Genomic DNA, 72,089 nt, shown 5'->3' with positions numbered 1-72,089 from the left:
ACTACACCTGGAATACTGTATCCATTTTCAGTCACCACATTACAAAAAAGATGTTGAGACTTTGGAAACAGTGGAAAGAAGAGCAACTAAGATGATTGAAGGCCTGAGGACTAAAACATATAAAGAAAAGTTGCAGGAACTGGGTATGTCTACTTTAATGAAGAGAAGGACTAGGGGTGACATGATAGCAGTATTCCAGTATTTCAGAGGCTGCCACTTATCTTCAAAAGCACCAGAGGGCAGGACAAGAAACAATGGTTGGAAACTAATGAAAGAGAGAAGAATTAAGGAAAAACATCCTAACAATGAGGACAATTAACCACTGGAACAGCTTGCCTTCAGAGGTTGTGGGTGGTTCACCACTGGAGGTTTTTAAGAAGAGACTGAACAGTCAATTGTCTGAAATGATATAGGGCAGGGGTGTCAAACTCAATTTCATTGAGGGCCACATCAGCATTGCGGTTGCCCTCAGGGGGCCGAGTGGGTGTGGCCTGGGTGGGTGTGGCCTACTGGGTAGGCGTGGCTAAAGTGCGTATGGCCTACTGAGTGGGCATGGCCAGCTCTACATCGTTTGCATCAAGGGTGCCTATGGGGGCCTGGGCAGGAGTGGGACAGGTCTGAGAGTCTCTGGCAAAAGGAGGGTCTCTGGGCCAGGGCCAAGGCAGAGGGGGCCGTTCCCTCATTGTTTCCAGGATGGCTTCGTGGGCCACATGAAACCACTTTGTGGGCCAGATCTGGCCCCCGGGCCTTTTGTTTGACATATCTGGTATAGGGTCTCTTGCTTGAGCAGGGGGCTGGACTAGAAGACCTCCAAGGTCCCTTTCAGCTCTATTGCGATTGAATTATATCAGTGGGGAAGTTCTTCTTGGTTAGTAGCCAATTCAAACTGATGGATGTCTTCGGGGTGGGAAAACTCAGTGTGCCACAGGACCTCTAAGAAGTCTTTAGAATACAACTTTCTCATCTGGTCTTTCATAATGCCTTGTGTGTATTCCAAAATTGCTATTATATCTAATTGCAGTACATTATTTTTATCGTAGGATTTGTTGTTTTAATGTGTTTTATTTTTGTACATCACCCACAAGTTTGGGTAGTGAGTTATTTAGAAATTTAAATAATTACTTAATGGGTGCCAGAATTCAGAATGTAGTTTCATTTCTCTGTGATGCACAGGATGAATTGGGAGTCCTTTTCTGATTCTGTGCTTCCACGCTGTTCTGATCTCATTTTATTCAGCTGTTAAAATATATCATGATCAATTAAAATTTCACAGTATTATTGTAGAAAAATTAGAATACTGTGACAGCAAACTCTATGTCACATCTTTTTTAATGCCTAACAATTCTTTATCATTTGCTTCACATGGTTTTCCCCATCGTTTCCAATCTCTCATTCATAATGATAATGTGTGAACCTTTCCTCAGCTGTATTAGCTAGTGACCTGGATTAGATTAATGCATTTCACTTCTGTTCAAAAACGTCTCTGTTTCTCACATTGCATATATTCCTCAGGGCAGATCTGAAAAACCAGCAAATTAATGAGTTATGATTCTACCTGAAGCCCAACACACAAAACCCACTCTGAGAAACATTTGGTATGAGTGTTCCTTACAATAAGGATTAATATCACTGAAATTTCCATCATATCCTGTCTCAGAGCAATGACATTCAAGGTATTTAAGTATAGTTCATTGAAGAGTAGCTTTAAAACCCATACATTGACATCTCTGGAATATGTTGTATATTATTCTCACATAAAGTTCAAGTTTTTTTTTGCAAATTGGATCTTGTTCTGAGGGAGGAAAAAATAAGTCACAGTCAGTTGTTCCCCCCCCCCAAGTAACATTACAGAACAATGCAGCTCCATATCCTGGATGCTGAAGGAAATTGATCAAACCCCCAAATTACCAGACCAGATTCTGCTCTTCTCAGTGCTTTAAAAAACTCTCTCTTCACATTCCTAATGTTTACTGCTTATAGAAATGGATATTACTTCCAATTGTAAAGAATAAATTTGTACAGAATGGCTGACTCTGGCCCAGAGGAAGTGCTGATGAGCTTTATATATTACAATCTTAGTGCAGATAAAGATGTTTCAGGTTATCTCTGGGTGATAAATGCAAGCTGAACTGATCCACCATTTTAAAGCAACTAAAAGGTGAAAACCGTTAAAGAAAATCAGTGAAAAATTCCCAGTAGATGATTCCTTTTTATTTGAATTAGAAGACAATCACATTTTCTTGGGGGAAAAAAATATTAAAGGAAAATTTGGGCAATGTAAATAAATAAAGGCAGAAACAGCAGAAATGCTCCTAAATGGTTCACTAGTTAATGGATAGAACAACATTTGATGAATTCCAAATTTGCATTTATTTGATAAATGGAAATAAGATTATTAATTTTTAAAGACTGAATGCTAGATGGTGGTTGGTTTAGTTCAGGAAAATGACATGTTTAGCTCAGCCACAGGATTAACCAGACAGTTTTTAAACTAATGGAAAATGCCTTTGTTAAAGAGCCCATCTTTACCCCCTTAAAACTATTATTGAACAAATGACATTGCATCAAGGTTTGTTTTGTGTGTCTGTGTGTGTGTGTGTGTGTGAGAGAGAGAGAAGACAGACAGAGAGAGACAGAGAGAGGGGGGAGGATGGGATTCTTTTGATACAATAATCATTGAAAATAAATCCCTGTGGGTGTCCCTACTGTACCAAATTAAGGATGGGACAGGGAAATGTAGATAATAGGAATGGATCTGTCTGCTTTATTTCTTTGAACTGCTGCATTTTATCCACACAATTTCATTCTGCCCTGTTTCCATATCAGTGTGTAACCTAACAGAAATAACCTGCAGAACAATTGATAAACATTTTTATTTTCACGTTCATGTGCAGTTTTGTTTATGATTTTCTCTAATAGGTGGGGTTTTTTCAAATATTTTTCCCTGTTATGTGCTTTCTTCGTAGCTCTCTTTGCTAATGCATGTATTTTCCTGTGCTGTTTTTTTTCCTTTTCTTTTTTTGTAGTGTAAACATTTAAATCAGAGTAACACATGACCAAAATTAAAGAAATGTGAAATCTGAAAAATTATTGCATTCTGTTTTGCCTATTAGCTTGGGAAATGTAAATAAGGTTGGCTCATATTAAAATACAGAAGAAACATATCCCTGATTTATCCATATATAATAACTTGTTAATCTTATTTTACTATCTCTAGCAAACAAATAGGAGCAAAAAATTCTCTTTTGGGCCAATTCCCTCTAAGCCTCTTTTCTGGTTCCTCACCATTAACCTTGAAGGATCTGAAGAACCACTGGCAAGTAATCTTGAAAAGTGCTTCTTTAATAAGCATTTCATTTTGGAAAATGTTGAGGGAAAGCAACATTAATCTTTGTGTCACATCTACTATTTATCCTAAGGCAGCTGGTTACAAATTCTGACTTTTCTTGTTTCAACATTTTAATAAATATGGAAACAGGAGCAATTACGAGAATGGAGTGATCATGTTAACAAAAAGCCTCAAGTCCTTTACTGACATCCAAAATGTTCCCTAATACTAATGTACCAGTGTGGAAAATATTTAAATGCATCATTTTACTCCACTGGATGTATTAAAACAAGTTTAAAAATGTTTTTGCTATATCCATCTGTATGTGTATAGATCTATACATATAGATAGACATAAGTATGGAGGCATCACAAGCACGCTATATTTTGGAGAGAACTTTATGCATAACAAGAGATTGGTTTAGCACATCACTGCTTCAGAAGACATACACATGCAATCCCATTAGTTTTGTTCTGGTTCACACTTCTGAAACACAGGCATACAGCACTAAAGATGAAGAGGAGGAATGTACATTGTAATGTCATGATGCAAATCCTAATTTTTTGCACCTGGTTTCCAACAGCAATGCTGTTCCTTTCCAGATGTTGCTATATTACAGTTTCTGGCAATCTCATTAATATAATCAGTGGTATTTGGTGCACAAAATATAACTCTTATCATCTGAAGCCCACAACCTCACCACCATTAGTATGCATCCACCTATTCTTGGAAGTATGATATGATCTAGACATGCCTCTGAGTAAAATAAATCTCTAAGTCCCAATCTGATAATATATTAAAATAATATCTTTACAATTAGCTGTTGCCATTTGGATTTGCATGAAAGTAATTTAAATGACTGTAAGTTTAAAACATTTTATCCCATTACTACAAAATGTTTCTAAATGATTTAGAACATTTTTAAGAAAGCGTGAAGCAAGAAGAAGAAAAAAGAGTTGATGTAAATTAATTTTATTACAATGAACTTTCCAACTTTGGCTAAAATATAACAAGCATAACCCAAAACATACAACAAATGTTGGGATATTATTGTGGTTTATACCCAGCTCACTCCTAGACAATCCCTGTAACCATATCAAAAAAAGTGCACACTTTTGTAATTAGTATTACAAATACATAAATAAATAATCTTGATATAATCTCAAAAAAAAGAAGAAGCTAGCTAGCAAAATGGGACCAAAAAACAGGAGAGAAAAAAAGAGAGAAAACAACAAGCAAGAAATAAAAGGGCAGATATCAATAATCTACATGGTTGTAGATATGTATGCATCAAAGACATAACACTTTCCAGAATCCCTGCAAACTCCTAAAGACAGTGGCATGGGTTTTTCTAGCCTTAAGCTTCTATGTACATAACAGCAGGCCAATAAAGACAGATTAGCAATTGTTCATCCTTTATTCTGCACCATGAAAGAAACAATGGGTATGGGTGATGAATCCAGAAATAAAATTAGTATTTTGTAGCATACAGTGGCACAGCAATTACCAATTCTACTGATGATGTTGGGATAGCAATTATTTTGTAGATAATATTCTTTTTTTAAAAAAAAGGGTAAAATAGTCCTATAAAATGAGAAATAAAACATGATTCAGGATCTCCAACAAGGGCAAAAGTGCTGTGAGACGGATATGTGATGAAATCTACCAAATAAGAAAGTCAACCCTTGTCAAAATGCCAAAATGAAGACCCATTGATGTTTTGGAGCAGTAGTGGAAGCTGATGCTGAACTCTTTATTAAAAATTCTCATGGTTCAAGAGGCTAAGGATTACATTGCATTTAACCTGGCAACCAGAATTCCAGCTTCTCAGGGTGGGATGGCATGGTGGCTCAGTGGTTAAAGTGCTGGGCTTGGCAGGGAAGCCAGCAACTCAGGTTCGAAACCCGAACACCATATGACAGGGTGAGCACCTGTCTTCGCCTCAGGTTCTGCCAACCTAGCAGTTTAAAAGCATACAAGTGCAAGTAGATAAATAGGTACCACTTTGGTGGGTAGGTAACAGTTCTCCATGACAACATGCTAGCCACATGACCATGGGAATGTCTTTGGACAGCTCAGGCTCAGTGGCCTTGAAATGGAGATGAGCGCCACTCCCTATAGTCGGCAATGACTAGTGGAATAAAATCTGCAGGGACTCTTTACTTTTACTTTACTTTTTTTTTCTGAAGATTACGAAAAATGTCTTATAAAACCACTTAAAGGGGGGAAAAAATCTCCAGTGAGCGAGCTCTTCCATCATAATTTTAGCTAGCTGATTTAAAATGACCAGAGAACAAAATCACTAGGGTAAAGCATATTTGGGAAATATATATATAATTTCAATCAAAGTCTGAGAACATGGCATCAGGCTCTAACTAGCTGCATTTCTGACACACTTGGGAACAGCCAAGATAGATCTGACAAACTTTGATTAAATCATTTCTAATAGTAGCAGTTTTCTAAACTCACTAACTCGTATGCCATCAAGAAGCGGAGATAAAACTTTTCTTCAAAAACTTCACTGACTTTGAAATAAACTGACTCTCTTTCCAGAGAAGAGTTTAAGAGATGCAGCTGTGCTCCTTTGGACATTTGCTCACTTTCCTTTTCATCGATTTACCTGGTGTACCTTTTCAATAGTTTTCCTTTTTTAAAATAATAATAATAAACTCTGAAGGCTCTAAGGATCAAAAGCTGGGAAAGATGGAAAGAAAGAAAAGAAAAGGATGACCAGAAGTGAGGTTGATAGACTCAGTGAACTTTGATGATTGGTAAACATTGGAAGAGGTGAAGGACCAGATTTGGGCCACATCATTATGGGGGAAAAATCTGTCTAAGTCAGGGGTCTTCAAACTCGGCCCTTTTATGACTCATGGACTTCAACTCCCAGAATTCCTCAGCCAGGTACGCTGGCTGAGGAATTCTGGGAGTTGAAGTCCATGAGTCATAAAAAAGCCGAGTTTGAAGACCCCTGGTCTAAGTGGTTGCTAAGAGTAGACATTGACACATATTCAATGGAGATGTTTTGGTAATTAGCAATCAGTTGTTCAGCTTTAGCTGGAGGCCTCAGCACTTTTTCAGACCCCTCTAATTGACATAAAAGATAGTTGAAACATCAACAGAAAATACAAATGGAACTGCTCATACCCAAAAAGAGGAAGATCAACATTTGGCTTTATAAAAGCCCTGTCAAAGTGAATAAATTCACTACAGAAGGACTAATAAAAAAAAGCAACAAATATAATTAGGGGGCTGGAAACTAAAATATTTGAAGAATGTTTGCAAGAATTGAGTTTGTCTAGTCTAGTGAAAAGAAGGACTGGGGATTGCATGACAACAGTGTTGCAATACTTGAGAGGCTGCAACAAAAAAGAAGGGCTCAATCTATTCTCCAAAGCACCAGAAGGCAGGACAAGAAACAATGGATGGAAATTAATCAAGGGGACAAGCAATCTAAAACTGAGGAGAATTTTCCTAACAATGAGAACAATTAGAATGGTTTGTTTTCAGAAGTTGTGGGTGCTCCATCACTGGAGAAGAGATTGGACAGCCACTTGTCTGGAATGGTATAGGGCAGGGGTAGGCAACCTCGGCTCTTTTATGACTCATGGAATTCAACTCCCAGAATTCCTGAGCCAGCCAAGCTGGCTCAGGAATTCTGGGAGTTGAAGTCCATGAGTCATAAAAGAGCCGAGGTTGCCTACCCCTGGTATAGGGTCTCCTGGTTGAGCAAAGGGTTGGACTAGAAGACCTCCAAGGTCCCTTCCAACTCTGTTATTCTGTAAATATACAAACAAAATATGGGGGCATCTACATTTTAAAAAAATATGGGGGCATCTACATTTTTTAAAAAATATGAGGGAGTTTTTTCCTCTATACAAGAAAGATTTAAGTGGAAAAAATATGTCTTGTAATCAACATAATATTATGCATTGCTTGAATATCAGAGTAAGAGTACTGCAAACAACAGGTCTTATGCCCAGAAAGCCCCATCCACAAGTAACCACGAATATCAATTGTTAACATATGGCATAAGTTGTCAACTGATCTAGAGAGGATGTAGGGTTAGAAATAGAAAGACTAGGTACAGTATCCTAAGTACTTGTACTGTATTATATACCAAGAACACTTTACAAAACAATTGGTGTCATCTGCAATTTTTGGATATAGTATGATATAGACATGTATTTTTTCTGTAAAGTTTTCAGTGATTGGGCTGTTCAGTAAAGATGGTGAAATAACTAAAGCAGGTGGTAGGGTTTCCTAAACATGGAGATCATTTGGACCATTATTTTTGGTGAGCATTCCTAAATTATTCCCTGGTTCCTTCTGATGGAGCATAAACCTTAGAATGGGGAAATTCCCCATTTAACCCATTTTTGCTCCCATGTTCTGCCTGTCCTGATTCAGAAGTTTCACAAAAGCAGAGTTAGATGTTATTAAAATCAACAGCTATTGTTTATCCCTATAAATTAGGTACATAAGATGTCTTGCAATGATTACGGTATATGTGTGATGAAGTACAGTAATCTAATCCTAATTTCTGAACTTGTATGGATCATTGATTCCAGTATTAATATATGAAGGCAATTTCTTAAACTGTGCTGCCAATAGGAGTAGAAGAATATCTTCAAGCCTATTTCATAGAATAATTCAGAGGGATATTGTAGTTAATCACAATTAAATCCATTGGGATACTCAGCAGAAATAAGAAAGTTACATCCTTCTTGTGTATTTTTGCAGAAAAACTTACCTTAGGACAGGGGTCTTCAAACTTGGCCCTTTTATGACTTGTGGACTTCAACTCCCAGAATTCCTCAGCCAGCATGCCTGGTTGAGGAATTCTGGCAGTTGAAGTCCACAAGTCATAAAAGAGCCAAGTTTGAAGACCCCTGCCTTAGGACACACAAGCTGATTTTTACCTCCAAATCAAGCCATAATTCAATCAGAAGTGGATTGAAATAACCAGTTTCTTCCAAAAATATCTGAAAATCCAGTGGGCACTGTCCCTTACAATGTCTTTTTTACTTTGAAACCCAGCCATATGGGATATAATACACTCAGCCTCATGAGGTAAAATATAGGTTCATGAGCTCAACAGCTAAATATGAACCTACATTATTTCTCCATGTCCTCAATATAAACATCAAACCATATATTTTCTAAAATTCTCAATAATACAAGAATCCATTCTAATGGTTTTCCAACTGGGCTTTAGTTAAATGTTTGTGATGAATATCTCTCTTCTCATCTGTTTATTTTTTTCCCCTCCATAATTGCCTTCCATTTTAACTTTTAAGACAATGAGGAATTAAAGAAAAACATAATGAAGACATTATAGATCCCTGAGATAATAAGATGAGCACAGGAATGTGGCTGAAGAATCATATATTTTACTATGATAAACCTGATTCAGATAAACAGAGGCATTAGTGAGAATTATTGCACTTCAGTGTACCAGCATGGTAGCACAGATCTATAACACTAGTTATGTAAAGACATTATTTTGTAAGAAAATTGCAAAATTACAGTCTTTTTTTAATTAGAGCCAAACTGTGCAAAAGGAAATGTGAAATAGTTCTTGAATATAAGCGCAAATTAGAATGAAGCTACTCTTAGTTATTATGTTACTCTCTTAAGAGAAACATCCAGATAGGCTCTAATCCATTTTCACACAACAAAAATTAAAATTCATTGAAGAAAAATTGAAAGGACAAACATTGAACAATTCAGCGCCTTTAGCTTGTGAGTTAGGTAAATGTTTGTAGGAACTGGAAAAGAGAAAAATATAGATGATAGTTTGCTGAATACAGAATCATACACCTGGTCTGGAGTTGTGGACCCCAAGTCCTGGAAGGGGGGTTGATGGGAGTACACAAAGTTTTCTGGAGTATATATACAGTACCTTATAAGCATTTACGAAAGTATATACATTAATTTAAAATTAATTAAAATTAAAATGATTAGACACTACAACAAAGTTTGTTCATGTAACTTTTCCATTATTATTCTGATAAGAGTCCTGCTTGTCCTTGAATTTTCAGTCTTCCTTGGTAATGTGCTATTTCCTTCTAGATCAAAACTGCCCCTTTTTGGCCTTTTTTACCATTATTTGCAGTACTCCAAACATTTACAGTTGCTTTAAAGCTAAAAGGTGGTTTGAAAGCAATTCTTCACTTTTGTTCAAGGGTTTTCCTTCTGGTTCTATTTTATTTCAAGTAGGTCTACTTTAAAAACTAAAAGTTTTTTTTCCCCCGCACATCACTTAGAAACTGTTAGAAACTGTTAGCATCCCCACTAAACGACATGAAGCCAAAGTAATAATGCAACCATTTTATAGTGTGCATTTGGGTCGATGTATTTGCCCAGTGGAATAGGTTCACTTTAGATTTTAAGATCAACCCAGTGGTGGGATTCAACTGGTTCACACCACTTTGGCAGAACTGGTAGCTAAATTTTTTGTTGCTCAGGCCCAGAATGGACTTCCAGAAGCAGCATCCACACAGAGAACCAGTTCTTCATATATTTGAATCCCACCACTGGATCAACCTTCTGGGTTCCTACACGAGTCTTCAGATTTGCCATAAGATTGGAAGTGGGTTTGATAAAGTGGATATCTTGACTGTTATTTTCCTGGGTGTCTGAAACTGATGACTACTGGACTAGGTTCCCTAGTAACAAGAGGTAGCTTTCACTCAGTGGAAGTCAAGAAATAGGAATAGCAATAGCACTTAGATTTATATACCCCTTCACAGTTCTTTACAGCCCTCTCTAAGTAGTTTATACAGTCAGCATGTTGCCCCCAACAATCTGGGTCCTTTTTTATATTACCAACTTTGGAAGGATGGAAGACTGAGTCAACTTTGAGCCAGTGAAAATCAAACTGCTGGCAATCAGCAGTCAGCTGAATTAGCCTTCAATGCTGCACCACGAAGGCTCCATAAAGTGTACTTCCTTCTTGTGAGAAGTCATGAAATCTCTGGGCCAAATCCAAGCTTGCAAGAACATATAACAGAAAATCCTTGATATAGAGTGGCAACATATGTTCACTCTTGGTGAAGCTGGTTTGAATTGTAATGGTTGTAGCATAGCTCAAGACCAGCCAATTACTGGCAATTTTTGATAGGTAAACTATATACATCACACAAAGTTCTTCTCTGGCTAGACTAGAAGCTTTTTTTATTTGGCAGTTAATGGAAGTACTACTTTGTATGTGAAACATCCCTGCAGCTTTCAGGCAATTGAGGACCTGAATCATGTTCTCAAGTCATCTCGAGAAACCTGGAAGTTATGTCAGGATGCTTTTTGTAGATTATAGCTCGGCTTTCAACACCATTTTGCCGAGCATTCTCATCGAGAAGCTGACTGACTTGAAATTCTCCCCTACTGGAGTTAAAGCACATTATGAATTTGGTTAATTTTATAATGGATAATTTTAGTTAGAATATGATTATTATATCTATAACCCTGTATTCAGCTCTGGGAAGTGGGGGGGAAAGGGGGTGGTTTGGGGTGGGTGGGTTTTGGGGATATGTATTGTAATTTTTTTTAAAAAAACTCTTTAATAAAAAAAAATTCTCCCCCGCCATCTGCGATTGGATTCAAGACTTTCTTAGGGACCGGTTACAAACAGTGAGGGTTGGGTCTGCTTTGTCCACCCCCCTGAAGCTTTGCACCGGATCGCCACAGGGCTGCATGCTTAGCCCCTACCTGTACTCTTTATACACATATGACTGTGTATCATCTGACCCATCCACTGCGATAATTAAGTTCGCAGATGATTTGACTGTGGTGGGTCTTATTACAGCTGGGGATGAGACAGCATACAGGGCAGAGGTACAAAAACTATCCATATGGTGTAGTAACAACAACTTGCACCTGAACATCGGCAAGATGAAAGAGATGGTGCTAGACTTCCGGAGAAAAAAAGGAGGAACCTGCCCCACTTTACATCGGGGAGGACTGTGTGGAGAGAGTTTCCTACTTTAAATTTCTGGGAGTCTACCTCTGTGAAGATCTGACCTTGAAAATTAATACAACCCAGGTGGCTAGAAAGGCCCAACAGAGGCTTCACTTTCTCAGGGTCTTGCGGAAGAACAGGGTAGAACAACAGCTAATGACCCTCTTTTACCGGTCCACTATAGAGAGCGTCCTCTCGTATGGTATTGTGGTTTGGTATGCTGGTCTGACAGCCGCGGATAGGAAAGTATTACAGAGGGTGGTGAGCACAGCACAAGACATTGTGGGCTGTTCCCTGACACCACTGGATGACATCGCCAGGGCTCGTTGCCTTGGAAGAGTGAGGAAAATTCTCAGGGACGACTCACACCCTGGATGGTATCTCTTTACTCTCCTACCATTGGGTAGGAGATATAGGAGTACAGCCAGCTGCCCCAACAGGCTGAAAAACAGCTTTTATCCGTGGGCTGTTAGGCTTTTGAACGGGAAATAATTTTTATAAACTTTATGCAGAATTGACTTGCAAGGCCGGTGTGTGGTGCAATTAGTTCACATGGTGTAATAAGGTGGAGGGTTTGTTGTCACTGTGAGTTGTGGAGGGGGGCATGAAGGGAGGCTCAGCTAATCTCAATGTATACATGGTTGTACTTTGACAATAAAGGTTCATTCATTCATTCATTCATGTTTTATTATACTGTAAATTTAAAAGGATTTATGAACACCACAAACTTTCTTTTCTTAGAGGCTATAACAAGTAAAGGAGACAAGGTATTCATTCATTCATTCAGTTCATTCATTCATTCATTCAGTTCATTCATTCATTTATTCATTCATTCATTCATTCATTTTTGAGCATTAAAAACAATCAAACAAAAATCCCAGAAATGTCACACAACCATAAACAAAATATTAATTTTGATGATTTTCTATATATGGCTTTATTGTGCCCTAGCATACTATTACTAATACTATGCTAAAAAGTCCAAAAACTTCAGAATCAAATCATAAAGTCATTTAAAGTAAGACTAACCCAAATAAAATGGCATGTGACTAAAAAAAATCACTCAAATTCTAAACTTAATGCTGTTAGAAATGATTTAGAAAATAACAGTATCCCATCACAACATATCTCAATCAGTTTCCACCTAGTTTTGATAGATGGTTTTGATTTGTATGAAAAGAGGATTTGCATATAAAGGCAGTCTATATGCCCAGGATATTTTGCTACTTGTAGATAAATGAAATGAGTTCTGGATTCTCAGTTGAAGCTCCAGTAAAAGCAAACATGAACAGTAGTTTCTGCAGCCGATGCCACAAGGACACAATTGAGTAGCAGAGGGTATTATTTGTACTGCATGGCAGAGCATTAAACTGAGTTAATATTAAAGCCCTGCTCAGCTTGGAAACTGTGATAAAATTTAAATATCCCACAGGTCTGAGCAACAGAGATCAGCTATTTAAAAAATGTTGCTGGGTAATTGAGTTAAATAGCTGAAATGAGTTGGTCAAGTTGAATTTCTACTGTATGTCCAGTAATGCTGTGTCATTACTTGTTTAACCAGTTTGTACCCTAATAACTCAACAGCTTTCTCAGAGACACTATAGACTCCATGGAATTACAGCTTCTTTAATAGATATCTCCATCTACATTGAAATTATCCACTAAGGCCAAAGGGGACAAGCTGACAGAAAATTATTTGGCTCATATGTATTTTTTAATAGCCAGATATACATTTTACTTCTCCTTTTGGAGTACTCGGTGAATGTCTCATTCAAAAGCTAACATTTGTGGTACAGCTATGAAAATTTGATCTCAGCATGTATCTGATAGGTAAAGGTAAAGTTTCCCCCGCACATGCATGCTAGTCGTTTCCGACTCTAGGAGCCGGTGCTCATCTCCATTTCAAAGCCGAAGAGCCAGCGCTTGTCCGAGGACGTCTCCGTGGTCATGTGGCCGGCATGACTAGACGCCAAAGGCGCACGGAACGCTGTTACCTTCCCACCGTAGTGGTCCCTATTTTTCTACTTGCATTTTTACGTGCTTTCGAACTGCTAGGTTGGCAGAAGCTGGGACGAGTAACAGGCGCTCACTCTGTTACGCGGCACTCGGGATTCGACCCGCCAAACTGCCGACCTTCCGATCGACAAGCTCAGCGTCCTAACCCACTGAGCCACCGCGTCCCATGTATCTGATACAGGGGAACAAATTTATAGCCATCCCCAAAATGGTTAATTGTCCTTTTTTTGTTCCCTCTGTAATTTAATTGAAAAGTTTTCATTTTTGATGAAATGTGCAGTATATCTAAATGATCAATAGTAAGAAATATTTGACCATAAACTGCACTAACAACCTGGAATAATTTTGGAAGGAACTTCTTGAACAACATGCCTAGGCTCCCTCTCAAACACTAAAAATAAAAACAAGAAAGAAATTATGGATTTCTGGAGGATTCAACTATTTCACTTTATTTAAAAAAAATGCACAAAAGGGAAACAGGGCAGTTGCATTTTTCCAAAATACCTATCTGTAAGATAATTTTATTATAAAGACCCTGGTTAGGGAAAACTATACAAATATAAAGAAGGTTACATGTAAACTGAAGTGCAAAATAGGAAATCATTTTATTTTAATTTTCAAAAGAAAAAGTTCAAATTTCAAGATTAGTCAGTAAAGCACAATATTCCTTCAAGATTTTAGGAACAAATGGAAAATATTTCATCTTTCAACTTTTGTATTTGTATCCAAAGCAATGTCATTTTTAAAAGAGACACAGCAGTTAGGCTATAGCTATTTCTCTTAATTTCTCTCTGTGTAAGCTGATAAATAATGATTTTTTAAAAAAAACACATTTAGAAGGATTGCTACTGCTGGAGGAGTATCAATATAGCTTTGGAAAAGAAAATCCTTGTGCACAATTAGTTTACCTACATCCATGTCAAACATACTATTTTCCTTTTGCAAAAGCAATATTTTGCAACAGTTCTAGGCAATATCCTACTTCAGAATATTTCCATATACATAATGAATAATGGGATTCAGGCAAAAATATTTTGATTCTCAAGAGTCTCTAAATAAAGATCCCAATCTGTATAGAACACTATGAATAAACTTGAGGAAAAAAATAAGTTTTAGTTGCAGTTATGATATGGTACTCACTGATACTGTCCCTAAACATTAGCAGCAGTGTTCACATTATAGGGTCAAAAACTCTGCAGGTTGTGATATATATATAAAAGTCAAGATGGCAGCTGCAACAGTGCAATCAAAGCTCTGAGTATCACTTTGTTGTTTTGGGGTTTTATGCATTAAAAAGAGAGTTTTGCCTAGTGGTTAAGGCACCAGGATAGAAAGCAGGTGACTGTGAATTCAATTCCTGCCTTAGCCATAACAGCTGATTGAGAGACTTTGGACCAATCACTCTTTATCAGCCCAACTCACCCCACAGAAATGGGGAAATAGGAGGAGGAAAATGTATTGGATATGTTAATCACTTTGGATTGTTTCTAAGAATAATAAAAGTGGGATATAAATGAATAAAAAGCAGAGACATCACCCTGTCAACAAAAGTGTGTATAGTCAAGGCTATGGTCTTCCCAGTTGCAATGTATGGCAGTGAAAGTTGGACCATAAGAAAGGCTGAGCGCCAAAGAATTGAAGCCTTTGAACTATGGTGCTGGAGAAGACTCCTGTGAGTTCCTTGGACTGCAAGGCGATCAAACCGGTCAGTCCTAGAGGAGATCAACCCTGACTGCTCTTTAGAAGGCCAGATCCTGAAGCTAAAACTCAAATACTTTGGCCACCTAATGAGAAGGAAGGACTCACTGGAGAAGAGCCTAATGCTGGGAACGATTGAGGGCAAGCCAACGACAGAGAATAAGGTGGCTGGATGGAGTCACTGAAGCAGGAAGCGTGAGCTTAAATGGACTCCAGCAGATGGTAGAGGACAGGAAGGCCTGGAGGAACATTGTCCATAGGGTCGCGATGGGTCGGACACGACTTTGCAACTAACAACAACAACAAAAATAAATGAATAAATAAATAAATAACAAGAAGAAGTTTTGATACACCTTCATGGCTGTTTTTGGCTACACCGATGGACACCCCTAGAGGGAAGGCTGAATGTGATATGGTAATCTAGTCCACATCCTCTCTTTCTAAAAAGCATTATGCATGCAGTTTATGGATACAACTTAAAGTGGGAAACTGAACTCCCAGGCTGCAGAAATGTTCTGAACAAACTAAATAAAAACTAAATAATAGAGGAAGACCCATTTTGGTCACCATGATACAAAAGTTGCATTCAAAAGAGTGCAAAGAAGAGCAACAAAGGTGATTAGCGGGCTGAAGGCTAAAAACCTTCCAGTTCTGGACTGTCAGTGCTCCCAGACGTGCGAGGGAATTGCTCCTCATGTCACCTGGATTTCTTCATCAGAGGTCAAAAGGGGTAAAGGGGTCAAAAGTCACCCGAGAGGGGCAATGAACAGGGGAGAGGTCTCTCCAGTCAGGGGTAGAAGGGCGGCAGCCCTCCCATCAGCTTGGAGCTACTCTCCGAACCAAAGAAGAAAGGATCGACCACTCCCATGGCCCATCATTTAGCTGTTTCGTGTGGAAGCCAAAAGCACAAGAAAGCACTTGAAAACTGGGTGAGAATTGCCTTCTTGTTTTCCTAATTGTCTATTTTCCCTGTCAAAAGCTTCTTGATTTTGCTTCCCCCTGCGAGGAGAGAGGGAAAGGATTTTTCCCCACCCTCCTTAAGAGTGGCCTTTGTCTACATTGGGAGAGAAAAGAAACAGCCTTCTACTAAATTATACTGATTTATTGGACTTACTGCCTTTCTACGTTTGGCCCAAAGTTCCTATATTTACAGAAATGGACTATTCTACCTTTAGTCTAAAAAATCAGTAAGAGTCCACCTCCACAAGTCTGAGCCAAATTCATTTCCAGCTGTTTCAGGTTTTTATCTTAATGCCAAGGTCAGTCCAAAATGTAAGCAAGCTCGTTTGCAAATAGTATTCACTAGATGTCCCCAGAATACTTCAAATCCTTTTCAGACATCTAGTGAATACTATTGGCAAACGAGCTTGCTTACATTTTGGACTGACCATGGCATTAAGATAAAAACCTGAAACAGCTGGAAATGAATTTGGCTCAGACTTGTGGAGGTGGACTCTTACTGATTTTTGTTTGAAACATAGCCTCCATCAAGGACTATTTATAATTATTACAAAATGGAGAAGGATCAGCCACAAACCTTGCTTGATTATAACCTCACACTTGAAACAGTCTACAGAGTCATTGAGATGTCTATCTCCAGATTTAATAATTTACATGCCAACCTTAAGTCACAAATTGAAACCCAGACTGCAACTAAAGAATTTATACTTCAGAATATAACAAAATTGGAAGATATTACTATTGAGACAGAGGAATATAAGCAACAACTATCCAAAGTACTGACAACTTTAAAAGTACAAGGAACTATCACTATGGCAAATAACCTTAAGGACCAAGAACAAACTATGGGAAAACATAATACTCAACTTTTGACTCCATCAAAAGAGCCTATAACTTTAGAAGTATACTATGTACAAGATAGTGATGCTATCATAGAGGATGTGGAAGATCAACAAAGACAGTTTTCTGAAAGCTTGGATAGCCAAGCATTAATTACAAAATTGGATAAGACTCGTTACTTAAAGCAGATGAACCCAGATGGAAGAGGAATCCAGACCAAACTGAAGATAAAGTTTTTAGAGCAAATACAGAGACTAGAACTAACAGGGCAACAACATAATGATTACAATTGGTTTGGTTTTTATGGATCACTGATGGCTAGATGGCCTCCTTCGATTCAAATAATATGTATTGAAGTGAAGGGAGACCTATCTGGCAATTCAAAGGCCTTGGTTTGAAAACTTGCTTGGCAGAAAAAGAAACCCAGAGTTAGATTTAAAAAGTGAGTTCTTAGAGAACCATTAAAGGTTATCTTTTTAGTAATCAGTGATCTATCAGGATCTAAAATAGAAAATGTTTATGAGATAGAACTAGAATGTGTTTATGTATCTATTAGGCTTATTTTAGACATTATAATTTGTGCACTGACATAATGGAAATTTGGTTTATAGATCCCACTTTTGATGTTAAAAGACATTTAATTATTCTGTTTAAGAATTAAGAATTAGCTAAAATTTAAAACAGAAACTGGTTGTGTATAAATAGTTGTAGATTGATAAACATAGGCTGTGGTCCTGTCAGTAACGTGTGATGTATTAGGATGTGAAACAGACAATGTTTATTAGGTAGAACATAGCTGCTCAGCCACTGCGTACATGTTAGATGCTATAGTTTTTGCTGTAATGAAATAAGGGAAATTTGGGTTATGAATATTATTTGGGATGTTAAAGGCTAAATTTGAATAATGTAATTAAAATTAAAATTAGGTAAACTTTAATAACAGGACATAGATTTATTTCAGTGAAATTGAATTGACAAATTTTTCAACTGACCATGCTATTTCTAGAAATTTACTAGTTTAAACTGGTTATATGAAATGTTAAGGGAAATTGAGAAGGATGTTTTGATAATGTAACCTCAATTATGTACTGAAAACTCTGTTACTGAATCCCTGATTACCCAGTCATCATGATGCTTTCTAAATATGTAGATTTTAACTGAAAAACCAATAAGACTTGTTTTTTTAAAAAAAATATATATATGATGAACTGTTGCAGGAACTATCGTGTTTCCCCCAAAATAAGACCCAACCAGAAAATTAGCCCCACCCCAAAAATAAGCCTGAGTTAAGATTGTCAGCCAGACAGATGCATTTTCTACTGTATTTTTCCAAAAAATAAGATCTAATTGGACAATAAGACCTAATGCATCTTTTGGAGTAAAAAATAATGTAAGACCCAGTCTTATTTTCAGGGAAACATGGTAGTTTAATGATGAGAAGGACTAGGAGTGACATGATAGCACTCTTCCAATATTTGAGGGACTGTCATAGAGAAGAGGGGTCAACCTATTCTCCAAAGCACTAGGGAAGAAAAGAAATGATAAGTGGAAGATCATTAGAGAAATTCAACCTAATATTAAGAAGAAATCTCCTGTCTGTGCACAATTAATCAATGGAGTTAATGGGATTAAGAAGTTGTGGATGTTTAATTCCTGGAAGCTTTTAAGAAGAGATTGGACAGCCATTTGTCCAGGATGGTATATGGTGGTTGGCTTATGCAGGGGATTGTACTGGAAGACTTCCAAAGTCCCTTCCAACTCTGATATTCTGTATTCTACAGTCTAAGGCCTCAAAATGACAGCATATTTAGAAGGGTCCAACATTGGGGGAAGCTAAATATTGATGGTCTGGTCCAGAATGTTTATGTACTGCATAAAAGCAAATATGCAAATAAGCCAAGGTTTACAAGTTCATTGATCAAGAATGAGTTTGATCAAACAGTCAGTCCAGAAATACTGCAAGTTCAGCATTGTAGAAGGGGCATTTCAACATGAGAATGAGCAGGCAGAGATGCTATCACAATGCTTTTGTTTGAAAATATTGTTGGTGCAATAAAAATAAAATCGGAACCGATATCACTTAGATGCTTTCTGCTTAACTACCAAAGGTTAGAATTATTACTCACAGCACTGACTTTATTTAATCCATTGCCCTGAAATAGTAATAGTTGGAGATCGTATTTGGAGGACTTTTCTGATAGATTGACTTTTACTTTATAAATCCACTGGTCTGAGGTAGAAATTTTCTTAGGAATGAGTTTCAAAACAAGCCTCTTCCCCTGCAGCAAATAGACAACCAAACTAATCTTAGAAGCAAATTGATACTAGAGACAGATACATTGTTAGCTAGCTAATATCTGCACCTCTCTTTCTTCTGGGTGTTTTTAGTTATAACTGCTATTAATGTAAATCAATGCCAGGGAACTCAGTTCTCGTACATTACATTACACAGCAGTGGTCAGGATGCAGGGAATTAGGATGCTGGTCTCTATACTGAGTGTCATGTCTAGGCAGATAATCAGTTACTCAAAATGGGGGGAAAAATCCACTGACTAGCAAAGCTCATCTACTTTCTCATGCTAACAAGACTGTCTTCTCCTGCTGTTGCTTTGGAATGAAAACAAAGCTAGAAGCCAATAGATTGGAAGACTCTTTTGCTATCTGTAGGATGGAGGGCTATTCCAGCCATTATGGCTTGATTTGAACAATTGCCAAAGCTAGGTGTAGAAGAGCTATGAGCTCTTATTTACTCAGCTCATATTTAACAATGCATTACACACATTTTAAAAGCAGGGATTAGGAGTTTGAAGAGCCTGGCACTTTTATTCGTAGAATGAATCACCTGAATTGTTAAACATTTTGTTTCTTCATAGATTTAAACGGAGATTAGCTGTTAACAAATTCCAGAAGAGAAACACTATGTGGTAGGCTAAGAATCCAGATTCTTATCAGGATTGGACCAGAATCAGGAGATACAAATTCTGATCAATCTTGCCACTCCCTCTCATTGGATGTCTATTCATCTTTACCCAGTTCCAGTCTCAGCTATCAGAATGGTATATCCAGCCTTACTTTCCTTAAACAGGCGGAGACATACTCATGTCATGTCATGTCATGCTATGTCATGTCATGTCATGTTATAATACCACGTATGGGCCTTTACATGACCTCTACCACCACCCCATGGTGTGATGAGAAATCTCTCTTATTTTTACAGCCAATGTGATATTTTCAGTTATGGTGACCACCAGGAGGCACCATATATGATTAGTTTTGTCAAAGGGATGAAAACGGTCATGTGGTCTCTCCCTAACTTACCTTTAACCTACTGGTCTGTAAGGAAAGTGGATTTTCTACCATGCTTAGCACATGCATAAATAGAAATGCTGTAGGGAAAAATAATGAATTTGCAAATGCACGGCTATTTTCTAATAACCTAAGAGTTTGAGCTACCACATTTTTCCCCCAGGGGCAAAAATAGATTTGGAAACATTGTAGGATTTCTTACCTTAGTGACAAAGGATGGGAACCCAGGGAAGGATGTTAATTTAATTTTCACCCTTCTTTTGTTTTTCTAGTCTTAAATTCACTTTGTGCTGGTTTCTACAATGCTTACAATTTTTCTTAATAATACATAGGTGTCTTAATCCAAACACCTCTAATGTAATATATCAGTATGTTTTGCAACATAGCATAATGTGTCATTTACACATATTATTCCCAGTACCCGGTGTTCTGCCTATAGGCAGAAAGGCAAAAGATAAATCAAAATAATAAATATTACAAAATCAACATGAAATACTAAGCACATGAAGGACATGGGTGTGCTTCTCCGTACACTATAATTCTTTGTGCATTATAATACCTCTAATTCTTTTGAATGTGTTTTTGGGCTGAGAATGCTTTGGTCACATTCAGAATAGTGTACAGATCAGTGTTGCATTTTAATTATTTTAACTAATCTTGATGAGGATTTCTTTTTACTCTGATCTGTGTCAGTATGACTAAATTAGGAATATTTTCTACTTGCCTTTAGAGGAAAGGAAAATGCTGGATTTAGTACATGTTTTCGGTATCTTTCCAAATTTTATTACAGGTGCTTGAATTTATGAGTGACAAATTTAAAGAAAAGTATACATTGCGAAGGAGGACAGTACAGAACTTCACCATGAAAACAGTCTTCCTTGGTTTGCTAAATTAATTGAGTATTATTTAAGAGAAATAGTTTTTATATTCTAGCTTCCAGTGCTTTTTTTTTTTTTTGTAAAAGAAAAGGTGCCGGAACTCACACATGTCATACAACCCACCTTGCCTACCCTACAAGGTTCCATCCCAAAAAGGTGCCGGAACTCCGTTCTGAGCATTCTATGACAAAAAAAAGTCCTGCTCCCTTCTTTTTATTCTCTCCCTGTCCCTGCTTTTTTTTAAAAAAAAACAAGGTTGGAGAGTTGTTATTTATATGATTTTAAATAGATTAGTTACTTTCCATAGTAAATTCAGACCCAGCAATGCTTTGCAAAGGGATTTGATGTGTGTGTTTATGTGTCTGTTTTATTATACCACCAGTAAAACTGCACATTTCTGTATCTCCCCACCTGTCAGGATTATTTGTTTTCTGCAGTTTTGCATGTGACAAAACTGCTTTATAATTTTATATTAGACAGGGTGAGTCATGTGTAACTAATCTCCAACAATCACAAGGTGGAGCATCTTGCCTGAGAAAAAAATAAGACACTCTTACTGGCTTAAACCTCTGTTTTAATTCCTAGAAACATACTTCAACTTTACGGTAGAATGTCAGTGGAAAACCTTGACTAAAGTTGGATGAAAAAAATTAACTTTCATAGATTTGCACAGTGCCAATAACAAAGGTCAGTGGATCAGTGCAGCCAGATTGCAACTCTTTCTTCTGTAAACAATGGCCTATTATACTTAGCATTACTAGTCCTTAATGCATATAATGGATAAAATGTGGATATAAGAGCCACTGACTTCAAAATAAATTAGCAGTATTCTTTAATTGTATTGTGGTACATTGTTTGATAGGGTGAATGGATTGCAAATGAAAAGTATTCAATTTCTCAAGGTTCAGATTTAGATGTTTATTGTTAAACCAAGGACACAAATTTATACAGGAAAGAATATATACTGGGTATATGCATGTGTGTGTGATATGTATATGTATAGACGATAGATAGATATAGCTATACACACACACACACACACACACACACACACACACACATAGTTTTTGTTCAGTCGCTAAGTTGTGTCTGACTCTTTGTGACCCCATGGATCAGCAGTCCAGACCCCTCCTCTCCTCCACTGTCTTCTGGAGTTCATGTTCACTGCATCAGTGCCACGACTGTATTTCGTCGAAAATAAGACCAGGTCTTATATTAATTTTTGCTCCAAAAGGTGCATTATTTTCCAGTTAGGTCTTATTTTAAGAGAAATACAGTATTAAATGTGTCCATCTGGCTGACAATTTTAACTTATTTTTTGGGGTGGGGCTTATATTATGAGCATCCTGAAAAATCATGTTAGGGCTTATTTTCCAGTTGGGTCTTATTTTTGGGGAAACACAGTGTCTAAGCACCATATCCTCCACCATCCTCCTTTTACCTTCACCTTTTCCCAACATCAGGGTCTTTTCCAATGAGTCCTCTCTTCTCATTTGGTGGCCAAAGCACTTGAGCTTCAGCTTCAGAATCTGTCATTCCAAAGAACAGTCAGGGTTGGTTTGCTTTGGGATTGATTGATTTGATCTTCTTGCAATCCAAGAAGACTCTCAAGATTCTTTTCCAACACCACAATTTGAAAGCATCAGTTCTTCAGGGCTCAACCTTTCTTATGGTCCAACTCTCACAGACATATATTACTACTGGGAAATCCATAGCTTTGACTATACAGACCTTTGTTGGCAAGGTGATGTCTCTGCTTTTTAATATGCTAGGTTTGTGATAGCTTTCCTCCCAAAGAGCAATTGTCTTTTAATTTCATGGCTGAAGTCACCATCTCCAATGACCTTGGAGCCTAAGGGGGAAAAATATATCTGTTACTGCTTCCATTTCTTCCCCTTCTATTTGCCAGGAAGTGATGGCACCAGATGCCATGATCTTAGTTTTTTAATGTTGAGTTTCAAGCCAACTTTTCACCTAAAGTAAGATGCTTTTTAGTTTCTTTTCACTTTCTGCCATTAGAGTGGTACCATCTGTACATCTGGGGTGGTTGATATTTTCCCCAGCAATCTTATTTATGGCTTGTTATTCATCCAGCCTGGAATTTTGCATGATGTACTCTGCTTATACGTTAAATAAGCTGCGTAATAATATACAGCCTTGTACTCCTTTCCCTATTTTGAACCAATCAATTGTTCCATGTCCAGTTCTAACTACTGTTCTTGACCCACATGCAGTTTTCTCAACAGACAAGTAAGGTGGCCTAGTACTCCCATCTTTTTAAGAACTTGTCACAATTTGTTGTGATCCACACAATCAAAGGATTTAGTTTACAATAGTCCATGAAGCTGAAGTAGGTATTTTTTCTGGAACTCCTTTGCTTTCTCCATAATCTAGTGAATGTTAGCAGTTTGATCTGTGCCTCTTCAAAATCCAGCTTGTACTTCTGAAGCCTAAATTGTAGGATTTTGAGCATGACGTAGCTAATGTGTGAAATAACTGCAATTGTACAGTAGTTTGAACATTCTTTGGCATTGCCCAAAGTATAAAATGACCTTTTTTCAATCCTGTGGTCATTGTTGAATTTTCCAAATTTGTTTGCATATCAAGTGTAGCACATTAACAGCATCATCTTGCAGGATTTTAAATAGCTCAGCTTGAATACTGTCACCTCCATTATCTTTGTTTTTTGGGGGAGCCTCTCTGTCTCTCTCTCTCTGTATACCCTTCTCACCCCATGGGTGGCATATGTCTTCTTCAATCTTGGGTCCTATACAAGATGTCATTCCTGGGATAAAATCAAAGAAGAAAAAAATAAAGCAGAACACCTAATACCAAGTATTATTTTGCTATTCTGCATGTTCTCTTGGATGAGAGATAGAAATAAAAATGCATCACAAATTCAATGTCATTCTCTCAGTATGAGTTTTTTGGCAATAGTCTGGTTCTTTTCATGGACTAGAGAGGATATATCATTTTGGAACCATAATTGGCAAAGTGCATAGTCTTAAGTATTTCATAGCAATTAAGGTGGCTATGAACCTTTAGAAATGGAATAGATATGTCCAATAATAGTATATTGGGATAAAGACATATGACTTGTATCAGTGGATCCTGGGAAAGTGAAGCTGGGCTAAGTTTATCCACAAGAGAGATTTTGCTATGAGCAATACAACTTCCAAAAATGGAAATTCTGAATCCATGCTAACAGAAGAAATGATGTAATGCAATAATATTTTTACTTTGATATCTTCATTGCTGAGGTCTTTGTTGGCCAGGATCATCTTATTAGAAGCCCATTATTCTCCTTTCCATCTTTCTGTCAAAACTCCATATTCTTTACACAGTCACCAAAGCAAAGGGAGAGGAATAGATAAAAATAAACTCTACTAGTTATAGACAATCATACAGTTGTGTAAATTCATCCAGCCATCTTTTTTTGGGACCTGGAAGAGTCATTGAACTTCGAATCAGAATCAGGATACTATCTGTCCAACTTCAAAAAGGAACTCAAGTTGTCCTGATTCATGTTAGGGATGGTGTAATGACCCACTTCAGCTGTCCTCCCAAGAATTCGAACTCTTGAGGTAATCACTGCTTCAAACAGGATTCTTTTATTTGGGGATCAGTAACAGTGGGGGATCAAGGCAAGGTCTGGGGTAAAAGCTCACAAACACCATATAGTCATCCAAGCTGTAAACCTCTCTGACCAAAGCCGTTCGGGGATTTTAATTGTATCCAATCAGCTGGCATCTCGGGGTGATCAGCCGCTGCTTTTGGCGCACAACTTCCTGGCTTCGCTGACATCTGGCTCGTTGAGATCATCTTTGGAGAGCTACCATACCACTCCCCATAGCAATCAGGAAAAGGAAACAGAACTGGAGAACAAATACAAACATGCAAGTAATGCTGGGCTCCCCCCTCCCGCAACAGAATGGCAGGTCCCAAAGATGAAAGGACAGAAGGAAGGTAAGTAAAATAGGGAACCATTTGGGACCTGACAGATGGTGTTTTTTCCCCCCCATGATTTGGAACAGTCCCTGCCAAGAAACTTTCAATACTACTGTTGAAGAAACTGTGGAGTTATTCCATTGTGATTACCTGAATGCATTTTTATCTAGCACATAAGATGATACTTACAGAGACTGATTTTTTATAAAGAGTGAAATATCACATGTGGCTTGTTTATTTCTCTTATTTAGTGGCTAAGAATAACAGATGCTTAATGACAAGGCCTTGAGAAACAGTCTTCCCAGAAGCTATTTTTTAAAACAATCTGTTAATTTGATCAGAAGACATAAGTTGCCCATTCTTCTTGCTATGAAACCAAATATTATGATGGAATGAATACAGTTTCTGACATAAGAGTTTGCATCATTACCTTGCATTTCTTCATAGCTATAGCATATTAGTCAAGCAGAAGGCCTGAGAAGATAAATCACTGACAGCATAAATGGGAAATGTGATTTATATTCCACTTTCATGTATTTATTTAGTATAAAAGTGTGAGATTAAACAAAACGCTAAATTGGCTGTTGATTCAACAGAGTAGTAAGAGAAATGAACATTTGTACATAAATTGTGTTTCATAAACCAGAAGTTTGACATTAAATATGAAAACTATCCCTTTCCCACAGACAACTGTAGAAAGTAAACAAATTATCTTCCTAATATTCTGCAAGGAATTGTGCTAAATTATGAACAGAGGTTATGATTCAGTCATGATTATCATCATCATCCCTCTGATTTAAGATAAGACTGGATTATTCCTATTATTGCTGATTCTTTAAAAAATAAGGGTTCTGGGGAATAAATAAATCTGAGAAATACTGGATTTAACTCTAAATCTAGGCAAGCATCTGCATACAAATGAACTTCCCATGCACCAGAATGGTAAAATATAGATAAAAGCTGCTGTTTCTTCAGTACTTGAGAAATTATATTTTAAATTTCAATTGAATTCAACTTAGATTGGATATAACTAGTGATGCCATCCTCCCCAAGCTCTAAACAAACCCAGTTCCAGGAAGAGCAAGACTAAGGAATGGGGCACCTTAGCCTGAGCACGTTCAGTCCAGTTTCTGAACATACCCCTGGTATGACTGAAGACCTTGAGGCTGATTCCCTTACACTGAATTTTAGACAAAATAAAATAGCAATAGCAATAGCACTTAGACTTATATACCACTTCACAGTGCTTTGCAGCCTTCTCTAACTGGTTTACAGTCAGAAAATTGTCTCCAAAAATCTGGCTCCTCATTTTACTGAACTTGGAAGGATGGAAGGCTGAGTCAACCTTGAGCCGGTGAGAACTGAATCGCCAAACTGAGACAGCCAGCAGTCAGCAGAAGTAGCCTGCAGTACTGCATTCTAACCACTGCACCACCACGGTTCAAAATAAAATTAGCATAATAACAAACACAAAGCCAATACCTTGCATAGCAAGTTAGATAATTGTTCCACATACAGTGGTTTTTTATTCCAAACAGGACTAACAAACCAGCAGACTATGCTTCCATTTCCAGATCCTATATTTCCAAAATAAAAATGTACACATCAATTTCTATTATATTGTGAATTCTTCCCAACTTTCATTTGAGATTTGTGCTGAATGGGCATCAGTGTAAAGTACAGATTCCAATGATATTGTTTTTGTTTGCAAATATTTCAAAGAATTTATGTGAAATAAACAAGAAACTGCTTTGCCTATAAATGTAAGTGAAAGATTTTGTAATGTTTCTTTCTTTCTTTTTTTCCTGTTCAGCAAGGGGAGAAGTTGGCTGCTTTTGGAGACATGCAACACAACAGGGTTCTCAAGGGAATTTGCTCTCTTTGACCTTTTAGACATTTCTTTCAGACATAGGAAAAAAAACCATTATGTTAAGAATCTAGGAAGAGCAACAGAGAACTATTTTAAACTAAAAGAACATATGACTCAATAAAAGGCAAGAATGGGGCTAATTGGCTTGAAAAACTCACAGACATATCTTCAAATAATTTCATTTCCAACTAACCACCTTCAACTTTCAGTTAAGATATTTAGGGATTAAAATATTTATATAGTAATTTCCTGAGCCCTTTTGTCAGTAAAGATAATAATAATCATAAGAACTGGTAATAATAACAAATTATCACCATTATCATTTATTATAGCCTCCCACTCCCATAGACTCTGGGCAGCTTACAAAAATAAATTCAAATGGAAATGAAAACACAAACATAAAAATGTACAATACCAAAGGTGAACTGAAACAAAATAACCATTAATAGTGTTCATTTGTTCTTTGCTATAAAATGTTCTGTAAAAAATACAGATTTTATTGTGAATATCCTTAATATAGTACCATAAGAAATTCACGCAGTGCCTTTCATAAATTGTAATAGTACAAATGTTGTTCTATAATACAGTAGTATAATAATCAAAACCATAATACTGTTTTACAGTAAACTCTGTAAAAAGTGATGTACACTGGGATTATGTAAATATACTGCCCTGGTAGTGCAGTGGTTAGAAGGCAGTACTGCAGGCTAACTCTGCCCACAGACTGGAGTTCGAATTCAACAGATTCAAAACTGATTCAGGCTTCCATCCTTCCAAGGTTGGTAAAATGACAATCCAGATACGGAAATAAAAGTAAACTGCCAGACAGTGCTGTAAACCTAAGTGCTATTGCTATACATCCTCTGTTTTTAGCTTTTAGTGCCATCCAGAGTATGCTTTTGAAATCTGGCAGCAAAATAGAGAATTTCACAAGCATAATTGTTTTCCTTTCCTTTCCTTTCCTTTCCTTTCCTTTCCTTTCCTTTCCTTTCCTTTCCTTTCCTTTCCTTTCCTTTCCTTTCCTTTCCTTTCCTTTTCCTTTTCCTTTTCCTTTTCCTTTTCCTTTCAATAAGTGGCTTTCAGCAGATGGCCACACAAGATAATAGTGAGAAGAATAGTTATTTCTTCTTTCATCATTAAAACAAACAAATAGCTTCCCTAACTTTTACTCAATTAATTTATTCTTCTCAAGAAAAAACTCTTAGTCTGCAGCAATTTGGCACTCATAAGATTATATTCTTCCTAGCCAAGCTTCAAACTAAGGCTTATTTCTCAACAATAGAGTGACTCATTGGTTGCATTTTTGAAAACATAATAACCAATATTTTTAAGTGGAAGACAGAAGCTTTAGAAATAACTGTATCCCCAGTTATTGCAAACTAAGGTTGTAATCAATACTCTGCAAGATATCTGCAGCCATGAGTTGCTACAATCTTCAGGTATTTGCCTCAATGTGTGAAGGCATGAAAATGAATGTGTGAAGGCTTGAAAATGAAAAGGGGGAGCGTAAGCAGTTTTACTCTGCACTTTCTCCAGCTTCCATTTATTCAGCTGGGAGAGCTGAAGAAGAAATAGCAGCCGTTCCCTTGAATGCAAACTTGTTCTAAACGAGAATTGGGTCTGTCATAAAACAAAGTCCTAATTTATGCTGAGAGACGTTCTCACATGGGAGCACTTCCTTTCAGACCTCTCGAGTGAGCAAAAATCGGCAGCATTTGTTCTGTAGTTTCTTTGAAGATTTCACATGTTCAAACATCTGAAATGAGTAAGAAGGATCCTGGACAACCAGTTGCAGTCACTGCTGCATGGGAAGCCAACTGAATGTTGAAGTTAATCCCACTTTAACCTCAACCTCTATACTGTATTACAGACACCTAAACAAGATATTAGAATGGTACTGAGCACAGGGAGCAATTTTTTTTCAGATGTGACATGAAGATATGAGAAATTGTATATGTATATACACACACACATACTTGTGCTTCTATATTGAATCTGAAGCTATACAGTGTGATCATTTTTCATCAGCTGGAAGAGAAATAGAGTTGGTGTGAGAGGCAGGTCTCCTAAAATCCTGGAGCCATAAGCACTCAGGTATCAACTATTTAAGGGGTGTCAAACTGCCAGCCCGCGAGCCGGTTGCATCATATGGAGGCCGCACCCACCCCATCTCCGGCAATGCAAAAAAAAAAAAAAGTGACGATACATTGTGACACATCATGCGATGCAGCGAGTTTGACACCTGTGAACTATTTGTGATACTTTTGCTAAATTCCAATCAACACAAGTTTGTCGTTGTTGGGAAAGCTAAATAATAGAGCACATCTTTTCTCTATTAGTTTATAGGGTACCTCTTCTTTTTTTCCCTGGGTATTCCCTCACTATTATTGTAAATGTCTTAATCACATGATGAAGATGGTGATCATCATGATGATGGTGATGATGATGATGATGATGATAGGAGCACGATGGCTCACGTGGTTAGGGCACTGGGTTGGAGGATAGCAAGCCCACATTTGAGACCTGAGTGCTGTGTTGGGGAGGGGTGAGCTCCTCCCCTTCGCACCAGCTCCTATTAGGGACACGAATGGAACCTGCAACTGGGTGTTCCCCAGGCAACAGTGACATCAGCAGCTAATCCTTTCAATCCAGAGTGCCATGCCATGCCATCATAATGATGATGATGATGGCTATGATAGCACAGCTACTCCATGGAAGAGGAGGGATGAAAGAAACAGTGGGAGTGAAAGTAATTATGAGGGATGATGGTGTGTGTGGGGTTATAAATGCTATATGTCACCTGCTTGACATGAATGAGACCCCCTTTCCATATAAACAGAAAATGCCAAGATGTAAAGGAAGTAAAAAATAAGGTCTTTACTCCAAATCTCTCCTAAATTTCACATTTCCTTAGAAGGGAGAGTAAGAATGGTTGTATCTTGTGAATGTGGAGACACAGTTTGTGATATTTGAGTCTCATATCTTACAGTTCAGTAATTATAATGCAAGCATGATTAACCTCATGCTGCATCTGTTTAGTATTTCTACAGAATCTTTACATCCTGGACATAAGCTGTTTCAACCCGCTTCTCTTGGGATGTCACTATAGGGCATTGCATGCCAAAACATCTAATTCCCACAGTACTGTCTTATGTCTATTACTATTATCCTTCTCATCTGTTCCATTACCTTCTCTTATTGGTATTTTTATTATGATCATTATCACTTTGTTGCTTTGCATGTACACTGAGAGCTTCTGCACCAGAGACCAATTTGTTATGTGTCTAGTCACACTTGGCCCATAAAGTATTCTATTCTCTTCTGAAAGTATTCTACAGTTCAGTTATTATAATGCAAGCCTGATTAAACTCATGCTGCATCTGTTTAGTTTTGTTGCCAATACAATTCATAGTAGGGGGGGAATCATTCATAACGGCATGACAAATGAGACTCTTAGTTTGATCTTAGACAATGATTTGTCCTAAGCAATTTCATGTAAAGTTGTGAATGTATTTTCATAATTAGGAAAACTTACTATTAAATCAACCCGCTAACGCACAGACAGCATCAATATGTACACCCACTTCACTTTCAGCCTTTGTTATTTTTTGGAATCCAGCACAAGACATTGAATGAAGATGGTATTTTATAGAAACTCATTTCATTCCAATCCCCTATTGCTTAATGATTTATACAGTATTTAAGTTGAGGTCAGACAGGCACAATTTAAAATACGTGGTGAGGGAATTTCCATAGAAAGCTGAGCTTTGACAGTTCAAATGGCTTCCAACATTGACTAGCTAAAGCAGCAGGGCTTTTTTTTCTCATAGAACGCTCAGAACGGAGTTCCGGCACCTTTTTTGGATGGAACCTTGTAGGGTAGGCAAGGCGGGTTGTATGACATGTGTGAGTTCCGGCACCTTTTTCTTTTACAAAAAAAGCACTGGAGAGCAGTATCTAAATATCAGAGCAAAGGTTATGGTATCTGGAATATCTGCTTATCAAAGTAGATTTCATTTGAAATCAGCTTTCAGAATTCCCACTCAATTTTTCCGCCTTAGTACTGGGCCATTTTTTCTTGTGTTTGTGTTTTCTCTTGCGGAAAAGGTTGCAGGAACAAATATTTACCAAATCCTTCAGTTCTACACTATAGATAAACTGAATGGAGATTCATTTGTAAGAAAAGGAGTTCCTTCTTTTAAATATAACTGCTTCCTGTTATATATTAGTTGTGTTAACTATGACCCTCTATGTGAGGCAAAGAGGGTACAGTGGTCTTGGTTTTTCCCCCCCTCAAAATACTAATCATTAGTAGAGTCAATGTAGTATTGATTCCTCTGAACTCAACTTTTGAAAATCTTAAATTTATTTCTAGTGGATTTAATAAGGAGGGAAAAATAAATAAATAAATAAATCAGAAGACTGGCTGCTGAGCACATGAGTTTAGCTCTACCCTCTTTTCTGCTTTTCATTGTAATCTAGATTTATTTATTTATTTTTTTAAAAACACTCATTAAATGCAAATATGCAAATATTATTAAGCAAATAATGGGGGAAATCTCTTCTTGATAAGAAAGAAAGAAAGAAAGAAAGAAAGAAAGAAAGAAAGAAAGAAAGAAAGAAAGAAAGAAAGAAGAAAGAAAGAAAGAAAGAAAGAAAGAAAGAGGAAGGAAGGAAGGAAGGAAGGAAGGAAGGAAGGAAGGAAGGAAGAAAGAAAGAAAGAAAGAAAGAAAGAAAGAAAGAAAGAAAGAAAGAAAGAAAGAAAGAAAGAAAGAACAATCCCCTTCAGCCTTCATCTTCCCATATCACAAGGGTTATTAATGGCCCACCTCATGTTGCTGAATTACCTCTTTCATATCCTCTTCTAGTGGTCATAAACACTGAGGTTGCTGAGAGTTGTAGTTCAAAAACTTCTGGTAGGCCAAGGTTCCCCCTCCTAGAAACAGTCACTTCATTCATATTTTTTTTTTTTTGAATCCTAAATGAATCAATATTTACAATCCAGCAAACTTTCCCCATGGCTCACCTAGAATATATAATTGCTAGGTTTGATTTACATTCCTTAAAGAACCATTTTTATTTTGCTATCTAAGAGTTATAAATAAATAAAATTTCTAATAGTGAACCCTAGTGCATAAAGAGTATTTAAATTTGAAGCCTGCTTGTTCAGAGACACAGAATGGGTCTTGCCAGTCCATTTAACCTAATATTTTTTTTTTAATTTTTATTTTTAATCCCATTTATATCCCGCCCTTCTCCGAAGACTCAGGGCGGCTTACAATCTAAGCACAAATCAAATGTGCTTAGCAATAGCCTTCATTCTATGTATATGCCTGCTTATTAGGGCTTTCACACACCCTCCAAGTGGCATTATTACAAAGTCAGCTTAATTGCCCCCAACAATCTGGGTCCTCATTTTACCTACCTCGGAAGGATGGAAGGCTGAGTCAACCTTGAGCCTGGTGGGACTCGAACCTGCACTAATTGCAGGCAGCTGGTGTTACTTAAGGAGGCATTAGCCCACTGCTCCAACTGTACCTTGACCCACTAATGGTACATTCGGATAACCATCATCCACACCTTCTGATTGCCCTGTTTAAAGAATAGAAGCTTTAATAAGCTGCTGCTGTTTAGCTGTGCAGATCTTTGAAGAGCCCTTCACTCGGGCAAGTGAAGCCTTCCTTCAAAGCTGATTTTGAAAACAATGTTCCTCTTCACTTCTGGGTACAAATGGAAACAGTGACTTAGTTCACCTCACCAATAATGTGGGGGGCCCTCAACTGGCGTGGCCAATGGAAAAAAAATAAAGGTTGCCAATGTACCTAGGCTTCTTGAATCAGATGGAAATGTGATTTGAGGTTGTGAGGTATTCTTACTGAGGTAAATTGTGTTACTACTCTGTCAATGGGGAATAATAAATTCATTCATTCATTCATTCATTCATTCATATCTCACCTTTATTATTTTTACAAATAACTCAAGGTGGTGAACATATCCAATATACCTTCCTTCTCCTATTTTCCTCACAACAACAAGACTGTGAGGAGAATTGGGCTGAGAGGGAGTGACTGGCACAAAGCAGCTGGCTTTCATAGCAAAGGCAGCACTAGAACTCATGGTCTCCCATTTTCTAGCCTGGCACCTTAATCAGTAGACCAAGCTGACTCTCACTTAGCCTCTGCAGTGCAAAGGTCTTCTTTAAGATGCGTGTAAACTTTTCATGCTGTTATGGTTATTTAAGTTTAACTGGATACTATGTTGGATGGCTATGTTTACTTGACACATCTACAGTGCAAGCAGAGAATGAACGGATAATCCAAATTTCTTCCTAATCAATGATAAGCATAGAGACATCTCAGCCAATCAATGCTCAGAGTTTCATTCAGTGGGAAAGGACAAACAAATAAATTCTTTACACTGTATAAATGAGTTAAACCAGTCACTTTGCATTCTCATAAAGCTACTTTTGCTTTTTATTTTCAGTCCCCACGTCAATATTTAGAAAGTGGAGCAACGTGGATAACATCTTCCATTATCCCATAGATTACACTGTGCATCAGACCCCAGAGCAAGGCTGTCAGTTATATAGGAACACACACAGCTTGACAACAAAAGTTCCCTTGCAAAAAAAGAAAAGAAAAGAAAAGAAAAGAAAAGAAAAGAAAAGAAAAGAAAAGAAAAGAAAAGAAAAGAAAAGAAAAGAAAAGAAAAGAAAAACAAAACTGCAGCATGAAGAAACCAGGACATCACCACTCAGTCTGGATTTCAGCAGATCTGTTCCCTTTAATATTACAACTGCCCCCCCACCCCCACCCCAGTCTGGAAGATTCTTAAATAAATAAAATTTGCCTGAAACAGACCAAGCTATTTGTTAAAAGTGACTTTCCCTCAAGTGTATATTTCAGACCCTTTGAAGTTTCTCTGTTTCAAAACAAGGAAGAAATCAAAGATGGTGCCAAGTTACCTAAAAATAAAATAATACTGGACTTATTCCTACTTAATGGGGAAAGATGCATGTATATCATTAGAAACACCACAGTCAACTCCTTTCTAATCCAAATAGCAGCAGGGGGCAGGAGACATTTTGTAATATTTTCTGATGGCATTATATATGCAAACCTCTATAAACAGAAATCATTCTTAAAATATTTTCAAGATGGCTTCCCGTAGCAATGTGGATCATAGAAAAAAAGTGTGTCTGGTCCTGATTTAGCCAAATGGGTGACATTGTGACTTAGTATCATAAGTGAAAGAAGCACTGATGGCTTATTCATACTTATTCAGGATTCACAGAAATCCTGACTTACTATAGAATAAAATAAGAAGGCAGCTTTGCCATTGTGAGATGATCACAAACAATTAGAAATAATCAAATCCTGAGCAAAGAAGGATATTCTAACCAATGGTCCAACAAAGTTTGAGCTAAGGAGATTTGTAGCTAAGGTGGCTATCAAGATCTATAGTTTTCCAGTATATGTCAGAAGTTCCAGTGCCAGGAATTTTAATCTCAATTTATAATAATAATGACAATATGAATGTTCAGATCTATATATTCCATAAGAATCATGTTCTCCCATCTCGTAATATTTACAAGAAGCTGCATGAAACCGATGGTGTTTCTTTTTCAAACCTCATACAAACATATTATGGACTGGAGATTTGGCTGATCAAAATCTGATCAAAATCTGAGATTTAGCTGATGACCTCTCTTTCTCCCCGTCCTCTTAAATTTTCTGGGTCATCCCACAAAACTATATTTCCACCACCTTTTCCTCTCTCCCATTAATTACCACATCATGGGCCATCAGTATGTTTAAATCAAATGTGGCATGTCCTATTGGCCCAGATGTGGCTTATAAATGGCCCGGTGCTATATGAAAGAACGCTAGAAAATAAAGTGTGGATAATATCAAAGGGAAGGGTGGGATGATTAGCTGTGAATCCAAGTTTAATTCATTGAGTACAAGTTCAGCAGCATGTCCATCTCATCCACCCACCTTCCTTTCATTTTTCCCCAATGCCTTCCTTTACCTGTCTCCTAACAACTGAGATTTCTGTTATCTTCAACTCTGATTCTCCCAACTATCTTGGTCACCCCTGTCCAGAACACATGTCTTTCAGATGTATTTCCAGATTACTCACCCAGGTTCATACCCAGACCAAACTTCTATAGTTTGGTTAGGACAAAGATTACACCATGGATTGTTTTGAGCATTTCTAATATCCAATATATGGATATTTTTTATAAACAAGATTGATTCTGATATTGAGAACTAGTGACCCTCCCTCCCTCCCTCCCTTCCTTCCTTCCTTCCCTTTTTCTTTCCTTCTTTCCTTCTTTCAAATCTAGCCAACAGAAATATTATATCTTCTGCATATTACAGGCAAATGAGATCACTTACTGTGAGCTAATCAGCATAATTATAATTATCACACAGGAGCATTTTTAGCTACTTCCATACAAATCCTATAGAGAAATGAAATGGGGTAGAAACTTACTGAAACTAGTCTTTACTTTGAATAATCTTTCTAGCCATGCTGTATAATTTATATTTTTTTTTATTTCCAAGTCACACTAGTTCCTTTCTTCTACTGTACGTATACAATATTGTTATTATTTTTTCTTCCTTGTGACAAGCTGCTAGTTGCTGAACACATCTGATATTAACTTTATTTGTAGAGACCTGACAGATCAAAATTAGTTCTTGTTTTCCAAAATATTTTTCTCAGATAAAAAATAAATATTGAAACACGTGAAAATTATCATTCTATAAACAGTTGATAGGAATAATTAGCCCCACAATAATTTCTGATTTGCTGCTAAGACCCAGAGGAAGGTCATACTCTGACTTTGGAAAAAGTGCAGAGAAGAGCAACTAAGATGATTAAAGTCCTGGAGACGAAAGCCTATGAAGAATATTTGCAGGAACTGGATATGCCTAGAGAAAAGAAGGACTAGGGATGACATGATAATGGTATTCCAGTAGTTGAGGGGCTGTCACAAAGAAGAGGGGGTCAACTTATTTTCCAAAGCACCAGAAGGCAAGACAAGAAATGATGGAAATTAATCAGGGAGAGAAGCAATCTGTAATTAAGAAGAACCTTCCTAACAGTGAGAACAATTAACCAGTAGAACAGCTTGCCTTCAGAAGTTGTAGGTGCTTCATCACTGGAAGTTTTTTTTAAGAAAAGACTGGATAGCCACTTGATTGAAATGGTATAGGGTCTCCTCAGTGGTGGGATTCAGATATGTGAACAACTGGTTCTCTGTGTGGATGCCACTTCTGCAAGTCCATTCTGGATCTGGACAACAAAACATTAGCTACTGGTTCTGCTGAAGTGGTGCAAACTGGCTGAATCCCACCACTGGGTCTCCTGTTTGAGCACGGGGGGGGGGGTGGACTAGAAGACCTCCAAGGTCCATTGCAGCTCTATTCTGATTGATTGATTGATTGATTGAGCAAGTGAGTGAGTGATTTAAATCATTAGTTGCATTGTGGAGGATAGTTTTTAATTTTTCTTTCACAATGTATAGAATTCTTTTTTTTTATTAAAGAGTTTTACAAAAACAAGATTTTACAATATATCCCCAAATCCCCCCACCCCAAACCCGCCCACTTCCCCCCACTTCCCAGAGCTAAATACAGGATTATAGTTATAATAATCATATTCTAAATAAAAATTATGCATAATATACAATTAACCAAATTCATAATGTGCTTTAACTCCCCTTTAACAATCTATAGAATTCGATCTATCATATCTAGGTTGGAAAGTTTTAAATATATACTGGATAATAGCAAAGTGGGTTGTTTTTTGGTATGTGTATGAATTTGCCAAATGGATTTTTCCAATCAAGCAAGAAGAAGCAGAGATTACATGAAAAGGTCCAAAATGAAGCCCAGATCATCTCTCTCTAACCAAGCTCTTGCAACTTGTGCTTATTCAAGGAAGTCATAATCATCTAGTTTAATTCAGAATTCTACAAATGTATTTTTTGCCTTCCCTTTTTTATCCTTTTTCCTTATAAACTCCATTTTAATATCTATTGATTTGGTTGAATTGCTTTTAAAAGATAATTCTATATTGAAGTCTTTTTTTTTCAGAATTAGCACATTTTTTTTAGTTTGGTAAGTTCTGTGTTCCATGGTTTGAGCAGGAAAAGCAAAGCACTTTCTTTTATATTCTCCTTGAATCCTGGGGAATCCTCTTAAGCTGAACAAACTATGGGGTGTAAGCAGCTTCAGCCTAACTAGTGGCAGACCACTGTAATTTACTACAAAATCATTGGCAAGAACAATCTGCCAGGGATGTTTTAAATTATTCAGTTCATGATTTATAGCTGCCCTGTTTTGACTTGAAATGGAGATTCATAGTAGAGACATGGCATGGTTTTACTTGAGTTTGTGATTCGAAATCCACTGGCAACTCAATATGAACCAATTTTAGAATCAAGCTTTGATTTACCCTTGTCTGTAATGGGGAAGCTTCAAGATGCCTGAGGTTTTTAACAGAAGAGGCTGAAAATGATTTTAACTGCCAAATTTCACCCTACCATTTTCAAGGTTTATACCAAAATAAATATTTAAAACATTCACCCCACACTAATACTTTTATGTCAGAAGCACATAAAAGTGCTTCCATGGTAAAAGGATTTGCCAGTGACATCACTGTTGCCTGGGTGACACCCAGTCGGGAGCTCCATTTGCATCCCCACAAAGTTGTCCACTGAAGTGGTACCCATTAATCTACTTGCGATCAGTTGCTTTCGAACTGATGGGTTGGTGGGAACCACAGCATGAGGGGAGCTCAACCCACCCCACGGCAGCAATGAATCTCGAATGTGAGGCTGCTGATTGTCAGGCCAGCATTCTAACCCTGGAGCCATCGTACTCCCCATCAACTCCATACATCATCATCATCATCATCATCATCAAAAACAGGAAAGAAGCATATGAAAATAGACTCAAAATGGATAGCAAAAGTTGGCTAATTCAATGCAGAATGTGTCCTATTGCAATTCAAACATGCAAATACTCAAAAAAATGAATGGGGAAAAAAATTCTTAATATTCCACATGATTTTTGGAACTTCCCCAGATTCTGAAATACCAGGATCATTGGTATAACCCTTGCACTGGAAAGATGTCATTGTATCAGAGCTGAGCTTTGCTTGCAAAACTATGCTAATTTGGAAAGTGTTAGAAGGGTACACTGCTTGCTACTATGATAGGCAATAAATGAAATAAGAAACTGATAAAAAAGGCTGTTTGTAACTTTTCCACCCACAACTATTTTTAGAGAATAAATAGTTTGGATTAATCCAGTCCCTGTTGTGAAAAGCTTAAAAGAATGATAAGCCACGAGTTCAAATTCAGAATGTAAAGAATTATGTTGAATTCCTGCTTCTATGGGCAGAACTAGTACAAGAATGCAGCAATAAACTGTAAGAATCCCCAAAGAGAAGGAAAGTCATCAAATCTAAAAAAAGGCTTTGCATTCACCCAATTAAGTTTATTGAATTGAAAGCATGTTCCTACTTCATTTTGTAAATCTACTTCAGTGGGATGATTTGATCAAAGCTTTGTTGAATCGAATCAATTATTAAAAGTTTACACAGCCTTAAGTCCTGATCCTGTGCAAGCATATCAGTATTTAAAGAATGTATGTAAATATGATGGTTTAGTTCTTCTCTGTACCCTTTCTAGAGTCTCAACATCTTTTTTTACATTGTGGTGGTGACCAAAACTGGATGCAGTATTCCAGGTGTGTCCTTACCAAAGCATTGTAAAGTGGTATTAGTACTTCACTTGATCTTGATTCTATCCCTCTGTTAATGCAGCCTAGCACTGTGTTGGATTTTTGGCAGCTGCAGCACACTGCTGGCTCATATTGTCTACTAGGACTCCAAGATCCCTCTCACAGTTACTACTATTGAGCAAGGTACCACCCATATTATACCTGTGCATTTAATATTTCCTGCCTAAATGTAGAACCTTACTTTTTCACCATTGAATTTCATTTTGTTAGATAGCGCCCAGTGTTTGAGTCTGTCCAGATCCTCCTGTATTTTAAGCCTATCTTCTGGAGTATTGGCTATTCATGCCAGCTTGGTGTCGTCTGCAAATTTGATGAGTTCCCCATCTATCCCCTCATCCAAATTGTTAATGAAGATGTTGAAGAGCACTGGGCCCAGAACAGTTCCATTGAGGACCACACACTGTGTACGGCCGGTCAGCCAGCTACGAATCCATCTGGTGGTGATGCTATCTAACCCACATTTTTCTATCTTATCAAGTAGTAGGTTGTGATCTACTTTATCAAATGCCTTACTGAAGTCCAAGTAAATTATATATACAGCATTCCTCTGGTCCACTAGTTTTGTCACTTGGTCAAAGAATGCAATAAGATTTGTCTGGCATGATCTGTTTTTGACAAACCCATGTTGACTTTTAGTGATGACTTTGTTTGCATCAAGGTGTTCGCTGATTTGTTATTTGATTATCTTTTCCAGAATCTTCCCAGGTATTGAGCTCAGGCTGATAAGTCTGTAGTTTCCTGGATCTATTTTTTTGTCTTTTGTGAAGATGGGAACTACATCAGCTCTCTTCCAGTCCTCTGGTATTTCCCCAGTGCTCCAGGATCTTTGAAAAATATAGTTCAGTGGTTCTGAGATCACGTGTGCCAGTTCCTTGAGAACCTTGGGTTGATCCATCTGGTCCTGCTGATTTGAACTCGTCTAGGCTGGACAGGTGTTCCCTTACCATGTTTTGTACTCAGAAGCTATGCCAATTTTTCAGAAATCTGTTGCTTGGTGAGTGACCCAGATTTTATAATTATAAATTATAAATAATTATAATTATAATATGTGTATATTGAACTAATTATGAGAAACTTGGTGATTTCTGGAGCTGGGGAAGTAGGGAAATCAATAGAAATTCTACTATACAATCTGTTGCTAATTAGTCATTCAGCTCCTTTAGTCTACATTTCCCCCCCTCTCGATTTCGTCAGCTATCTATTTTCTTTCTTAGATGGCAGGAAGCAATATATTTACTCTTAATTATTATTTTTGATATTGCTTCTTTAAACAGAAGATATCAAGATTCATCACTGCAGTATACATAGTACAAACACATTACCTGCCAAATAATTTATTATTTTACTATTTATGTGTTTGCAGAAAGTAACACTATTACAGTAGCATATATGTTCAAACATGACACACGGAGAGAGAGAGAGAAATGGGAAGGGATTCCATTCTTATTGCATCTTTTTTCCCCAAATCAAATTCTCCAAGGTAGAAGTTAGATGAACAGCTGTGTAATCTTGGCCTCCTTGTAGATTAATGTTTAAATAGTGGGATGCTTGATAGCAACTTCATTCATCAAGAGTTTGTCAATTTGTCACAGTGACATGTTGCTCAACTACCATAAACATGAGGAAATTCAAATGTTTCAGCTGCCTTCCTTTTTTTTAATGCACAAGGCTTTTTATACATATAAGCATTACTAAGGAAAGAACTGAAGTGGCAATGTCTGCTCTGAAAAGAAAATAAAGAAAATAGCCTAAAATCTAATTTCCTATCATACTCATCATCACCCATGATCTATTCCCATTTAGCTGCTTAGCTCCTACCACCCAGTGGTGGGATTCAGCCGATTTGCACCACTTTGGCAGAGCCAGCAGCTAATTTTTTGTTGCCCAGGCCCAGATTGGACTTCCAAAAGCAGCACCTACCCAGAGAACTGGTTGTTCACATATTTGAATCCCACCACTGCTACCACCACAACTTGGATGTCTGCCACCACTAAATGACTAAAAATCAGCAAAATTTGGGAGGTGCAATTTGAAAGAAAGAAAGAAAGAAAGAAAGAAAGAAAGAAAGAAAGAAAGAAAGAAAGAAAGAAAGAAAGAAAGAAAGAAAGAAAATATGAGTGAGAGTGGCAGTGCAGTTCTTTCAATAGTTTAGATGTTCCCATTACTATTATGATTGATTTCCTTGTAGACAAGGGACCATTGAAACCACAGCTTATATCCTCTTATATTGTTCCCTCTGTAAGGATACACAGATTCATTTTATCACTCCTTAACTGGTAAAATATCCAGGAAATTCTGATGTTTTATATGGATAGCTGTTAGTATTGGATCAATTTCTTTAATATAGCTAAATTCTGCTATATTGTTTGTAAAATAAGGCATACTTGGGCTGCCCATTGATGATTTCACCACTGATTGTAATATAATATCTCAATACCCAACTCTTTCTTTCCACCCCGAACCAACCCAGCGATGCCCTCGCCATGATGTTCCATTGCCTGGAGGCGGTCCAGGTCTGGATGGGGAGAAACAGGCTTCGTCTCAATCTTGCCAAGACTGAGTGGCTGTGCATACCGGCATCTTGGACTAACCAGTTCATTCCACCTTTAATGATGGGGGGTGAGGTGTTACCCCCCGTTGATAGGGCTCGCAACTTGGGCGTCCTCCTGGATTCATGGCTTAATTTTGAAGACCATATAGGTGCCATGACCAGGGGGGCTTTTCCCCAGGTTCACCTGGTGCACCAGTTGCGACCCTACCTGGACCGAGATGCCCTACGCACAGTCACTCATGTGCTCGTGACCTCCCATTTAGACTACTGCAACGCTCTCTACATGGGGCTGCCCTTGAGGACCACCCAGAGGCTTCAACTGGTGCAGAATGAGGCTTCACGAGTAGTGATGGGGGCCTCCCGATACTCCCATGTAACACCTCTACTCTGTGAGCTGCATTGCCTTCCGGTTGCCCTCCGGGTGAGATTCAAGGTGCTGGTGATGACCTATAAAGCCCTAAATGGCTGGGGTCCGGGATATCTGAGGGAACACCTGCTGCCAGCATCAAGTTCCCTTCGTCCAGTGCGCTCACACAGGGAGGGTCTTCTCAGGGTGCCGCCGGTAAAAGATTGCCGGCGGATAACACCCGGGGGAGGGCCTTCTCTGTGGGTGTGCCTGCCCTCTGGAACCAGCTGCCCGTGGAGCTTAGGACTGCCCCTGAGCTTCGTTCATTCCGCTGGGACCTGAAGACCTGGCTCTTTGAGCTCTCCGGCCCAGGCTGAGAATTTTTAACTGAGGTTTTTAGTTAAGGGATAATTTAATCTTTTTTAATTGTCTTTTTAACTTTTGTATTTTGTACTGTTTGATTTTAAATACCCTGTAAACTGTCCTGAGTCCTTCGGGAAAGGGCGGTATATAAATTTAATAAAATTAAAAATTAAAAATTAATTATTCTGTTTTGTTCTATTTTCTTTTAATGTTTTAATTTTTAACTTTGCTGTGGACTGTAATAAAATATTGATATCTTGATTGATTGACTGATTGGTTATGTGCCATCAAGTCATTTTTGTCTCCTAGTGACCATAAAGATGGATTTTCTCCATAGCAATCTATCCCTAACTTGTTTTTTCAAGTCTTTCAATAGTTCATCTCTCTAACTGACTTCATCCACTTTGCTCCTAGTTATCCTCTCTTCTCTTTCCTTACATTTTTGTCAGCATTAGAGCCTTTTCCAGATAGTTGGTTTTTTGCATGATGTATCCAAAGTAGGATAATTTGATCCTGGTCATTTGTGTCTTGACAGAAAATTCTGGATTGATTTGTGTGATGATCAATGTAGACATGGGTGGCTAGTTTGGGAGAATAAATCAGAACTAATTATCTAAGGTTACCATTATAAAGAATGGAATGTATTCATCCATGCTTCTTTAGATACTTGACAAGTTGGGCCGCAGCCTCCATCATTAAAAGCACTGTTAGTAAATTCCAGACCAAATGTATTCTAAAACTCAGCAGCTTCAATTAGACTCCCCCATTACCTTTCTCACAATTTGCCTTTTCTTTGTAATCCCAAATAAAATGTCAATGGAAAAATGTTATGTTTTTAACATAACATGCATTGACTCATACTTACTGTTCAAATCATTGTCAGAATGTGTCAGGCAGAATTTGCCCTCAGAATATTACTCATCTGTCACTTCTCCTCTTCTCCTGATTTCAGCTTACTCATTACAGTGCTACTTGTTGCAGAATTGCTATTTAGTAATTAATGTATTCATTCATTTCTGTTACCATGTTTCCCCGAAAATAAGACCTACCTAACTGGAAAATAAGCCCTAAGGAATTTTGTGGAGCAAAAATAAGACCTGGTCTTATTTTTGGGAAAACACTGTATGTATAAATTTGAAAGTGAAATGGCAAGTGTTGAAGTCTGCAATGATAGAATCACAGATATTATGAAGCAACTGGTTCACCTTCAAAAAAAATTCACATGGGGCAAATGGAGATGGTTGATCCTCCAATCTGAAATGGACACGTTAGAAACATGCTTAAGAATAAAAAAAGTGGCAAAATGTTTGATGGAACTGTAAGGAGATGAGATATGTATATAAATAATGGAGCCCCTCAAGTGGCTTGTTTGATTATCTGTTGTCACCAGGGGTGATAGGGGGCTATTGATTTTATTCATTTTTTTATTGTTTGTAAGCCATGCAGAATCACTGAGAGTGAGTGGACTGCCATTTAAATCAATCAATTGATTGAACAGATGAATACAGTATGACTTCCCTTAATCTTAATTCATCTCTTAGTGGCTACATGATCATTTCCATAGTGTTTTCCTGGCAACAGAATAGCATTGGTTTGCCAGAGACTTGTTTGTTTCAAGTCCTTCCAGTTTTATATACAGCCTTAATAACCAAGTAGCTTTTAAAACATTAGACTTATATTCCTTGCTTCTGAAATCAGCTATGAACAAAATATAGTAAATATCTGAGTTTGGCTACGAAAGAAAATACATTCACATTCAAAGAAGTCAGCTTGAGTTTATATTAAAAAGTTGAATGGACATTACATCAGTTTGAATGTATACACACTGTCCATGCAATTTGGGTTCAGCATTTGACTGACAAGCTCAGCACAGATATTTAAATCTAAATAATTGCTCTAAGGTTTCACTTATTCAACATGTATGGAAAATCACCCTTGCATTTGCCATGGATAGTCAGTTTCTTAAAAGAAAGTCAGTTGAGCTAAATTTAAACCCAACAACTCTGATATGTTTGTTTTCTTTCCCTTAATTTGGAGTTATACAAAACATACCAAAAGTAGGTAAAGTGGATGCATTCCAGACTGTATGTCTAGTTAATTCCTACAAAAGCATCTCAGCCTGAACAGAATTTTCTGAATCTGGCTGAGTCCAACCAGCATCAGCACTGGATAGAAGCAAATTAAGGTTGCAGTGTGGATATGAAGAAAATGGCAAAAAAACAAACAAACCAACAAACCAAAACAAAATACCCTATTATTATGGAGAGTAGGGGAACATATAAGTTGTTAGAGAATAGGATGTTATTCCTGAGTAACCTGTACCCTGCAACCTGAACTACCAGTAATTGTATTTAATTCTTCAACCTGAAGTATGACTATAGCCCAATTGCACAGTGCAACAATGCATGCTTTCTACCCAGTCTCTGAGTTGTAATAGATCCACTGAGATTTGAAAAACTCTCTCTGCTTGTCCTCTAAATCTTTCCTGCAGGACATTTTTGTTTATCTTGAACTTGTCTCTGCTCTTTGATGTTAACTGGAAGTGCCTCAGCAAATTTATGAGTGAAGACTTTCAGTTATTTAGCTAAAGCTTTTCAGACTAAATATTATCAAATGTTTAGACAACTTCAGGTACAGAGACAAATTAGAATGCTACTTATTAGTAAGTACTACTGTATATCTAAGCCATAAATTATTTTTTAAGAGGTGCATTCCCATCAAATCATGAGATCTATCAGGCTTAGCCAAGACATCAGTGTTAACTTGAAAAGGTTGCACTGATGTCTATTATTTGTGGACTATGTGGTTCGTAGTCATCAATTTCTTCTCCATATCTTTCTTCCCTGGACACTCTATGGATTTCACATAGCTTATAGCATGCAAGAAAACACTGGTAAGTATAACTTTTTTAGTAAATGCAGTTGACAAGAGGAACATACTCCAAATTTATTAATTTCCAGTTTTCCTTTACAATGTTCAAAGAACTGGGTGATTGCTATCCAAGAAACCTAGCCTGATTTTTTTCCCTGTGCTATATAGACTGTATCCAGTCATTTCCTCAAAAGTGCCCAAAAGGTGCTATCTATCTTTTTGTTCATTTATAATTTCCTCTCTGACCTCGGTCTACAAAACAACATAAACGATTATACGGTACATATAAAATCTGTTGTACAGCAATGTCAGAGTCTAAATTTCTCTCTTTTGTTGATCCTGTGTAAAGAATTTATGCTACCACTATTTCATTGCTTTTTGAGGAACAGTAGACTTTAAAAACTGCTCTCTGAGTTGACAGTTCTAAGAAAATAGCAAGCAGAGCTTTGGGTCAACATACTTTTTCTATACTGCTCTTGAACAACTTATAAAATAAAGTTTTATCTTGTCTATTTTCTTCCTATTCATGCAGAATAAGATCTCTTTAAAGTTGTATGCATTATGAGAGACAATACTATTCTTTCCATGTGGTTTGGATGGTCTAGATAAATCACTTCCTATTGCTTTCTTCTAGAATTCTCTGTCCTATTAGCTCACAATATTGATATTTCCTAGTATTAATTAATTAGACCTGCCTTGGTTAGCTCTCTAAGATCTGACAACATTAACTAATTGCTGACTCCTATCTTAGCACTATATTCAACACCATTGTATCTGATTTACACAATGTCTCACATTTTTTGCTACCTAATCACCAGCCCCATCCCAAAGATGTTCATACATTCCAAAATCATATTTCTGGTGCTTAATTTTTTTCCCCTCAGAAATATTAATGCATATGGTTTTTGATAACAGTTTAGGACTTAGGTTTTCCTCATGTCAGGGTTTTGTTTTGTTTTTTGAAATCTGCCCAAAACTGAAAGGCATAATTTTCTATGTATAATTTTCTAAACACAATTCTTATTTTGTCTCATAAATTTTTTTTTTAAAAAAAGAGATGGGTTTACAGCAATTCCAGCAACTGAACTATTTCCCATTTGCTGCCCAAGTACCTTACAGTGGAATCTTCATTTTATCTTTTATAGCATTTCTGTGAACTGGGTTCTCTTCAATCTCTTCACAATAAAATTAAATAATAATTATAGGTAAAGGTAAAGGTTCCCCCACACATGCGTGCTAGTCATTTCCGACTCTAGGGGCCGGTGCTCATCTCCGTTTCAAAGCCAAAGAGCCAGCGCTTGTCCAAGGACATCTCCGTGGTCATGTGGCCAGCGTGACTAGACACCAAAGGTGCACGGAATGCTGTTACCTTCCCACCGTAGTGGTCCCTATTTTTCTACTTGCATTTTTATGGGCTTTCGAACTGCTAGGTTGGCAGAAGCTGGGACGAGTAACAGGCGCTCACTCTGTTACACGGCACTCGGGATTCGACCCGCCAAACTGCCGACCTTCTGATCGACAAGCTCAGCGTCATAACCCACTGAGTCACCGCATCCCTATGTAATAACTATATTTAATTATTTAAAATATAGTTGGTCTTGCAACTAACTCTGGATGGTTCCCAATCAAATATATCATTCATACCCATCTCTTGAGACCTTATCAATTTAAAAAGCAAGCCATCCTTTTCATATTCACTCAGAAATCATATTTCCTTGAAGATGTCAAAGATCAACAAATACACCAACAATACCAGCAAATATTTTCAAAATGGTTGAAAATAATAGCTGTAGCTCCTAAAAGCTGCATTGCAAAAGCACACCAAGGTATGTCCAACAGTTTCTCCTGTTATTTGTTATTGTTCAATGTGCATGTGTTTGGAAGTACAGAGGATTCCCTGTGTTCATACAATTTGTTGCTTGTGTTGAACATTATAGAGTAGAATTTATCATTGAATCACAGTCTGTATTATAATCTGCCATACATGTTCAAAACTTGCTTTCCGTAGCTTTCTTGGGCAAAATATATTCTTTTTTTATTGATTTTTCCTTACTGTTCACCTATATAAATTGTGTTCTTTTCAATGCAATTTAATGCCCAGAATTCTTTCCTATTTTATTATAGTGAACTATGTATCACAATCTGTATGCTTTCTCTTTAAATTGTAAATCTTTAATAGATTTTTGATTGGCCACAAAGTAGTTACATTTCTTTCAATATTCAATATTTTTTTTAGTGAAAATCCTTTTATCTCATGGACCCAGGACCAGTTTGAAACTTATATGTAAATAAGATTGGCACGAAATACCTTTACTTCTATAGCAGCATTTAATCATTTAAGTGTATATTGAATTTACTTCCAACAATTGTAGAACAAATAGATTACTCATTTAAACTGGCAAAGACAGTTAAGCAAACAGAGGGAGTGGAGAATAGTCTTCTTTATGAAAAAAAAAATGGATGGATCCTCCTTTATATTAAAAAGGGATATAAGCACAAACCAATTAAAGATGAGGAATTTCAACCATATTGATTTTAACAGAGAGAAAAATGTATTAATTATCCCACTATAATCAGTGGGAGGCAAATCTGCTTCACCAACTCATCTTTAACTGTTCTATTTTCTTGGTGTTCTCTCTCTCTCTCTCTCTCTCTCTCTCTCTCTCTCTCTCTCTCTCTCTCTCTCTCTCTCTCTCTCTCTCTCTCTCTCTCTCTCTCTCTCTCTCTCTCTCTCTCTCTCTCTCTCCTATGTGGCACAAATGTAATTTGGAAAAAAAATAGAGTGTAAGGAATAAAAATTATTGCTAATCACATTCTCTGTGTGTATGTTTCTTGCATCTTTGGAACGTTAAAAAGGATGATAAATATTAAAGTTCAGTTGCATTGGTTGGAAGTACTCTTTTTCATTAAGGAGGACTATGCCTTTTTGCAGATTCCATGTGATTGGTGGAAATAAATAATTTATAAATTGAGCTCACAACCATTAGTGTGTAGCAAAATAAAGCTATCTAGATAACAACTGATTCCCCTATATAATTCATGAATACAATCAGGATCAAATCATATTTTTCTGTAAGGAAATATCTCCAGTCAAGCATTGTACATAATGTACAAACATGCATATGCATGCATGCATGCATGAACCTACACACTTTTATGAATAAAAAAAATGTATATTACACTTATGTACTGGGTCTTCATTTGCTGACCTTATTTTCTAGTAGACCACAAGTATGCACAGTAAGAAACATTTTGGTATTTGGGCCACACTCCACTTTTGAATACATCAAAATTTCCCCAACTAACCTACATTAAAACATTGGCGTTATTACAAATGTATGTCTTAACCTTTTTAAAGGCAGATCTTGTTAAATGGTAAAACAGTAGATGCCTATAATTAAAAGGTATAGCAAAGGATTAAACTTATTGAGTTTTATAGAATAAATAGAAAGGAAAATGCCTTAATGGAAAGTGCAAATACGGTAGATGTCTGCATACATATGGAAATATCACATTGGAAAACACATTCATTCATCCTTATATGATCTAAGCATGTAGGACAGTAATTCACTGCCTTCAAATATTTTGAACCATAATTCCTACATTGGTTTCCTTCCTTCCTTCCTTCCTTCCTTCCTTCCTTCCTTCCTTCCTTCCTTCCTTCCTTCCTTCCTTCCTTCCTTCTCCATTTATCATGCTGGCTTTGGGTTATAGTATAAAACTGTAATGCATCTGGAGAATACTAAATTCCTTAATCTGCCTTAATGCAAGAAAGAAAAGTGACTCTGTTTAATAAATGATAAATGTGACTTGGTGGGTTTATTCAAAGCTACACTGCAATTTACATTATATTATATTGCATTATTACAGTGATGTAGCATAGAAATAATCTATATGTATTCCTAGCTGGGCATATATTAGCAGTCACTTCTGGGTTGTACTGTATTCTTTGCAGTTCTGAAGTGATATATGCCTGCTTGTCGGCTTTACAAGTCTAGGGTACTTGTGATCCCCCCCCCAAAAAAAAAGATCTTCCTATCTGGATGTTAGCAACCTTACTCCGTTTTCTGTAATAACAGCCATTCATTTCTCAAATGTTCCTGTTTTGTATAATATTTGTGCATGCAAAACAATGATGTAATAATATTTTGGCATTAAAACTGATTCCTGAATGTTGGGGTTTGGAAAAGTCCTTCTATCTGGTACATAGAATGAAAGATTCTGTTCAGGAGGATTGTGGGGCAGAAGATAGAAGAGAAGAGGAAAGCAAAGTGACAGTAGTTGGTAAGAATTAGTAGATGGGTCTTATCAACCAAAAACAGAAGGAAGAGTTGGATGTTGCAACTACATCTCTTGAGGTGAGGATACTCACTGAAATGACATCTTTCCTTTTCCGTGGTGCAGTTCTAGTGCAGCAAATTTAACAGTGTTTTTTTTTCTTTTTAGTTCCTTGGGGTAATGTGGCCAATAGATAATGAGGTAAAAGGAATATTATTTTATTTTCCTATTCTTCCCCCACCCCTTAAAATAAATCTGGAATTTTTAAAGAAAAGTTGAAGTCCTGAGCAGCACATTTTGCTATGCCTATGCATATAAATTTTTGGTAGCAAAATGCAGAACACAAAATGCCCTTGGTTTTATTTAGGTACCCCTTGCTTCTTAAAGCTTAAAGCTGTGGTCTCAATGAGTTACTTTTAATTTTAATTGTAGTGGCTGCCAAGAAAGCAGTCTAATAATTTTCTCCACAATAAAACACACATTAAAATTTACTAGCATGATTAATTTAATAATACTGTCTGAAGCTTCTGAAGAGATAATTCCAGAGATAGCCTTCTTTGCATTATTCCCTAAGTTAAAATAATTCACATATACTGTGACTGAGACCCTGGGTTGGAGAGAGACAGATGCAAGGTTTTGATTGCTGGAATATGAAATGTATTACACAGGTGCATGCTAAGAGACACTGGTAGAAAAAAATGTGTCCTGCAATCCTCACGTACACTGTAGATACCACTTCTGCTGGCCTACAACAAACCTTTCCTCTTGAGTTCAAGCAGCCAAAAGTTAAGCCCTCTGAGTTGGGGGAAGGTGGCAAGGAGGCCCATATTAATGAATGCAACATCACGGGTATGTTTCAACTTGCACAAATAATAATAATAATAATAATAATAATAATAATAATAATAGTAATAATAATAATAATAATAATAATAATAGTAATAATAATAATAATAATAATAATAATAATAATAATAATAATAATAATAATAATAATAATTATTTTATTTATATACCGCCCTTCTCCCGAAGGACTCAGGGCGGTGAACAGGGCAGATATATAAAAAATACAAAAATACAAAAGTTAAAAGAAAATTAAACATATGCCCAACTAAAAACAGTAAATACATATATTAAAATGACAATAAAAACCCAACCCATCCCCCATCAGGCCAGGCCGGCTTGTTCAAATAAGAGTGTCTTCAGATCGCGGCGGAAGGAGCGAAGGTCGGGCGCCATCCGGAGCTCAACCGGCAACCGATTCCATAACTCCGGGGCGCCCACAGAGAAGGACCTCCCCCTGGGGGCCACCAATCAGCATTCTCTGATCGGTGGCACCCTGAGGAGGCCCTCTCTGTGGGAATGCACAGGGCGGAGGGAAGTTGATGCCGGCAGCAGGTGATCCCTAAGGTACTCCCTAAGGTACTCCCTAAGGTACATGCCCTGAAAGCAATGGATCATGCAACATAATGTCACTACTGATGACAGTGACAGGATTCTGCTGATACCACTGTGTCTGTATTGCTTGGCTGATATAATTCTCTGTGATTCTACAAATACAAAGCTTGACTTCTTACATTCAATTATGAACAGGAATGGGAACTGTCCAGACTGTGTATGTGCTTTTCCATGAAGTAATGTTGGCATGCAAGATCCCCCCCCCTTGCAACCTTCAAAAATGAGGCAAAAAAGGTAATATAGTTAAATGCATCCTGTCTGGTTAAGAAAGAGATTTTATATATTTAAGATCAGTGGTCCTAACCTTTCTGGCTTTGTGGACTGGCAGAGGTGGCAGTAGCAGTGGGGGGAGGGGATGGCTTCATTCATGCACCCACCACTTGTGTAAATGGCGCTTCACACACTTGCCTGCCACTTATGCAAACTGATTCCCAATGGGCTACAGATCGGTACTGATCTGCCGATTGGGGGTCAGGAACCCCTGTTTAAGATAAAAGGGTTCTCAAATTTTTGACTTGCTTGGTTTCTAAATGTGATGCCTACAGTTTTTAACTGAAGCAGAACAGTCTCAGAAAGATTACATCTATGATTGTTATGCTTTTGAATCATTGTAGAAATAGATCTCAGCAGTTTATCTACCTATCCATCAGCAGTGGCCTTTGGGGGGAAAAAGAAAAAAAAAGAAAAAGCTATCTTAAGAAATAATTATGCATGCCTTTGGGGGAAAAAAGAAAAAAAAGAAAAAGATATCTTAAGAAATAAGATGGATATGCATGTGCTATCCATCTGCTAAATGTTGCTACCTTTAACAAGACATACAGAAACATAAATAAACAATACACATGACTTAGCCATATTACAGGTCTTGTGTCAAGATCTTGTGCTCCCTGCATGCTGACACTTACATTTCTTGTTACAACAAAAGTTGTTCAGGCAATTTGGAGGACTTCTGCAGTGAGGCTCCTCAGACTAAGACCAGCAAATCCTACATAATCTTAGAGAAGGGATTATATAGCCAATAATACCCTATCCAAAATAAATGTTCCCAACAGTGCATCTCCATAGGATACATTCTGGTAAGGGCATATCTGAATTGTAGCCTCCACTTTCAGTTACACTTGATCATCCCATGGCAATGCTCGTGTCATTAAAAAAAAATATGGATAAATTAGGCTTGAACATATATAAGAAAAGCAATTCCTCTTTCTGATGAATGCCAAGAACAAGAGAGTAAAAAGTAGAAAATTATTTGGAAACCTTGTTTTGGAAAGGGGGAGAGGGAAAAGACAGAGGCAATTGATAAAAAAAATATCAAAGCATCAGACAGGAAAAAGTTCCAAATACAAAGCAAAGTAGTAGGACTGTATCAGAGTAGCCTATAGCATAGCAGGGCAATTAGAGTCTTTAGCAGGTATAGGTTCAACAAAAAGAAAAGGCCATAACAGAAGGCAAGAAAAATCAGTGTAATGGCTTGCCTTCAGAAATTGTGGGTGCTCCATCACTGGAGATTCTTAAGGGGAGATTGGACAATCTGGAATAGTATTGTGTAGAATTTCTTGCTTGAACAGAGGGTTGGACTAGAAGATCTCCAGGGTCCCTTCCAACTCTATTATTCTGTTAAACCTCTATAGCTTTATCTCCATAAAAATCCTCTCCATTTGATTGGATCAAGATGTAGTAACTAGCCAAAATCATCCACTCTAAGGACTGAATGTGGGATTGAATATAGATCCTCCTGGCTCTAATCCAAATACCTTAATCATTTCTCCACACTAGCTCAATGATTTCAAGCTTCTGGTTTAAAAAAAAAGCCCTGATACATTTGAATTAATTGTATATTAAACATTGTGATCTGCCTAAAAAAAATGAAGATGTTAACACACACCTTTCAGGGAAAGGAAGGTTGTGAACTGTTCCACTCTACATCTTTCCAGTCTACTGTTTAAAATTACAGTTATTTACAGCTTTAGCTTTTACATTACATGGTGAGCATATTTCTCAAGTATTGCTCAGAGAAAAATGTTCTCTGGAATTCCTCAGTGTCCCCACTCATATTTGGGTAAATGAAGTTCTCTTTGGACATTCCCTTCAGAAACAGATTGTGAGGTTTAATGGGATGTTTATACGGCTGTCTTTCTGTTTCATAACAACTGAACAATCACCCATAATAAAGGGCTACCTTATAGCAGTAAATAGAACTGCATAATATATTACCGTAGACTAGAGCAATGTTAACCTTGAAACACATACACTTGTATTGAGCTCTGCATTGCACTAACGTTCTGTAGTTTGATACTCCTATTTCATAATAGCAATACTAATAATAGCAATGTACAGTATTGCAGGCTAATTCACTGCTCACTTACAGGAGTTTGATTCTCACTGGCTCAAAGTTGACTCAGCCTTCCATCCTTCCAAGGTCGGTAAAATGTGGACCCAGATTGTTGGGGGGCAATATGCTGACTCTGTAAATTGCTTAGTGAGGCCTGAACCACAAGATGGGAAGCAAATACTTTTGATATAAATAAGTAAAACAATAAAACCATAAAACGATACATAAATAAACCATAAAACAATAATAAATGAATAAATAGATAAATAATTTGTTAGGTTTGCATCTTGGAATATATTACAAACAGCTAAAGGGCAATGAAATTATGTTGCATATGTAATCAGACACTGATATTATGAATCAAGTTTTTATAAAGTTTTCATATTGATGCCTGTAGATAACCAGGTCTGTTTGATTCAATGAGGATGGTGATGATGATATTTATTTAAAAATGCCTGTGTCTCCCTATGTTTCCTTTGAAAGTAGATATAGATAGTGGTTGTCGTGTAGATCTCCCCAGAGGAAAAAAAAATGATAAAGATCCAAAGGCAATATAGAGGAAGAGGAACATGGAAGATCAGCAAACAAACACCATGTTTCTTTGAATCAATAAGCTTTTTTTCCAATTGAAAAAATAGTGCCACTGGCACTTTGTATGTTACACTAAAGCACCCCAATAAAGGCCTTAGAAATTAATTAATTTTGAAAGTGACAATATTATCTTTCTTCCATGGGTGAAGAAAAGGAATAAAATTTATCCTGCAAAGTGAAAAAAGATATATAGTGTAATGTGCTCTCTCTCTCTCTCTCTCTCTCTCTCTCTCTCTCTCTCTCTCTCTCTCTCTCTCTCTCTCTCTCTCTCTCTCTCTCTCTCTCTCTCTCTCTCTCTCTCTCTCTCTCGTAGGTAATTAGGCAGGAGATAGATGATAGAAAGATAGACAGACAGACAGACAGACAGATAGATACATAGATAGACAGAGACAAATAATAGATGAAACAGATCATAGATGAAACAGATGACAGATAGATGATAGACAGACAGACAGATAGACAGGTAATAGGTTTCTTATAAAACAAAATGGATTGTTTAGTCTTTCCTGAACGGAACGAGAGAGAGAGAGAGAGAGAGAGAGAGAGAGAGAGAGAGAGAGAGAGAGAGAGAGAGAGAGAGAGAGAGAGAGAGAAAATTATGCTTTGAATAATTTTTTGATTGCCATTACACCTAGAAACTTCACTTGAATCTGAAAGATTTAAGCTAAAATCTTTTTTTTTCCTTTTCTTGTGGGTCTTAAGGAAGCTATTGTCTCATTTCTATCTTTTAGTAGTAGTAATAGAGAAAGATGATGATGATGATGATGATGATGATGATGATGATGATGATGTCGTCTTAGCATGGGCTATAACACTGGAATATAAAGTAGATACTTAAGATACTTTTTAAAAACAATCTAATGTTTGAGAATCATAAAAGCTCTGCAAGAGATTTTTTTTTAAAGAATGCATCTACTTAAATGTTAAGGCTGCAAGATCCCCTTGTTCTAATTTCTTGGAGTTCTATGCAGTCTCTCTGAGATAGTAATGGTCCCTCTCTCTTAGTGTATATCAACAAAGCTATTTTTTCCTCTTTTTATTTAGCCTATTGCTGACTTTCAATTGTCCTTTTCTGCAGATCTTTCCTTAGGAACTTTGCTGCAAGAAAATGCCTTGGGGGCATTGGCAATGGCTTATCCTGCACTCTGTATTGCTGTCTTTTGATGTAAGAGGCTAGTGGAAGAGAAGCTAATGTTAAATTCTGTGGTGGTTATCTTCCTTCTGGATCCAGATTCAGAAGCTATTTAGGAGCCTTCAGGGCTTTATCCTGTGCCTTTGTCTGAACTCTAACAGAGAAGCACAAAATAAGTAATTTACTTATCAGGTCTATGGCTGAATTACTTATTTTGAAAAATAAATGGATGACAGACAGACAGACAGACAGACAGACAGACAGACAGACAGACAGACAGACAGATAGATAGATAGATGTAGCTGTCATCAAGATCTGTGTTTGGACCATCAAAATGAGCTCTTTTTGTTCTTATTTTCTTCTGCTCGAACATGTCCACAAACATACCAACTTACTTATATTAAGTGGCACATATGAACAGGCATATAAATAGCAATTTTATTGTGGGATAGCAATTTCATCTAAATGAGCAAAACCAAATTTATTATATGTCCATAAAACAAGGGGAAAACCATCTTATTGAAATAAAAGATAAACATGCCATCTGATAAATTTAAACCAGATTATTTGAAAGTTGTCTTCTTTTCTTTTGGGGAAAAAAAAACACAGGTCAAATCTTTACAGAAAATATCTTCTATAATTCAAGATTTGTCCTTTCTGTGCTGCATAAGTAATCTCTTGTTCCAAGTGCTTTTTTGGTAAAAGAAGAAGGTGCCGGAACTCACATATCACATACAACCTACCTTGCCTACCCTACAAAGTTCCATCCAAAAAAGGTGCCGGAACTCCGTTCTGAGTGTTCCTATTTATTTTTCCCAAACTTTTTCTAACTGAAATATAGCTTTAGAGTGTGTATATATATATATATATATATATATATATATATATATATATATGTATATATGTATATATATATATGTGTGTGTGTGTGTGTGTGTGTGTGTAAATTTTTTGGATTGCTAACAAAGAATTAAAGGGAGACTGATATGGCCATTTCAAACTCATTTGTTCTCATCAGTCAGCCATACCCTTCTGAGATTCGAACCTGGGCCAATTAATATACATACATACAAAAAGCCTTGACAAATACTTAACACACCTTTGCCTTGCCTTCTAGCTAATAAAAGAGAGAAAGAACCTGTGGCTCAGGAAGTTAAAACAATTGCCTAATATATAATCAGCCCAGGTTCGAATCTCAGATAAAGGGTATGACTGACTGATGAGAACATAAAGAGTTCGAAATGATCATCTCAGCCTCCCAAAATTCTTTATTAGCAATTTGAATAATTTGCATATATATATATATATATATATATATATATATATATATATATATATATATACATTATTTTTAATCTTTGAAACCTGTAGGATTGGTTTGCCAACTCTAGACTGTAAAAATCAACATGTGGCTGCAATTATAGAAAACTGTGGCTCTTTGCTATCATTTAATTATAATATATATCTGGACTTAGACATACCTAGATCTTATAGCCTTATAGATGTGTCAGGCTTGCACTCATTTTAATGAATGTTCCCCTCAACTACAACTAAGATTAGCATTCAAGAATTTGATTGATAGTGGCACAAAAAATGATTTTTTTCTACCAGAATAATTTAAGTGTGTTTATGTTTTATGTTTATGTTTTATTTAATTTATATACCGCCCTTCTCCCTGGGGACTCAGGGCGGTTCACAGGGCATATAAATAAAAATACAATACTATACAAAAGTTAAAACAAAGATTAAATCAGTGCCCAATTAAAAAACAATAATACAATCTAAAATGACAATTTAAAACCCAACTCCCCCATCAGGCCAGACCGGCCAATTCAAACAAATGGGTCTTCAGACCACGACGGAAAGTTCGGAGGTCCGATGCCGTCCGGAGCTCCACCGGCAGTTGGTTCCACAAAGCCGGGGCACCCACAGAGAAGGCTCTCCCCCTGGGGGCCGCCAGTCGGCATTCCCTGACCGGAGGCACCCTGAGGAGGCCCTCTCTGTGGGAACGCACAGGGCGGAGGGGAGTTGAAGCCGGCAGCAGGTGGTCCCCGAGGTACCCCGGACCCATGCCATGTAGGGACTTAAAGATCATAACTAAGACCTTGAACCTCACCCGGAAGACAACTGGTAACCAATGCAGCTCGCGGAGCAAAGGTGTAACATGGGAGTACCGGGAAACTCCCAAGACAACTCTCGCGGCCGCATTCTGTACCAGTTGGAGCCTCCGAGTGGTCTTCAAGGGAAGCCCCATGTAGAGAGCATTACAGTAGTCAAGGCGAGAGGTCACGAGCGCATGAGTGACCGTGCACAGGGCATCCCGGTCCAGATAGGGCCGCAACTGGCGCACCAGGCGAACCTGGGCAAAAGCCCCCCTAGTCACGGCCACTACATGATCTTCTAGGGTAAGCCGTGAATCTAGGAGGACTCCCAAGTTGCGAGCCCTATCCACGGGGGGTAAGAGCTCACCCCCCATAGAAAGAGATGGAACATTTTGAATGTCCCGGGATGCCGGAATGCACAGCCACTCAGTCTTGTCAGGGTTGAGCTGAAGTCTGTTCCTCCCCATCCAGACCCGAACCGCCTCCAGGCAACGGGACATCACAGCGAGGGCATCACTGGGGTGGTTTGGGGTCGAAAAAAAAGTTGGGTATCATCGGCATATTGATGATACCCAACTCCAAAACCACGAATGATCTCACCCAGCGGTTTCATGTAGATGTTGAACAGGAGAGGCGAGAGAACCGACCCCTGAGGAACTCCACAAACGAGAGACCTCGGGGTCGATCTCTGCCCCCCTGCCAACACCGACTGCGAACGTCCCAGGAGATAGGAGGAGAACCACCGAAGAAACGTGCCTCCCACTCCCAATCCCCTGAGACGCCGCAGCAAGATACCATGGTCGATGGTATCGAAAGCCGCCGAGAGGTCTAATAGGACTAGGACAGAGGAATATCCCCTGTCCCGAGCCCTCCAGAGATCATTCACCAGAGCGACCAATGCCGTCTCCGTGCTGTACCCGGGCCTGAAACCCGATTGGTAGGGGTCCAGATAATCCGCTTCATCCAGGACCAGAGGGAGCTGATGCGCCACCACACTCTCAACAACCTTCACAAGAAAGCGAAGGTTGGAGACTGGACGAAAGTTGTTCAATACAGCTGGGTCCAAGGCAGGCTTCTTGAGGAGAGGTCTCACCACCGCCTCCTTCAAGACGGTGGGGAAATAACCCTCACTCAAAGAAGCAGATATAACCACCTGGAGCCAGCCTCGTGTCCTCTCCCTAGCTGCATAAACCAGCCAGGAAGGGCACGGGTCCAACAAACATGTGGAGGAGCTCAGCCTCCCCATAATCCTGTCCACTTCATCAGGGGTCACAGAATCAAACTCTTCCCAAATAACATTGACAAGACCGTCCGTGTCCTGATCGCCTGACTCTGCCCAGCTGGAGTCCAAACCGGTCCGAATCCGAGCGATTTTATCCGACAGATGTTGACTAAATTCCTCGGCACGACCCTGCAAGGGATCCTCCCTCACCTCCTGATTCTGTGAACCACCACAGAATACCCATTTGCTTGCATCTTTTTTGAGATGTTTGAAAGTCTATTTTGTTTGATCAGCTGTTAAGAATGGTTCACTTTTGTTTCTTTTTATTTCTTTTCCTATTGATCCATAAGAATTGGATGCAAATGATTCCTTCCTTCCTGTCACCATTAGAAAAATGACCCAATGTTAGGACTTTCAACAGGTGGATGTTTTAGAGTTGCCCTATTTATTTTTCCTAAGAAGTCTATTACATATGTTGAAACCTTGCCTTAAATCCTTTTCAGCAATGGAGGGCAGGAGGCAGAAACTTTATAAATAAATATATGTTCTGCCTGAATCCCCTGCATATTTACTTGTAACATCAGTAAATATGAATTGGATTGCAGCTAGAATTGTGAACCATGAAACAAAATATGAATGCTTATAAATTATACATATGTTAAAATGAAGTATATATGCTAAATTTTCCTGTTGAAGCCAGTAGTATTTTCAAGTTGTTAGGTTTTGGAAAAATCACATCTATCATTGAATATTGTCAGACCCTTCCAAATTGGAGGGAAAATAAAGACTCTGTTCTCTAGGTTAAGTATGGCATACAGGCATCTATGGAGATTCTTAGTCATCCAGGTCATGGTTATCCCAAAGATGCTTTTTCACAAGGCAACTGGACTTTCTTGTTTTTCTTTGAAGATATTTAACCTTTCATCCAGGAAGCTTCTTCAGCTTTTACTGGATGGTGGGGAATGACAGGATTTATACTCCTTGCAGACAGCTGATCATTTGCATTTTTTAGCAAGTTGTTAGTGCTACCTGGAGGCTTATCTATGTCTTCAGAGTCACCTGAGTAGTGCAAATGGATGTGGAGTCTTCTTGGACTACATTTACACTAGTCAGGTGGCCCTGAAGACACAGATAAGCCTCTAGGTAGCACTAATGACTTGCTAAAACAATGCAAATGACCAGCTGTCTGCAAGGAGTATAAATCATTCCATTCCCCCACCATCCAGTCAGAGCTGAGGAAGCTTCTTGGATGAGAAGCTAAACATCTTCAAACAAAAATAATAAAGTCCAGTTGCCTTGTAAGAAAGCATCTTTGGGATAAGGCATACAGGCCATTTTTTCCCCTGAATATCTGCTATGCCACCCTGTAACCATCACACACACAAGTCTTCTGGGAAAATGTTGAAACAGAATTGTCCATTGCCTTCTAAGAAAATGCCAAGGAACCTTAATTAGAATCATTAACTTGAACTTTCTTCAAATGCCTCAGCAGCAAAGTTGCAAGACTCTTTCCATCTCTATGTAAATAACATCAGATCTAGTCCAGTCTCCATGGCTTTGCTCATCAGAACTGAACATTATTATTACATTCATTAATTTAGGCAATATTAAAGAAAGACTTGGTTGAACTCCACTCCCAACAGCAAATTATTTCAATTCTGACATGGCATTTCCAGAATCCTAAGGGTAGCAGAATAACTTATTTCAAAATCACAGGTGTGCTTTTATATAGCTACTAAGAAATCTCTAGGTCTGCTTATCTGAATAGGAAATAAAGAACAAAAAGTTCTTTATATGAAATATGCCTTGCAAATTTGCTATTGTTGTAATAAATGTTAAAGCCTCAATAACCATGATGGAACTATTTCAATATAATCACTAAGCTTAAGTAATGTAATACAAATGTACATCTGTCTGTAAGACCTACTTCATAAAGGCATGTGATGGGAAATCAGAAATTAGACTGATGGATGGACAATTTGGGAAAAAAATAGAATTCACTTTTCCATTATGCAAAAATGAATTTTATGACTTTAGCAGGAAATTATGTTAACCTTAGAAAAAGAATAAAATATAAATGTATTTGTAATTGATTTTTGGAAGACCAGAAATCACTTCTTTATAACTTTATTTTCTATTCTTTTTTGTCTATTTTTTTAACTTCTACTTGTTCTTTTTGTACAAAGAAAGAGAGTACTGTTGCATTTTCCTGTCTTTACTTTTGTCTTTCAAAAATTGTATTGTTATTCTTTTAAAAATGTGTCTCTCTCTGTGTGTGCATTTGTGTGTACACAGCAGCACCTACATTTTCTGTGTCACATGAGAAAAGCACATCTTCCTTCCGCTGTCCTGACCACTTTCTACAGAGATCAAGAGCATCCTGTCATACAGCATCACAGTCTGGTTTGGAAGCATCACTTCTTTGGACAGGAAGGTGGTGCAGAGTGGTGAGGATGGCTGAAAAGATCATTGGCAGTTCCCTCCCTCCCATCTGGGACATAGCACAGAAGCGTTGCTTGAGGAGGGTCTGTAAGATTGTCTGGGACACTACACATCCTCTTCATGACCTGTTTTTTTCTTGTTACCTTCTAGGAGGAGGCTTCATGGTATCTGTAGCAGAATATCCAGATTCAGCCATAGTTTCATTCCATACAGCATCAACCTTGTGAACTTTCAAGCTTCCTCCTTCTGTTATATATTCAAGATGAACAGTATTTAATATTTATTTGTTATATATATGTAGGGGTATGGGTCTATATGTTATATAGTGTGCTTAGGTGTGTGTCATGTATGTGTTTCACTTTGCGAGCGGGCAACTAAATTTTATTTTTGATGTGTGCCGTTGTGCCCACAGTAAAAAAAAATGACAATAAAAATGATAATAAAGCATCTTGATTCCTTAGTTTTCACTATTTTTCCCCTGTTGGTGGCAAAAGTTGAATATTTGTCCAGTCCAAACTCCACTGCAATATTTTAGCTATGTGTTTGGAAAGTGTCAAACAGCAATTCAGGTGGTGTTTTTCTATATAGTTTTAGATTGTCCATGTACAGGGGATGGGATAAACTGACAGATGTTTTTAGTGTTTGATAACCATGTCCTGATTTGTTCAGTATTGTTGGTGGACAAATCAGTGGAATGACACACAGTAGTGGTGAGAGTGAGTGTCCTTGAAAGATCCCTCTCTTGATATTAACATCTGCCAGTCTATCACCATTGACCAACAACTGTGTCTCTTCCCTGGTATCATTGTGTCACTGATCTTTGCACAAAGCGTCTGATGTTTCTATTAACTCCTGTTACTTCTATGCTTTGGAAATAGCCACTGCATTTTTGTTAGGAACATGAGAAAAACTAAGTGCTTATCCCCCAGTTATATTATTGCAATTTTCCATATTTAGTTTGGCTCACTCAGTCTCAAGGTCTGGATCTTCACTACCTCTTGTCAATTTCATTCTGCATTTTCAATTGTGAGAAATACTTCTTTATTTTAATCAAGGAAAGGATTAGGGTGGGTGCTTTGCTGCCATCTAGGGGACTTCTGGATTCCTGCAGTCCAGTTTATGTAATCTGATGAAAAATCTGTGTTTGCAGTCATTCTCTGTACTGATTAATTCCAGTGATAATTTTGTAGAAACGTGATTGTTTTCAAATATTAAATTTGTAGTAAATAGGGCAGAAGGCTGGGCATCCCAGACACCAAAGTTATAATGTAAAAGTAGAATTCAGCCAAGGTGTTAAAAGTATAAGCCCTAATCAAACCCTATAAACACCATTTTGTGCTTTGAATACTAACTTTCCTCAAACTCCTCCCTTTATATATTGGAAAGGAAGATCTTGAAAAAGCTAAATCCCTGATTCAGTCAGTGAACCTTTTCCTTCTTTGTTTCCCAGAGATTCTGGAACTAATCTTTCTTTTTGATGTTCACAGAGTTCTGTTATTTAAAGATTAAAAAAGGTTATGCTCATTATTCTGCTATGGCTTAAGCAATATATGCATTATGTACTTGCAAATTGATTAGTAAATCCCTGAGCAAATTAATCAGGCCTTCCAATTTTTGTTTCAAAGGATATTTTGTTGTACCCTTTCTAGTCTCAAATAAATGGCAACATCTCTTTTCAAGAATGTGTTCATGTTTTAGGTAAATTAATTTATTATTAGCTATCTTAAAATCTCAGGGCATGGAAATTCCTATAGACAACAATATGTCAAACTCCTGATTTTTCCATATCCCTTTTGTTGTTGTTGTTTTAAATAAAATAAAAATAAAATCTGACTACTTTATAGTTTGCATTTGCTTCTTGAGTCTGCTGCACAATCAGAGCTGACGAAATGAACTTGCTGAACCTTCAACACTCAGCCGTGTTCACATCTGCAAAAAAATTAAAATGCAAAACCCTAAACATTTGTCCATCTATATTTTTAGGCTCAATTCTTAAAATAAATGGCTGGCAACAAGTGCTGTGGGTTTTCACCCTTCCTTTACACAATAGCCGCTGAATCACAAGGATTGCTTTTGGCATGTATTATTGTTCTCTGGTGCTGTTTCTGGTGAATTGGCAGGTTCATAGATTTGATGGATTTCAAGCTGTTTGAGGCCAAAGCTGTAATACCCACTGAGAATGTTTGATGACTTTTCAAAGTTGGTATTGCCACAGCAAGGTGTCCTTTATTTTTCCCCTTTGCTCTTACCAGCTACTATACAGTAGAACTGTCTCTTACACACATAAATGCTCACTCTCTCTCACACACACATACACACATACAGAACATCTTTCATTCAGCTGGTTTATTAGCTTTTGTATCCTACTGCTGAACAGTTAAAGTAAGTCTGAAAGGGACTGAAGTGTGGACATTGAGAACAAAATATAAATGTAGCAGAAGACCCACACATTCAGAGGAATGCATACTACAGTGTTGAAATTCTTCTCTTTGTTCTCTGATGCATACTGTATGTAATACAGGGTCCGCTCATTAAGGTAAGCATTTCCCTGCTCTTTTCATTGGTGGCCAGAGATGGAATCAATGCCATGCAGCATTTGTATTACAGGTAATCCTGGTTAATGACCACTTTGTTCAGTGACCATTTGGAGTTATGATGGCAGTGAACGAGGAGACGTATGACTCCTTCTTAAAGTTGCAATCATCACAGCACCCCTGTCATGAGATGATCACAATGCCTGACATCTGGCTTGCAATTATGATGATCACAATGTACTGTGGTCACGAGATCACCAGTTGCAACCTTCATTGCTGGCTTCTGACAAAGAAAAGTGATGGGACAAGAGGTCACAAATAGTGATGACATGACATTGCACTTAACAGCTTCCCTTAACAATTATAACTGGAACTGCCAGGTGGCTGCAGTAAATCAGCACCATCATATGATGTCATGCTTTACAACTGCATCGTGTAGGAACAACATTCACAGTCAACCAAGTAATTGTCAACCAAGTAATTCATTTTAAAATTTGCTACTGTATATATTATGTAATCTTCATGGATTACTGCCTTGTCGTGGCGAAGGGGCTTGCGTAATTCAATGAAGCTATGAGCTATGCCGCGCAGGGCCACCCAAGACGGAAAGGTCATAGCAGAGAGTTCTGACAAAACGTGATCCACTGGAGAAGGAAATGGCAAACCACTCCAGTATCTTTGCCATGAAAACCCTATGGATAGTACCAAAGGGCAAAACGATATGACGCTGGAAGATGAGCCCCTCAGGTCGGAAGGCGTCCAATATGCTACTGGGGAAGAGCAGAGGGCTAGTACTAGTAGCGCCAGAAAGAATGAAGCGACTGGGCCAAAGCCGAAAGGACGCTCAGCTGTGGATATGTCTGGTGGTGAAAGGAAAGTCAGATGCTGTAAAGATTCTTTCTCCATAGGAACCTGGAATGTAAGATCCATGAATCAAGGAAAGCTGGACGTGGTCAAACAAGAGATGACAAGACTAGACATCGACATCTTAGGTATCAGCGAACTAAAATGGACAGGAATGGGTGAATTTAATTCAGATAACCATCAGGTATACTACTGCGGGCAAGAATCCCTCAGAAGAAATGGAGTAGCCTTCATAGTCAATAAAAAAGTAGGAAAAGCAATACTGGGATACAACCCTCAAAATGACAGAATGATCTCAGTTCGAATCCAAGGCAAACCATTCAATATCACAGTAGTCCAAGTCTATGCCCCAACCACCGGTGCTGAAGAGGATGAAATTGACCGGTTCTATGAAGCCCTACAGCACCTTATAGAACTAACACCCAAAAATGATGTCCTTATCATCATGGGAGATTGGAATGCTAAAGTAGGAAGCCAAAAGATAACTGGAATAACAGGCAAGTTTGGCCTTGGAGTACAAAATGAAGCAGGGCACAGGTTGATAGAATTTTGTCAAGAGAATACGATGGTCATAGCAAACACTCTTTTCCAACAACCCAAGAGACGGCTTTACACATGGACATCACCAGATGGTCAACACAGAAATCAGATTGACTATATGCTCTGCAGCCAAAGATGGAGAAGCTCTATACAGTCAGTAAAAACAAGACCAGGAGCTGACTGTGGCTCAGACCATGAGCTTCTTGTTGCAAAGTTTAGGCTTAAATTAAAGAAAGTAGGGAAAAGCGCTAGGCCAGTCAGGTATGAATTAAATCATATCCCTGTTGAATATACAGTAGAGGTGACAAATAGATTTAAGGAATTAGATCTGATAGACAGAGTGCCTGAAGAACTATGGACAGAGGTTCGCAACATTGTACAACAGGTAGCAACCAAAACCATCCCAAAGAAAAAGAAATGCAAGAAAGCAAAATGGCTGTCTGAGGAAGCTTTGCAAATAGCTGAGGAAAGGAGGGAAGCAAAGGGCAAGGGAGAAAAAGAAAGATATGCCCAATTAAATGCAGAATTCCAAAGAATAGCTAGAAGAGATAAGAATGCCTTCTTAAATGAACAATGCAAAGAAATAGAAGAAAACAATAGAATAGGGAGGACCAGAGATCTTTTCAAGAAAATTGGAGAGATGAAGGGAACGTTTCATGCAAAAATGGGCATGATAAAGGACCAAAATGGCAGGGACCTAACAGAGGCAGAAGAGATTAAGAAGAGGTGGCAAAATTACACAGAAGAACTATACAAGAATGAGCTTAACGTCCCTGATAATCACAATGAGGTGGTCACTGACCTCGAGCCAGACATCCTAGAATGTGAAGTGAAGTGGGCCTTAGAAAAGCTGAGCAACAACAAAGCTAGTGGAGGTGACAGTATTCCAGCTGAGCTATTCAAAATCTTAAAAGACGATGCAGTAAAAGTGCTACACTCAATTTGCCAGCAAATTTGGAAAACTCAACAGTGGCCACAGGATTGGAAAAGATCAGTTTACATTCCAATTCCAAAGAAAGGCAGTGCCAAAGAATGTTCAAACTATCGCACCATTGCACTCATTTCACATGCTAGTAAAGTTATGCTTAAAATCCTACAAGCTAGACTCCAGCAGTATGTGGATCGAGAACTACCAGAAGTACAGGCAGGATTTCGAAGAGGCAGAGGAACTAGAGATCAAATTGCTAACATACGCTGGATCATGGAGAAAGCTAGAGAGTTCCAGAAAAACATCTACTTCTGCTTCATTGACTATGCTAAAGCCTTTGATTGTGTGGATCATAACAAACTGTGGCAAGTCCTTAAAGAGATGGGCATACCAGACCATCTTATTTGTCTCTTGAGAAACCTATATGTGGGCCAAGAAGCAACAGTGAGAACTGGACACGGAACCACTGATTGGTTCAAAATTGGGAAAGGAGTCCGGCAAGGCTGTATACTGTCGCCTTGCCTATTTAACTTATATGCAGAGCACATCATGAGAAAGGCAGGGCTAGATGAATCAAAAGTTGGAATTAAGATTGCCGGAAGAAACATCAACAACCTAAGATATGCAGATGATACCACTCTAATGGCAGAAAGTGAAGAGGAACTAAAGAGCCTCTTGTTGCGAGTGAAGAAGGAGAGTGCAAAACTTGGGTTGAAACTAAACATTAAGAAAACCAAGATCATGGCATCCGGCCCTCTCAATTCCTGGCAAATAGATGGGGAAGAAATGGAGGTAGTGACAGATTTTATTTTCCTGGGCTCCAAGATCACTGCAGATGGGGACTGTAGTCAAGAAATTAAAAGACGCTTGCTCCTGGGGAGGAAAGCCATGGCAAATCTAGACAGCACACTAAAAAGCAGAGACATCACCCTGTCAACAAAAGTGCGTATAGTCAAGGCTATGGTCTTCCCAGTTGCAATGTATGGCAGTGAAAGCTGGACCATACGAAAGGCTGAGCGCCAAAGAATTGATGCCTTTGAACTATGGTGCTGGAGAAGACTCCTGCGAGTCCCTTGGACTGCAAGGCGATCAAACCGGTCAGTCCTAGAGGAGATCAACCCTGACTGCTCTTTAGAAGGCCAGATCCTGAAGCTAAAACTCAAATACTTTGGCCACCTAATGAGAAGGAAGGACTCACTGGAGAAGAGCCTAATGCTAGGAAAGATTGAGGGCAATAGAAGAAGGGGACGACAGAGAATGAGGTGGCTGGATGGAGTCACTGAAGCAGTAGGTGTGAGCTTAAATGGACTCCAGAATATGGTAGAGGACAGGAAGGCCTGGAGGAACATTGTCCATAGGGTCGCGATGGGTCGGACACGACTTCGCAACTAACAACAACAACAACAATATTATGTAGAATAGTAGTTGTAATTTTATACAGAAGGAGGGAAAACTATTGGTGACTTTCCACAGTTTTAAAGTAAGGTCTAAAAAAACCTTGAGCTTTCTCAGAGAAGTAGCTACTTTCAACTGTTATAGCCAAGCATCTTGGGGCACCTTAAAGACCAAACAACATATCAGTAAAGTTTAATATATCACAGACCCTTGGTTGCTTTTCATGGAACCTTGTTTTGACATATTTGAAATGATGTCTAAACAACAAGGGATGTTTTATCCCCACTACTTCTAGCCTGTATCAGCATTTGAAGGTTAATTTGGATGTCCTTCAGAAGGGAAAATATCTCAAAAACTTCAAATATGTCAGTTGTGGAAGCTTAAAAAAAAGACATAGTTTTTTCTTCTTCTTCTTCTTTTTCCTAGAGGGCTAATCTAACCATTTGTAAAAATGAATACATAACCATCCATACTTGAATTTTGGATTTTGTTATGCAGAATTCTTCATAACAGAAAGGATAAGGAATCTCTGCTATCCTCTTAATAACTGTTAGGAATTAATCCACATCCAGGCTCTGTGACTGGCTGATATTAATGAGAAAATGAAATTGTAAAGTTTTTTCTCAGCTATATTCACTCAGAATTCGCTCATAGTATTAACCATCTTTAAAGAGATTGTTTATTAATTTATTTATATACTCCATCTTTTGTATTGAGTAACTCAGTGTGTAACTCATTGAACACCAGCATATTTATGAGTTTGTGAGAAGGGGAGAGCAGGATATAAAATCATTTTCTTTTTATTTATTTATATCCCACTTGTATTATTTTTACAAATAACTCAAGGTGGTAAACAAACACAATCCTTGTGTCCTTCGTTGTCCTAGTTTCCCCACAACTACAACCCTGTGAGGTGGATTTGGCTGAGAGAGTGTGACTGGCCCAAATTCACCAGCTGGCGTTCATGGCTAAGGCAGCACTAGAACTCATGGTCTCCCACTTTACAGCTTGGTACATTAACCACTACTTGAGGGGACTTCAAACTTGGCCCTTGTATGACTTGTGGACTACAGCTCCCAGAATTCCTCAGCCAGGCACGTGCCTGGCTGAGGAATTCTGGGAGTTGAAATCCACAAGTTATACAAGGGCCAAGTTTGAAGACCCATGTACTAGACCAAAATGGCTCTTTAGGAAATGTTTATCCCCAAAGACAAAGAGGTTTGCTGCCTGTGCTGCTTGTGGGCCTTCCACTTATGTCAAAACTGTTGTGTACTGGGTTCCTTTTGTGAAGCAAGAGGCGAGACGAGTGAGTTCAGGCAGAAACATGCTTTTATTGAAGAGCAGGAACTGATCTGAGAAACAGGGCTGCAAGGCAGGAATTTATACTCTGGTCTCTAGGCAGCAGCCAATAGGTTTCAAGCAACCTATTGCCACCCTAGAGCCAACCATTGGCAGTCCTAGAGATGGACTGTCTGAGGAGCTGGCAGCCGTTAGCCAGCTCCTTGCTTAAGCAATCTTCCAGCATTCAAACCCATGTGGTACACTCAAGTTAAACAAGGCCCAATACATTACAAAAACCACATAATTCCTAAGTTTTGAGGCAGGTTATTTTACAGACAGAAAATAAACACTTCAGCATTTAAAACTTTCTGAGTTAGTTATAAAATGCTGTTCAAAAGTGTGTTGAGCTGAAGCAGCTGAAATGTTTTTCAGCAATCTTGTACTATTTCTTGAAAAAAAAATTGTTGAATGTACATTTAAAGTTTAGGCTGCTGAAATTTAAATGCTTTATCTCATCCTGCTGAAATCACTTTACTAATAGAAAAAAAAATCATTAATTGCTGGTATAAAACTTAACAAACATAACTTAAATGTTAGATTGCCATGTCAACTACAGGTATTATTTGTTGTCTTTTATTTTGGATTTTTAAAGCATTGTCTGGCATTGGTCTGGCAGTACATTTCTTTCAGAGCATTGTCTTAATGAATCAACCCATTACCAAACCCAGGATACATTTTTTTATCAGACTTACAGAGACTTAATCCACATTTGTATTACAAGTTTTCATAGACTTTGTCAAATACTAATCAAGAAACATTCCTTATTCCAGGAATTACTATATCCAGAGTTTATTATAAATTGAACTTAAATCCAGTGCCTGCCAACTCCTGATAAACCCATTTATGTTCCCATTATACTCGAAAAAATATAGATACAGCATGCAATAATTCCAGTTTTGCACCATAGTGCACGGCCAAGGGATTGCAGAGCTCCACAGCCTACGACTAGTTTTGCCCTGCCAGGGGACCCTAAATGGGTCTAAATTCGCTCCAGATTGGCAATGAAGAAAGAGAACTACAACTTAATACAAACAAAAGAAAATCCACAAAGTTTTGCTGCAACAAAGGAAATAATAAAGATGTTTTACCTTCCAGGACTTCAAAACAAACTTGAGAACAAAAAATATTTAATAAAATGGATTAAAGAGCTGTCAGGAGAATCATTAAAGCATGGGAGACAAAAAAAATGAATATTCTACTTAATATGTCTTTTTTTATCCACAACAATATCTACAAAAATACAACCTGGCAAGCTAAACCTACTGATTTGGAAATTGACCTGGAAAAGAATAAGATTAGAATTAGATTTAAGAGATGTGATTCAACTTACCGCATGAAATACTATATGACTAAACACCTGTTAGAATACGGTTAAAAAAAATATAAAGTTTGGATATAAAGAGGCCCTATAGTAAGATTGCTAGATGGTGTACTATATGATTAAATATTTGTTTGAACATGGTTAAAAGAATAGACAAAGCTTGGACATAAAGGGGCTCTATAGTAAGAAGGATAAGATATATAAGTAGTATAATACTTTTATAATATATGAAATGTAAAAATATTGAGACGGTATATTTGAATGAAAAGTTTGGATATTCAAAGGTAATGAATTTTAAGAAAATTATGACTGGTAAGAGTGATTTCAATACTGAGGGGAAATTAAGCTTAAATAAGAATCTTTAAATCAGGACATATAATGACTTAAAAAGATAACTTCTGTAAATAAAATTGAAATGTAAACTGATTAGAAAAGATGTTATATGTTAATGTTATAGTTATATGTACAAATACTAGAAAAATGTTTATACCCAACTCTGTATGTACTGAAAGTATTAAGAGTTATATTTGTTTAATGTAGATAAAAGGAGAATATTACTGGAAGAAGAGAGAATCAAGGAAATATATTATCAACTAACATATTGATCAATTATAGAAATTAATTATTATTCATTGTCTTTAAATATATGAACCAAGACAACACATTGTTCACTAAGAACTAAATATCGTTATTGTAAACATTAATAAAGTATATTAATATGAAATGTTAGAAGTTAGTAATAACTAGGCTTGGAGAAAACACTCTCCCTAGCAAAACACCTTCTCAATTCTAATTATGTCCTTCAGTGCTTTTGCAGAAAGATGATGAGGTATGTTCTGTTGTAGTTCTCCACAGCCTTCTTTGTCTTTAAAGCAGATTACAAACTGGAATAGCTGGCAAGAGGGTCACAGTATGAAGAGGTTCCCATTGAACATTATCTCCAGAGGCTGTGGGTGCTCCATTACTGGAGGCTTTCAAGAAGAGAGTGGACAGCAACTTGTCCAGAATGGTATAGAGTGTCCTGCTTGAGCTGGGGGTTGGACTAGAAGACCTCCAAGGTCCCTACCAACCCTATTATTCTATGTTCTATAATCTAACTCCTTGAACTTTGGATTTGTCCTTAAGTAAAAAGCAGTAATCAGATTTGCCTTAGGTTGATGGCATATCTCTAGTTATACATCCAGATCATAACATGATGGTAAGTCCCTCTATGAAAGAAATGGGCGATTCAAAAATTGAAAAATAAATAAGTAGGTAAGTAAATAAGTAAGTAAATAAATAAATAAATATGTGCAACAGAGTTAGATGTGTGTGCTGTTGAAAGATAAAACCAATACAAATTCTTTTTTTTTAAAAAATGTTCTCATAAATTTTATCATGGTTCAGAGAAATGAAATCTGAACACAGCTTGTCCAGACAAAAAGTGATAAAAGAAATAAAAAAACCCCAAAATCTTATCTGTGAGAGACTGAATAGACACCTACAAGAATGTGTTTTTTTCCAACCAAATCTTGTTTTTATTATTAATACATGCTATATCAAAGCTGCCACAAAAGGAACGTGTAAACAAAATAGAAAATAACTTACTACTGTACATCGTGAGTATGGCCACTAATATGGAAAGATAATACTAAAACCAGATTTGAAGAATAGTGAAAATTCAACACATTCTTTCTGTTGGTGCAGTTTATAATTTGCTATTTCCCTGCCTGAAATGTTTGCAATGGCATGAAAGAATATTGAAGACAAACTTAAGCCTCCAAATTCTGGCTGACATACCCAACTGATTTGGGTCATCCAACTTTTACTCTAGGTCAAGTTCCCCATATTTTCTAGACTCCATACCACTACAGCACATTTAATGTTTGCACTTCCAACAAAAGTAATCTAACACATGATTTGTCACTAAGGGACACAAACCACTCTTTGTCACAGTTCTGAAATTCCCTCTTGTAAGGGACACAAGCCGCAATTTGTTACATCCCCTGAAATTCAATTTTGTTCCTCCTGGTTGTGAAGGCAACCCAGTTTGGGAACCCCTGGTCAAGGTATTCCAAATATAGCACTTTGATGGGAAGCAGAAGTTGGTAAACTTGAATCTAATCTCTGGATCAGTATCTTTACTTCTGGTTGAAACTACACTGTTACCCTAGTGGGCTGATCCATCTAATGTTGGCAGATAGCTACAAATCTTATTGGGAAATAGCAATCCCCCCCCCCAAAAAAAACAACAAATTATCTATGGTTTCTCCAAGTAGGGACGTGGTGGCTCAGTGGGTTAGGACACTGAGCTTGTCAATCAGAAGGTCGGCAGTTTGGCGGGTCGAATCCCGAGTGCTGCGTAACAGAGTGAGCGCCTGTTACACGTCCCAGCTTTTGCCAACCTAGCAGTTCGAAAGCACGTAAAAAATGCAAGTAGAAAAATAGGGACCTTTTACATCCAGAATAAATATGGGACTAAAAAGTTTCATTTAGCATTTGAATAAGTATTAGATTTATAAGATTTATTATTATTTAGTTATTTTTAAGGAGAGTTAAAGCACGATAGGATTTAAAGTGTTATTAAGGTTAGTTAGCATATTATAGTTTAAGATTGTTAGGGTCAATACGCTGTATTACGCTCTGGGAAGTCGGGGGGGAGGGGGAGGGAGGGGAAATTGGGTGGGGGTGGGGGAGGGATGGGTTTTATGTTTAAAATGTATTTGTAAAACTTTTTAATAAAAAAAAAAGAAAAATAGGGACCATTACAGTAGGAAGGTAATAGCATTCCGTGTGCCTTTGGCGTCTAGTCATGCCAGCCACATGACCACGGAGACATTCTCGGACAAATGCTGGCTCTTTGGCTTTGAAATGGA

This window comes from Vipera ursinii (assembly GCF_947247035.1).
Source record: "Vipera ursinii genome assembly, chromosome: 4".
Taxonomy (NCBI): domain Eukaryota; kingdom Metazoa; phylum Chordata; class Lepidosauria; order Squamata; family Viperidae; genus Vipera; species Vipera ursinii.
Note: the sequence above shows the minus strand (reverse complement) of the source record.